At 36.9% G+C, this 72,089-nt stretch overlaps 1 protein-coding gene across 1 annotated transcript; it reads right to left on the bottom strand.

Moving 5' to 3' along the window:
• Nucleotides 1-36,146: 36,146 nt before the first annotated feature.
• Nucleotides 36,147-51,114, bottom strand: LOC145006751 (uncharacterized). Its single transcript, XM_078965805.1, has 13 exons — nucleotides 50,985-51,114; nucleotides 47,140-47,199; nucleotides 37,962-38,222; nucleotides 37,749-37,842; nucleotides 37,657-37,672; nucleotides 37,545-37,569; nucleotides 37,377-37,461; nucleotides 37,148-37,283; nucleotides 37,011-37,057; nucleotides 36,662-36,782; nucleotides 36,416-36,595; nucleotides 36,262-36,330; nucleotides 36,147-36,182 (listed from the first exon to the last, which is right to left on the bottom strand). The coding sequence occupies exons 1-13, from the start codon at nucleotides 51,112-51,114 to the stop codon at nucleotides 36,147-36,149; spliced, it is 1,260 nt and encodes a 419-aa protein (XP_078821931.1).
• Between the last annotated feature and the right edge of the window lie 20,975 nt (nucleotides 51,115-72,089).

Genomic DNA, 72,089 nt, shown 5'->3' with positions numbered 1-72,089 from the left:
AGCTCCAAGACAACAAGATCAACAAGGAATCCAAAGGTATGATTCTAGATCTATTTCAATGTTGTTATTTAACCTAATTAGCCATTAGAAGTCTTAGATTCAAAGCATGTTTAATTAGAAAGCCTAGATCCGAGCATTAGGGTTTTGCATGCGCACATAGGAAAGTTCTTATGGCTAAAACCCATCAGTGGTATCAGAGCCTAGCTTGGTTTTCTTTAAATTGTTGCTTGATTAACTGAAATAAACCTGCAAAATTCGATTTTTGGGTTTCTGAGTCATGGACTCGGCGAGTTCCAAAGTGGACTCGGCGAGTAGGCCTGACTCGGCGAGTCCCTTTGTGTACTCGGTGAGTCCGGGCGTCAGGATTAGACAAAACCGGGATTTTTTCATGTTTATCTTATGGAAACTTACCTTAATCATATTAGATCAACCCTAATCCGATTTTTTGATATATATGACTATAATCTTGATCTAATTAAAGATATTTATCATCTAATAAAATATTTAATTTACTTATATGATAATTGATTAATTATTTTGATAATTATCTTAAAAGAAATCTTGGATAAATCAAATAAAGATAATTAGGATATTAATTGTTAATTGGAATTATTTGTTATTTGATCCTCCATGTTTTAAAATGTTTAAAACTTACCCTCAAGTTTTGAAATTTATATTTGTAATTAAATGGTTTTAATTTAGACAACTTAAATTTCAAACCCTACGTTTTAAAAGGTTTAAAACACAACCTTATACTAATATGATATTACTAGAATAATATATATATATATATATATATATATATATATATATATATATATATATATATATGTATGTATAACTAAATGCTAGTCTTACCGTTAGTAGGCCTCATTCACGAAGCCGATCTATAAGGTGGGTATAAGGTTGCGGCCTATAAAATGGCGCTTAATGAGTGTACACTCACACCCACCGCTTGCTTGATTGGTGGAGGGTCATTAGCCGAACGGGTAGGATAGAGCAACCTCATCCTCTCATTAAAAGTATAATAAGAAATACAAAGTAACTACACGTTTTAAAAATTTCCCAATCTTAGTTACTTTAGGAAAAGTGAATTGATGCAATCCCATGAAATTACACTTTGCACCCTTGCTAAGAAGTTAGTGGAGCGTGTGTGGTTTACCGGCACACTAATTGGTTCTAAGCAAAGGTGGCAAAGGGTGATTCATTGTTTATCATAGTTCGATGGAGCGTGTGTGGTTTACCGGCACATCGAATAGGTGATCGTTACAATGAAGGCACCATGTGAATTTGCATGGTAATTCACACCCGCTTTGTGATCCTCAGCATCCCAGTCACAAACAAGAGGGGCATATCGAGATTTAAACATGCCATTGAATAGTTCAATGAATCTCATCCGAACCTAGGAATTCTCAATACACTTAGGACTAATAGTCTAGGTTTTGTAATGGAGAATTAGTGAATCGTCATTCACTTACCTTCAATTTATTTTCATGTTAGATTACGGCATCCCTTTTCTAATATGTAAATGTTATTGTTGGATCCTAACCCTAATTTTTCTTATTGGGTGATAATTAGGGATTCTTATTCTAATCTATCTTTGTCCTTTCTATAGATGTCGAACACAAACAACGCTGTTGCGAGTTCTTTCACGTTGATGAGCCTTTGCCAAAAGGTCACCTTCGATGGAACGAACTTTAGCGAATGGATAAGATACATTCGCACCATTGCTCGCTACGAGGATAAGGAGTATGTCCTCGATGAAAAGCTTGAGAAGATCAACCCCGAAATCGCTACTCCGGCTGAAATCACCGCTTTTGAGACTCATGAGCGAGATGCAACGAAGGTACATTGCATCATGATTGCCACCATGAACTCCGAATTCCAAAAGTCCTACGAGGACATGTATCCATACGAGATGCATCAAGACTTGTTGGAGAGATACCACCAAAACGCGAGACAAGAGCGTTATGATATTTTCACTAACATGATCTCCGCTAAGATGGGTCATGGAGAATCTCTTACCGTGCACCTGCAAAAGATGCAAAGGTATGTCGATCGCCTTCGCAAGTTAAATGTTGACTTTGGGGAAGACTTGGCGATCGACATGGTGCTTCACTCTTTGCCTCCGATGTACAACCAATTTAGGATGACCTACCACATGAACAAAGAGGAGGTCACCCTAAGCAAACTCCAAGGTCTTTTGAGAGTCGCTGAGAGCAACTTCAAAGACAAGTCTGTTGCACCTACTCCCAATCCGTCTGCTGCTCCTGTCTTGGCAATTGGTCAAGGAAAGGGGAAGAAGAGGAAGGCTTCCTCAAAGAACTATCGCAAGGTTAAAGCCTGAGATGGTGCCTCTTCTAGTGGGACCAAAGTTGATCCCTCTAAGCCCTATCCTAACCCGAAGGAGGCAGAGTGCCACCACTTCCACAAGATAGGACATTGGAAGAGAAGCTGCCCAGAATACCTGCAAGCAATCAAAGAAGGAAAGATCAAGCCATCTTTCACAGGTATATACACAATTAAATCTAACGATTCTAATCATGCTATTTCTTGGGTTCTTGACACCGGTTTTGGTTATCACATTTGTTTAAATGTGCAGGGACTAAGAAGAAGTAGGGATGTAGAGCAAGGAAGGATCAATCTAATCATGGGGAACAGAAGATCGTCGCCTGTTACCAAGATTGGAGTGTATTCTTTAGTGCTTAGGAATAATTTGTGTTTAGATTTGAACAATTGTTGCTATTCGCCAGAAATGGCTAGAAACATAATTTCATTTCATGGTTTATATAGACAAGGATTTAGATTTTCTTTTAATAATGAGAATGGTTCTATTTTGGCTTATCTAAATAGTGTCTTTTACTTTGAAGCTATACCATGTAATGGAATATATGAAACTGTTATGATTGTTGATAACTTAGGAAATGATGTTTTGAATATTGATTCTTCCACTAGTTTGGATAAAGCATCCTTGTGGCATTGCCGTCTTGGACATGTCAACAAGAAACGCATAGCCCAACTCCAAAAGGATGAAGTGTTAGAGTCATTCGACCTTAGGGAAGATGACACATGTGAGTCTTGTTTACTTGGAAAGATGACTAAGTCACCCTTCACGAATACTTGTGAAAGGGGTGAGGGGCTATTGGACCTAATACATACTGATGTATGTGGACCCTTTAGATCAACCACGAAGGATGGGAACCGCTTCTATGTGACTTTTACTGATGATTATAGTAGATATGGGTATATCTATTTAATCAAGCAAAAGTCAGAAACCTTTGAAAAGTTCAAAGAGTTCAAGAATGAAGTGGAGAATCAATTGGGCAGGAAAATCAAGATGCTTCGATCCGATCGAGGAGGAGAGTACCTAAGTCTTGAATTTCACGATTATCTCAAGGAGTGTGGAATAGTTTCGCAATTGACGCCTCCTAGGACACCGCAGTTGAATGGCGTGGCAGAAAGGCGTAATCGAACCTTATTGGATATGGTTCGCTCTATGATGAGTCGTGCTTCACTACCTATCTTCTTTTGGGGGTATGCCTTAGAGACTGCCGCCCATATCCTTAACCGAGTCCCTACTAAGAAGGTTGCCAAAACACCTCACGAGATGTGGACGGGGAAAGCTCCCTCATTGTCACATATCAAGGTTTGGGGTTGCGAGGCTTTCGTAAGACGAGATACTCACGACAAGCTTGAACCTCGAAGTGAGCGATGTATTTTCATCGGCTACCCGCAAACATCCTTTGGATATCTCTTCTATAGACCGAAAGACAATGTTGTCTTTGTTGCGAGGAGAGGAGTTTTCCGAGAGCGAGAACTCATAAGCCAAGGAGACAGTGCGAGGCAAATCGAACTTGAAGAGATTCAAGAGTCGATAGATGAAGGAACCTCTACCGCTGGCATTCAACCCGAGGAGGAAACTCCGGTTAAACCGATTGACGAATCCTTACCTCTTAGACGTTCTGATAGAGTTAGAGTTCATCCCCAGTTTTATGGTTTTCATATTACTACCAAAGGGGACACGTATATTAATGATGGTACACTAGTAAATCTTGATGAACCTAATAGTTATAAGGAAGCCATGGCAGGCCCGGAGTCTGCGAAATGGAAAGAGGCAATGGATAGTGAGATCCAATCCATGTACGATAACCAAGTTTGGAATTTGGTTGATTATGTGCCCGGACGTAAGACCGTTGGGTGCAAGTGGATCTTCAAGAAGAAGACCGACGTGGATGGGAACGTACACACGTATAAAGCATGATTGGTTGCGAAGGGCTTTACTCAAACTCCAGGAGTTGACTATGATGAGACCTTCTCACTAGTTGCGAAGATCAAATCTATTAGAGTGATGCTAGCAATTGCCGCATTTCATGATTATGAGATTTGGCAAATGGATGTCAAGACCGCCTTCCTTAACGAAAAGTTGGTTGAGGATGTTTACATGGCTCAGCCAGAGGGGTTTGTGAATCCGAAGCATCCAAATAGAGTGTGTAAGCTTGAGAAGTCCATTTATGGACTTAAGCAAGCGTCTCGCAGATGGAATATTTGCTTCGATGAGAAAGTCAAAGAGTTTGGATTTGTATGAAGCGAAGACAAATCTTGTGTATATGTCAAAGCCAGTGGGAGTATAGTAGGCTTCCTCGTTCTATATGTCGATGACATATTACTCATAGGAAATGACATCCCGACTTTGCAGGAAGTCAAGTCCTGGCTTGGGAAGTGTTTCGCTATGAAGGACCTCAGAGAGGCTTCTTACATTTTGGGAATAAGGATAGTAAGAGAAAGAAGTAAGAGACTAATTGGACTTAGTCAGAATACTTACTTAGAGAAGGTACTAAAACGTTTTAGTATGGAATACTCAAAGAAGGGAGAACTACCGATACAAGGAAATGCCAAGTTGAGTAAGACTCAAAGTCCGAGTACTGAAGCTGAAATAGCAGAAATCAGCCGAATACCATATGCTTCCGCAGTTGGCTCAATCATGTACGCTATGACTTATACTCGCCCTGATGTAGCCTTTGCTTTGAGCATGGTTAGCAGATATCAAGGGAACCCTGGCAAAGCACATTGGATTGCGGTGAAGAACATCCTTAAGTACCTTCGGAGGACGAAAGAATGGTTCTTTGTCCTTGGAGGGAGTGATGACTTGAAGGTGCGAGGCTATAGTGATGCTAGTTTTCAGACCGATAGGGACAACTACTGTTCGCGGTCGGGCTGGGTCTTTACCCTAAACGGAGGAGCAGTAACTTGGAAGAGTTCCAAGTAAGAAACCGTAGCTGATTCAACGTGCGAATCAGAGTACATCGCAGCGAGCGAAGCGTTGAAGGAGGCAATATGGCTAAAGAACTTCATTGGTGATCTTGGAGTTGTGCCGGCCATAAAGGAGCCCATGGAAATTTTCTGTGATAACGAAGGTGCGGTTGCCTTGACCAAGGAACCGAGGGATCATGGTAGATCTTGACATATCGACAGAAAATATCACTTCATTAGACATCGTGTAGAAGAAGGACAACTCATAGTTAAGAGGATATCATCAGAAGATAACCCAGCAGATCCGCTTACGAAGGGACTGAGTAGGGTTAAGCACTTGCAGCATGCTAGGAGTATTGGGTTGAAGGATGATATTAGTATAGATTAGATAGTATTAGAAACGTATAATAGATAAATGTAATTAACATTTGATGATTAAATAAAGGAGTTTTATTTATAAGTAAAGTTACTGTCATATGTTAATTGTTTAACTATTGTTTCACTTTGCATGTTTTGACTTCCAGAATAATTGAGTTTATTAGGAATAATCGAATTATTCAAATTGTCCAGAATCGTTCATATGTTGGAAGTAGATATGAATGAAGATTGTCATGAATTGGTGTGTAGATTGTCTAAATGGTGTTAGACATAGCAAGGGTTGCTGCAACGTTCATGAGTGCTTATGAACTGGTTTTGAGCATTGGAACAAACCCGCGCTTGCTGGAATCACTTTATGGAATATGCTATAAAAGGTGATCGCAAGACGATAATATCATATAGTCTTAAAACCTAGATATATGGTTTATTATTTGTTAATTGATTGTACATTGAAAATGCGAAAACGCATCAGTAACTTGGTGTTATAAAACGCATTGTTGTGTATAGTTGGTTAATGAATAAGTAAATGCATATAAGTCGAAGTTTATCTGTAAATTTTATCCTAAGAGGGTAGAAGAGATATCTTGGCCACTCGATGATTTGATTTGACTTATGTGCAGGGCCCGGTCAGAACTGAATTGATGTGTTTGGTTAAGTTCTATGTCGAATAAATCGGAGATCGAGAAATCAAATGCTAGACTAACCATTCCATAGGATTGTCAGCATGATATCTAACAGAGGACTGTACGATCCCTTATCTAAAGGACAAGATTGATTAGATCAGAGTTTGATAGCGTCTTTGAGAGATACGATTGCAAACCGAATTGTACTTGTATAGTTACTAGACTTATCCAAGTGGGAGACTGTTGGAATAGTGTCTAAGGCTGCAACTATATTAGGCAAGTATTTGATCCGGTTGTGCATGGTCCTTTTGGGTTGCCTTCACCATAGCAACTTGATGGATTATTTGTTAAGAGAGAGTAAATATTATAAGGAATAATATATGGTTATTTGATTAATATAAGTCATAGATTAATTGGAATTAATTTGGTGACTTAAAGAGATTAATTAAATAAGAGGGTATAAATTGTTAATTGTTTGATAGTTATACTTTAGACTATAAATCCTTATCCATGATAGGACGGACGATTTCTAGGGCTTGGATAAGCCAAAATCGTCCATAGGGTTATCAAGGAAAGGATATGGATCAACTTAAAGTCTAAGTTATCCAATTAGGGTTAAAGCTGTAATCCTTAAGGACTCTACAAGTATAAATAGACCCTAGGGGTGAGGGAATTCGACACACCATCTAAAGTAGAGATACTCTGGCCGAATTCCTCCCCTCTCCTCTCTCCTAAATCATCTTGCTTGCTATTGGTGTTTGTAAGCCATTAGAGGAGTGACATTTGTGACTCTAGAAGCTCCAAGACAACAAGATCAACAAGGAATCCAATGGTATGATTCTAGATCTATTTCAATGTTGTTATTTAACCTAATTAGCCATTAGAAGTATTAGATTCAAAGCATGTTTAATTAGAAAGCCTAGATCCGAGCATTAGGGTTTTGCATGCGCACATAGGAAAGTTTTTACGGCTAAAACCCATCAACTAGGGCCTTGCCCTTGCACTGCTACTAAAGTTGTGGAGCCCCATCCATACTCCTGATAATAGTGAGATACGAGCCCCCACCCACAGTCCCTCTGTTCCTATTACGAGCGTCGCCCCTACTCTGCTAATGTTGAGATATGGAAACCCCTCCATACTCAGTTAGTGATGACATACGAGACCTCGCCCATACTCACCTCCCTACCAAGCACATACAAATATCACAGAGACAATAAGTATAATCTAACATAAAACATAAGAATCTTCCTCAGGATTGCCCATGCATCTTACCCCTGGCCCGGAGACCTACTACCATCAAACATACTACGGGTTTACCCTGAAATCGGACCCCCAATCCTAAATCTATCATATCTACTCATGCAAGAATCACAAAGACCTCTAGCATTCTAACCTTCCTCGGGCCTTGCCCGACATCAGGTCGAAACCCGGAACATATACAATAAGTGCCTAGGGCTAACCCCCGGGTCTTCCTACTATACATAAACATAAACATAATGGGTCGGCATTAGTGCCTTAGACCCATACCAACAGTGAGGAGACTCACCTTGCACTGCTGAAGACTAGCTAAACACTTCTGACTGCTATCAGGCGACCCCTGAACTGTGAATCCTTCGGCTCCCTGAACTATTAATACCCAAAATAACACTTATACCACAATACCCTTAAAAGTCAAACTAGGTCAAAGTCAACGCTCCAAGTTGACTTCAACTCACCAATTTGACTCATCAACTCGTCGAGTCCCACAATTCATAGCTTACTTCTGGAGTTCGATCCTACTCGTCGAGTTCTCCTTGAACTTGTCGAGTACTCCTTCAACACATTGGGACCCTTCTTCATCTTACTCAACGATTTCTCCTTTGAACTCGTCGAGTCCACCTTCATAAATTATGGAGATTGCCTTGGACTCATCAAGTTCCTCCTTGAACTCATTGAGTACGATGATCATCATGTCCACTATGAACCCAGACTGACTGAGTCCCTTACTAACTCAACTCATACCTTCTAGCAGAAGCGTTTTGGGCAAGGAAACGGCTTGACTCGCTGAGTCCTATAAGTGACTCCACAAGTCACTCTATGTCCAAATCTATTCAGATTATTTCAGTCGAGCAAAAAGCATCCAAGACCCAGATCTAACCTTCTAGGGTTGGAATAACACGCAAATATTCTGCCTTTACATCCATGCATGGCCCTTTTTTTCTCAAAAGGCCATAATAACCTCTTAAACTTTGCGTGGAGTGTTCTAATGGAATAACGCTTCCACCTTTATGCCTTAACTGGCCACAATACTCTCGGATCTGAAAGGATCTTGCTTGGGGATGTCCAGATCCCACAAACACCCATTTATGGACCAAAATCTTATTAAAAAGGACTATATTGAGATCTATTAAATCAAAAGCCAAGATAAAGACTTGATTACCAAGAAATGCAGCCACTAGAGTGTATCTTCTGGATCTACTTCCTCCTTCTTGAACCTCCAACTTCCTTCTTCTCCTTTTTCCTCTTCAAGAGTACACAAATCACACAAAGGTGGCTTAAACACTCACAAGGTGCATTAGGGTTTCGTGGTGAGGGTTTGGGGTCTGGAGGCTGAAGATGAGGCTGAGGGAATGAGAATATGATGCTTAAATAGGGCAAAAACTCCCAAAATTAGGGTTTCCCAACACAAGCGAGACTCACTGAGTTAGTCACTCGATTTGCCGAGTCTGCCGCTTAATCCGCGACACGGAACTTGCTCCTACTCGTCGAGTTCCTACCTGGACTCGACGAGTAGACCTCGTGACTTGGGGTTTTTCCTTTCCTTTATTGACCTTCTAAATTCGGGGTGTTACAATTTCAGTGTGCACAACCATAGTTTTTGGGTTTGTGGAGCTTGAAGTTCCCTTTTTACTTTCCATGGAACTTCCTTTTTGTAATCCTAACTTGGGTCCTTTCAGTTTGTGGGGTTATGGAACCTTGATGGATACAATGCTCAGTCAATTGATATGCCAATTGCTTGGTACTAATAAAGGTACTGGCTCTGGATAAAGCAACCAAACCTTGAACTGGTGAAGCAAATTCGTAGATGTACCTTTTAGTCTCTTTGTATTCCAGGTTCACCATTCAAGGGCATAGGTTTGTGAGGTCGTTAAATCGGGAGGTGTAAGGTGTCACCTCTAATCCTTTCAGGTTAAGGTTCCAAATTATAAAGAGTGATCGATTCCAGAAATCCTACAGATTTTCCAAATTATAGAGAGTTATTTGAAATCCTACCGATTTCAAATGACAGGGAGAGAATATTTGCATATCATTGAATGATCAGTTGAGAACTATGGTTTTCTATGCTTTGATGGTAGCGGAGCTATTCATTCTTTGTTCTTCTTCGAATTTAGGTGAACTCGGAAAATCTGAATGTTATCCGAGATTTTTAAGTATTTTAAATTTATGCGTTGTCATCGGGTTGATGTAAGGTTTCTAAAGTACCAGGTTTCCGCTACAATCTTGAGAACATCCTTCAATCTCTAAAACTTTCAACCATTGTAGTCTTTCAAACTCTTTGGTCAAGGTTTGTTGTTCACCGACCTGACCATAAATAACATAGGCGTATGTTCCAGGTTTATTTATGGTATGGATTATGTACGGTCCTAACCTTAGTTCATGCATTTGACCTAAAGGGTTGAGTTGGTAGTTTTAGTTAAAGGAATGTTTGAATTTTATTAAGTGCTCTCATCGCAGGTCAGAGTATATGTAACTCTTATATATTATTATTGGTGGGGTTTGCAGCATTATTTTTTTTCTTGTACTTAAAGACTACCAAGTACAGACAAGCTCCAGACAGGAAGCACTGGAGGGTATGACCATTTTAGCAGTTAAGTTGTTCTTAAATCTAACAGCCCAAGCGGCATTTCAAACGAGATTCCCCGTACCATATGCAGTCAAGAAGTAGTGTATTAATATTAATAATACTTTTATTAGAAGCTATTTGCTATAGTTGTATTCCTCTTTCGAGGATATGAGTTTTCTATAGCCATTTTAGCTTTGATACCAACCTGTCACACCCCTGCCCGAGGCAGCGGAACACGTCGGGCTGTGCGACTAAGTTCATGGATCACAGGTAAACATAATATATAGCATAAATATAACAATAAACAACATACAATCTACGTTCCATCTTGATGTTTGAATACAAGGTTTTCACAAATAATAATAATAATAAATGAATTACCTTATTTGATAGGCATATAATACAACAGTAATTAAAGTAGGTCACATGTAATCCAATCTGTATTGAATGTCTATTTAAATATTTCCTGAGAATACATGTGGTTTTGAGGGTCAACATAATGTTGGTGAGCGTTACATGTTTTCTGCTAACCACGGTAATGCTTTTAATAACTCCAAAAGTATTATCTTTCTATATATAATGATAGCTAAAAATAGTGTTTGCAATGAGTCTTTAAAATCCCAAAATGTATTTCTATATAAGTAGATCCATACTTTAATCGTGTTTGTAATAAATCCTTCAAAGACAAGATGTATGTTTTGTATAAGTAAATCCATACTTTAAACTGTGTTCGTAATAAACCTCTGAATATCCTTGAAAACCAAACTGTTATGTTACATAAGTAATTCCATATTAAAATAGTTTTGAAAGCCACCAAGCCCACGGCAGCAGCGATATATATATATATATATATATATATATATATATATATATATATATATATATATATATATATATATATATATTCATTGGACATTGTAGTAAAAGTTATAGACACCTATCACCCGCTTCGATTAATTGGTCGAGGGTTGTAGCTAGCAACCACAAATGTGGATGTCAACCCCGTATAGATCTATACATATGTATCTCTCTCCGAAGACTAATGGTTACATTAGTATGGGTAGGCAAAGTATTTATACTCAGCTAATGAATAACATAGCATCTCAATAAAAAGCCCTTAACTAAAAAAGTTTGTGAATAACTCTTAGCCCTAACTTACTTGTGGGTATGTTTGACATTTATGTAAAAGTGTAATGTACTTGATGTATAAGGTTTATAAAAGTTGAGTATGTTTGACATATATATATATATATATATATATATATATATATATATATATATATATATATAAGTGTAATGTACTCGCTTTTATAAAAATGAATGTTTCAACTTAATGAACATATGTACATGTATAAGCGTGTGTACTTAAACATATAAATAAACAAGTTTAATAATAGCTTGAATCCTTGAAATACTACAAAGTTTTATAACGTACTTTTTATAATATACAATGTCACATAAAAATCATAAAATTTTGTACGGTGTAGTAATTGTTGTGTGACATGGTTATTTTCACGATAAAATAACCATAATATGTATACGAAAAGTTTATACTAGTTTATTTTTAACAATATGGTAAATTGTTAAATAATAATATTTTTATAAACTAGGTTTATTGTATTTTCGCATAAAAAGATAACTGGTTTATATAAACAAAATATATTAGCACATGTACTCCCCCCTTCCCCACCCCCCACCCCCCCCCCCCCCCCCCCCCCCGCGGAAATAATTAAAATATTAAAAGGGGCCGTAAGCAGTCACCATTAAGCGTGAATTCCATTTGTTTGAAATCGGTTTGTTTGAGAAGCTTTACGTGAGAAATCGTAAGTCCACCAATCTTGAACCTTGAAATACTATCAGGACCATTTCGTAACAAATTTGAACTATTAGGGACTAATTTGGTTAAATATTTCAAGAGAGGGGTTGAAATGGTTATTTTTTCTCCTGGTTAGAAGATTTGGATCTATTCTGATAAAATTAATCAAAGGAGGGGCCTTTTTGAATAAACGGGTCCAATATTTGTGGATTGGGACTGGTTTCAAATAAAAGGGCTCAACTTAGGGCTTAATATGTTCAATTTGGAAAAACCAAAATGATTTAGGGCTTTTGTGTAAGAAAAACATCCTTTAGAGGGACTGATTATGTTAACTTGCCAAGCTTAATTAATCTAGGGTTTTTAATTCCCAAGTTTCATTCATCAAGCAATAGAAATGGACAGCTACCATTGAAATCGGTCGGCACAAAGAACACGGATGAATAGTACGTTGTCGATGCTTGGCTCGATCGGGGAAGAGAGGAGAGCGAAGGCTCGCATCGGCTAATCTGGAAGCCTTAATTGATCGCGAAGAGGGAGAAGAGACAAAGGCAGGGCTTTATCTTTCTCGCCCGGATATATCAGACCCATCGCACCTGAGTGGCGAGCTCCGATGGTCGACTAGATCGAAGAAGAACATGGGCAGAAGCATTGGAGCTGCTGTGGGGTTGGCGAAAGGGAGTGAAAAGCGAGGGTAAAGGAAGTCTCGGCCCTTGGGCCGATCACGAAGGGCGTTAACAGGCGCCAATCAAGGGATGTTTGGGGGTTGTGCTCGATGGAAGATGGAGATGTGGGAGCGATGGGGTTCGATCAGTGGGAAGAAAGGGTCACAATGGGATCAAAGAGAAGGAAAAGGGGATAGGGATTCGGTCTTCGTGGTGATCGATGACCAAAAATGGAGACAAACAGCCTTCCTCTGGCTATTGCAGGTAATGGATAGGGGTCTGCTCCAGCAGCTTCGCCTATTCTTCTTCTTCTTCGTTTATTTTGTTGATTGGTCGATGGATGAACTGGTATGTTTGGTTTCTATGTTTAACAGTGAACGAATGGAAACAAAAACATTTTGTTGCTCTTTTTTTTGTTTGTAGGTATACCTAAGAACAAGAACAGTTCTCGTGTTCTTGACATAAATCAGTGCAAAAGGAAAGAGCTATGGGAGTGTTTGAGTGTTGTTTTCGGTTTTGATTATGTGTTGATTGTTTGTGAACCAATTTATCAGTTGATGTGTAGAACAATACCACCATACCTCTTTACCACCCTGTTCCCGAGTTCAATTTAAGGAGAGAAAAGAAAGGAAATGGGTGGAAGTGAGAGAAAAGTAAGAGAAATTGGTGTTCCCGAGTTTCATTAAAGGATGGAAGTGGAAGGAAATGGAGGGATCACTTTCCCTCCTAACTTTCCTTCCGATTTGGAAGGATTTGGAGAGAAGGAACAAAATATTTAACTTTCCTTCTATTTCTCTCCAACTCAGGAACACAAAAGTCAATTTTTTTTTCCTTTCTCTTCTCTTCTTTTCTCTCCTTACTTTCTTTTCTCTTCTCTTCTTTTCTTTGCTACAACTCAGGAACGGGGTGTACATGTGAGATGTAGTGAGGGAGAAGCAAGAAACGTGGGAAGGAAAAGGTTGGAGTGTAAGAATCAATCTTTGAGTGGTTACTTGGGTAAAACAAGTCTTAGAAGATATGATAAATGTCTTGTTATTTTAAGTGTAAAGGGTATAAGTTTTATTTTCGTAATTTGTATTATGTATTTGTTTCATTATTTAATGTTTGTATTGATGTATGTTTTAATTGGGTATGGATTTGTGTGTATAATTTGTAATTAATAAATTTTCATATGGATTTTGTTGATAATATGATTTATTATCAGAGTTTGGGAAAAACCTTGGTTGATGTACTTTAATAGTCTTGGAAGGATTTTGGGTTTAACTTGTATAAATTATTATGGTTAAGTTTATAGTCTTCATTTTAATTGATGGCATTTTTTTATATTACTTTTTTATGGAATTATTTTCCCTTATTTAACAAATGGCATTTTCGTAATTACAGTTTGAAAACGACAATTATACCGAAAATACCCCTGCAACTTCATATGTGAATTTATGTCAGAAATGTAACAACAAAATGACTATTTTTTCACGTAATTATATTAGTATATTTGTATTTAGTAGGTAGATGTCTGCAAATATAAAATTCACATGAAACACAACATATATATACCGAAGTTGCCCCTGCAACTTACAATTACATAACATACTGTATTAGAAACAGCAAAACAAAGTAAATGTAACAGTAAAATAAACAAAACATATTGTAACAGTTAAAGCTTTGGATCTGAAGATGATTCTTTTTTTTAACAAAATAAAGTTATGATGTTCATTAGGTTTTTCGTGTTGTTAACTGAATAGGTAGAAGAAGATGATTAAGAAGAATTAAAAAGAAGAAGAAGAAGATCACTAATACACTCATAACATGACAGAAACTGATAAATCAAATCATGAAGAGAATAGAAACATTGGTAATCTTGATTTGTGGTTGTTAATTCCAACAAAAAGAAGCAGATCATAACATAATTAAAGAAGCCTGATATTTGCGTAAATAGAGATGAATAAAATGACCGGGAAAACTCGATATTGCGGGTCTTGGAGATTGACACGTGGCAGAATTCTACATATTTATTAAGATAGGGGATAAATATATATAAGTATTTGGATAACAAGGTGCAAATCATACATGTGTTTGTGTATGTATTAGTTTAATTATTTATGTATTTGTTTGGTTTGGATTAGAAGCAATGTAATACCCCAATTATTTGTGCATTTGGGTTAGTATTGATTTATTTTAATAGTTATATAAACTAGCATAGACATTTGGTTTTTACATAAATTTAAACGATACGTTAGGAAATGTGAAATTGTTAATTTGTTAAGTATTAGTCTCTTATATTTAAAGTTGATACATATATATTGTATATTTATGAAAATTTAATCGACCACATGTTATTGATTATGACATATGTCCCGTACGTGTATATAGTCGTTCACGAATTTATGAGTGCTGAGCTATTTCGATCGTTGAAATCCACATTGACTGTGGATTTATGTATTATTCCGAAATGCATAATCAATAATTAAATTATGTCAAAATAAATAGTTTTAACGTTTCGTGATTAATAATCCCGAAAACGTCTGATTTTTCACTTTTTATAAATATTTTTACTAAAAATATTTCAAATATGAAATTAAATATAAGGCTATAGCCTGAGTCCAAAAATGATTTCGGAATTACAACTTGAGGTGTGCAAGTCCCTCAACGGATAGAAACGGTTTTGGTGGTTTTAAGAAAATTAGTATTTTACTGGCTTTTGATTCTTAAAACGGTTGTATCTTTTGTATACGAACTACGTTTTGGACGTTCTTTATATTTTCATAATCAGGGAAACATGTACTACCAGCCTAGACTGTTTGTTTTTCTCACAACAGCTTAATACAAATTTTCAATTTTTCAGAATCATTCCCAAGGTTGTCGTTTGAGTAGTTTGATTTGTTTACCAAATTACATATTTAGAAGTAACACGGCATCTGGTAGGAACGAGTCTAAGGCACCAAGGCCGGCCAGTTTATGTATGTTAGCATATGCCAGACTAAGGTATGATGCCTGGCGGTGCCCGATGTAGGTTTATATGTTTCCAGACTTCGATCTGATGTGGGGGCAAGCCCGAGGAATGTTTGTATGTTTGATGTCTTCGTGATTCTTGCATGTGTCTATTTTGTATGTTTCCAGACTTCGGTCCGATGCCAAGGAAATACCGAGGAAGGTTTGTATGCTTCCGAATTTCGGTCTGATGTCGGGCAGGGCCCGAGGAATGCTTATATGTTTATGTGTATTTGTTGATATGATTATATATATATATATATATATATATATATATATATATATATATATATATATATATCGAGCTTTTAATGATGTCGGGCGGGGCCCGATGTAGTGGGAAAGGCCCAAGTTATGTCATTATGAGTATCGTAAGTGGTCGTTTGTGGGGAGACTCACCATGCTTTGTGGTTAAAATTTTCAAAGTTGGTTTCAGGTACTTCCGATAGTAAGGGGGAAAAGCTTGGGATAACTGCAATATACACTCCAATTGTTTAGCCTGGGATGTTTTTACTCTGATATGTTTGACATATATTTTTGATAGTTTGAAATACATAACTTATGGTTTTTATGTGATAAATTCTTATCTATGGTTTATTTAATGATTTAACATGAAATTTTTGGACCTTATTTTTGAGATGTTACGAGTTGGTATGAGAGTCTTGGTTTGTGTCGCACCCCAAAACTGAAAACAACGGAAACGTTCGAGGGTGGAGGACGTCATGTACAATGTCACAACAAATCATAGTAGTAAACAAGCAACAACATCATCCATTGCATTAATAATATAATTTAATACAAGTGTGTTCTGTGAAGTTTATAAGCCACCACAAATGTAAATCAAAATTAGAGATGAGTCTTGAACGACATCCATCTTCTCAAAACCTGGCATCGATACCTGTCTATTGATGACCTGAGAATACAAGCTATTTTGAAAGAGTTTATTAGTTTTAAAGCTGGTGATTTCATAAGCATTTTAGTGTCATTGTTTGTATGAAAATTTTTGTAAGTGTTTGATGTATAAGTTTGTAAATGTTTGTAGTAACTGTTTGTATCTCTTATAAAATCCTATATTTTCTACTAAACGTAGTCTTCTACCATGGCATCAAATGTTCTGTATGTTTGTTTCTTGTAAGAGTGTGTATTTTCCTAAGTGTGACTATCATTAACCAAAAATATAGCTTTTACATTACCCTTTATCTGAGAAGATGACAATGTGAATGCAATGGGGAAATAATAAAGTACTGTAGTGTTGTATTATAGTAACTACTACTGTACTATCTACCTTAATACGGCCATTAATTAAGGTGTAATGTGAAATGTTTGCACCACACTATCGACTAATAACACGATGATGAAAGACGTCGGAAGAAATGACATTTGGCACCCGTAAACTTGTAAGTCCTACTGTAGAAAACAACAAGGTGTAGGACAGTCAACGCAGTATAGATCTATACATAAAGTCATGCTCTCCCTCTAGGAGACTCTAGATACAAATCGGGCCATGACATTGATGCCATGCCCCAAACAATGGTTCACATTTATGTTATAGTATACTTGTATACGTATTGTATGTACTAGCGTATTGTATGTTCTCTCTGTCTAGTATATAGTATGTTCTATTTCTCATATAGTATGTTCTCTTTCTCATATAATATGTTCTGTTTCTCATATAGTAAGTATTGACTCATGTATGAACTGACTCTTTGTATGCTTCATTGTACTAGAAGTAATGAGTAGTATCTTCCTAAACTATACCTATTATAGTTTACTAGTAGAATTGTTTGTATAACTGAATGTATTGAACTGAGATAAATGCCTTTATTTCTTATACATATATACATAATTTATAACTAAGGATCAAATGACACTCAGACAAACAACAGGGTACTCTAAGTCCACAACAAAACAAGGAACAGGAAGTAAAGTGTGTTATCAGTCCTAAGTCCTTCAAACCTTACTTATATAACTATATACGCATTAGACACTATTTTGACAATATATATATATATATATATATATATATATATATATATATATAATTTTAAAAGAAGTATTGTAAAACCTTTTGAAGAGTTTGATAACAAATATTGATGACTTGATGTTATTTTATGAAACAATTTATAAGCAGTTTGACATATAGAAACAAGTTTGATAAAGAGTTTAACATGTAAAACAAGTTTAGTAAATAGTTTGAAGTATCTTGTTTGATAAAGCAGTTAAAAGTGAATACCCTTATAGATCTAGGATCTAGAAGGGCTTTCAAGGCATAAAGTTGCAAGCTTTATGGCCATTGAAGCCCCATGCAAGCTTTAGAGTATCATTTTGGCCTTTTAAACTTCAAAAGACCATGCATGGAGAGAATTTCAGAGACTTTACATGTTCATCTAGTCTTTAAGGTCTAGATCTCTGTTTGTACACCCTATCTTATGGTATTGATGGCTTTTGGATCAAGATCTAGGTCTTAATGAGTTAGGGTTTAAGCTAAACCCATTAAGGAAGGGTATTAACGTGTAAAGTTGGAAACTTTTCCCTCAAAAGGACATTCCCAATATATATGTGAAGTATAAAGCTCATATCTGATGAATAGGGGCTTAATCCATTAAGATGAAGCAACAGATTGAAGAACTCGACGAGTTCATATAGGAACTCCACGAGTTGAGTCATTTGGTCCTGATTCTGTAAAGGGAAAAACTCGACGAGTCTTGGGGGGGGGGGACTCGACAAGTTGACTTGTTTTATCACGACTGTGAGTAGCACGGAAACTCGGCGAGTCAGGAGGAGGACTCGACGAGTTGACTCAAGTTACTTAGGGTGTTGACTTTGAACTTGACCTTGACTTTGACCAAGGTTGACCCGTGAAGGGGTATTGAGTATACAATGGTATCTAAGGGGTTGTTTGCGTATAGGGCGTGAGTAGAGCCGGTTACAGGAGCAGAGACATTTATTACACCTGACAAATGAGGTGAGTTTTCTCTAGTAGGAACGAGTCTAAGGCACCAAGTCCGGCCCGTTTATGTATGTTAGTATATGCCGGACTAAGGTCCGATGCCTGGCGGTGCCCGATGTAGGTTTATATGTTTCCAGACTTCGATCTGATTTCGGGGCAAGCCTGAGGAATGTTTGTATGTTTTATATCTTCGTGATTCTTGCATGTGTCTATTTTGTATGTTTCTGGACTTCGGTTCGATGCCTAGGAAAGCCCAAGGAAGGTTTGTATGCTTCCAGATTTTTGTCCGATGTCAGGCGGGGCCCGAGGAATGTTTATATGTTTATGTGTATTTTTTTGATATGATTATATATATACCGAGCTTTTCCTGATGTCGGGCAGGGCCCGATGTAGTGGGCAAGGCCGAAGGTATGTGATTATGAGTAAGGTATGTGGTAGTTTGGGGAGACTCACTATGCTTTGTGCTTACAATTTTTAATGTTTGTTTCAGGTACCTCTGGTAGTAAGGGGAAGAGCTCGGGATGACTGCAGTATACACTCCATTTGTTTAGCCTGGGATGTTTTTACTCTGATATGTTTGACATATATTTTAGTTTGAAATACATGACTTATGGTTTTTATGTGATAAATTCTTATGTATGCTTTATTTAATGATTTAAAATGAATTTTTTGGACCTTATTTTTGAGATGTTACAAGTTGGTATTAGAGTCTTGGTTTGTGTCACACCCCAAAACTGAAACGGCGGAAACGTTCAGGGGTGGAGGACGTCATGTACAATATCACAACAAAGCATAGTAGTAAACAGGCAACAACATCATCCATTGCATTAATAACATAATTTAATACAAGTGTGTTCTGTGAAGTTTATAAGACACCAAAAACATAAATCAAAATTAGAGATGAGTCTTGAACGAGCTCCATCTTCTCAAAACCTGGCATCGGTACCTATCTACTGATGACATGAGAATACAAGTTATTTTGAAATAGTTTATCAGCTTTTAATATGGTGAGTTGATAAGTATTTTAGTACTATTGTTTGTATGAAATTTTTTGTAAGTGTTTATGTATAAGTTTGTAAATTTTTGTATCTCCTAGAAAATCCTATATTTTCTACGAAACATAGCCTTCTACCAAGGCATCAGATGTTTTGTATGTTTGTTTCTTGTAAGAGTATCTATTTTCCCAAGTGTGACTATCATTAACCAAAAATATAGTTTTTACATTACCCTTTATGTGAGAAGATCACAATGTGAATGCAATGGGGAAATAATAAAGTACTGTAGTGTTGTATTGTAGTAACTACTGTTGTACTATCTACCTTAATCCGGCTGTTAATTAAGGTGTAATGTGAAATGGTTGCACCATACAATCAACTAATAACACGACAATGAAAGACATCTGAGGAAATGACATTTGGCACCCGTAGACTTGCAAGTCCTTCTGTAGCGAACAACAAGGTGTAGGACAGTCAATCCAGTATAGATCTATACATAAATTCACGCTCTCCCTCCAGGAGACTCTCGATACAAATCGAGCCATGACCCGAACAGTGGTTCACATTTATGCTATAGTATACTTGTATACGTATTGTGTGTACTAGAGTATCGTATGTTCTCTCTGTCTAGTATATAGTTTGTTTTGTTTCTCATATAGTATGTTCTCTTTCTTATGTAGTATGTTATGTTTCTCATATAGTAAGTATTGACTCATGTATGAAGTGACCCTTTGTATGCTTCATTGTACTAGAAGTAATGAGTAGTATCTTCCTAAACTATACCTATTATAGTTTACTAGTATAACTGTTTGTATAATTGAATGTATTGAACTGAGATAAAAGCCTTTATGTCTTATACATATATACATAATATATAACTAAGGATCAAACGACACTCGGACAAACAACAGGGTACTCTGAGTCCACAACCAAACAAGGAACAGGAAGTAAAGTGTGTTATCAGTCCTAAGTCCTTCAAACCTTACTTATATAACTATATACGCATTAGACATGGTTTTGACAATATATATAAGTTTAAAAGAAGTATTGTAAAACCTTTTGAAGAGTTTGATAATAAATATTGATGAGTTGATGTCATTTTATGAAACAATTTAAAAGCAGCTTGACATATAGAAACAAGTTTGATAAAGAGTTTAACATGTAAAAGAAGTTTGGTAAATAGTTTGAAGTAGCTTGTTTGATAAAGGAGTTAAAAGTATAGTAAATGCATTTGTTTTATAGTTATCAATCACATGTGATTGATATAATAACTATAATGTTTCAACTTGTATCACCCCCCCCCCCCATAAAAGCGTTTAAAATCATTTAAAAGGTTGATTAAGGGGTATGAACTCACCTATAGTGAGTGGTTTGGATGAGCGAGTGGTATAGCATGCTAAGTGTCATGTGAAGACTTGAGCACACACACGGATCCTATTTACCATATAATGATACACATATGCGTCAAATTATATTTTTAAACAACTAATTATGCAAGTAAAGACACCCTAGGACATGGAAAACACTTTGATTCAAGTGCTAGAAGTACCAAGGGTTGCATCTTAGGGTTGTAGGGCCTCACATTGGAGTTTACGGCCAACATGGATGTATGACATGAGTTTACGGCCAAGGGGTAAACCCCCATGAGTTTACATCCGTAAACTCATGGTATTTTGTACCAAATTGTATTTTAAGGTCTTACAAGTCATTAGGAAGTGTTCTAGGTTTGAGTCTAAGCCTTAGGAAGGAGTGGTGGCACAGCTGCACCACTAAATAGAGTTTACAACCCAAGGTGATTGCCTTAGCCATAAACACCATATGTTTTTGAGTTTCTTGATGTTTTCTAAGTGTTTAACAAGTGATTCTAGCATATAACAAGCTAAGAGTAGTGTACTTACTTTTAAGAAGCTTGTAAGTGTGTTTAAGTTCCAAGAACACTAGTGTGTGCTCTTGGTGTTCTTAGTGAAATGAAGAACACTTGAAGATATATCAAAATGAAGAGATTTCATGGATGAAATCATGTACAATCACTAGATAAAGTGTTGTATCAAATAATTTAATAGAAAGAATTCTTACATTTTTGAATATCGGGATGAAGATCTTATGATACATGAGAGAGAAGTTGAGTTTCTATTCTTGAAATGGAAGAGAAATGAGGAAATATGACGTACAATCATGTATGTAACATGAGTTCATGGCCTACACAAGAGTTTACGGCCCAAACATGAAGGTTTGCCGTAAACACCTTTTAATGGGTTTAAAGCTTGATTTAGGTATAATGGATTCAAGCATATACTTCCTAACACCCGATTCTTGAATATACTAGGCTTAGAACACTCAAACACACTCTAAACAATGCTAAAAGATAGCAGAAAAGTCTGACTTTAATTGAATTGATTGACTGTACAAGATAGAAATTTCGGGTTGTCACAGTTTTAGGGATTCGGGCACATTCTTGGGTGTGTCTGGAATCAAACTGAGGACTTGGTATAAAGATTTTCTAAAGAAAACCATTTTACAAAAAGGATTTTGAAAAGAGAAAAAGGGCGTGGTGCATGCAATCAACCGAGCTCAAGTAAGTACTCCCAAATTACCCATACAAGTTTATGTTATGATATGTTTATGAGAACTGCATGCTAGACTAGCGCTAAGGATCTAGGAGGATGCCTTATATGCCTGATATATGTGTATGAGCTTTATAAATTGCATGCTAAGTATTGATTAGTCAAAGATAATATGATCTGTTTAGGACATGCTTGATTACAGTTACTCGATGCTCGAATGGTCAGGAGTTCTAGTTACCTATTACTAATTAGTAAATGAATACGTTAAGTAACATATTGTGAGGACTAAATAATTTCAAAAGGTTAGGTTTAGAATTATTTTGTAGCTCTTGTTTGAGTCTAACCGTTGTAGGGTAGGACCTATCAATCGAAGAATTATCTAGTCTTAGTGATATGTAATGGTATTCGCGAGCTATTTAAGGGGAGATATCAGGGACTTCTTATGTTGCTGATGGTGGAGAATGGATTGGAGGTTACCCTAGGTCAAGCTTAGGATGATATTAGCATGTGAAGCAGTAGTAATAGAAGGGACTTGGAGGAGTCAAGGCAGTTCTTGAGGAAAGTACAGATAGATGTGGAAGGTAGTATGTGCCCGTACTACTGAACGCAGAGGATCTATACTAGAATCAAGGAAAGCTTAGATGAATCCAGGAAACTTGTAGTATATTTAATCCCTCGAGTTATGATGAGTATTCTGATGTTTGTTATGGTGTGTTTTTCAGTATGGTGACACTGCGCACTAGACCAATAGGCAGTTCATGCACTGATGAGGGAGTTCATCCCATCTGAGATCATGCATAGCATTTTGGACCAGACTCCTATGATCTTCGGTACAGTTAAGGAAGGTATCCTGGAGATTCTTGATGAGACATTTAGTGCTTTCCGCATCGAGATGGCGGCCATGCTAGGGGCACACGCGATGACATTCAGGGAATTCCGAGCTTGCAGAGCTCCAGATTACCATGGGGCTCGAGACCTCATTGCTAGCAGCAGGTGATTGGATGATGTCACCAACGCCTTCCATAAGAGCCGATTTCACGAGGGGGACAAGGACCGACATGCTTCCTGTCTTCTAAAGGACAGAGCATGTGACTGGTGGGAGGATGTCAGAGATGCTATTGGAGATGATGCAACTCTTATGCGATGACGTGGGGTGATTTTTTTGCTAGGGGCAGGGCCAAGTTTGCACCTGTGATTAAGGTGCAGTAGCTTGCTAAGGAGTTCTAGGATCTCCAGCAGACCACTGAGATAGTGACTAAGATCACTGATAGGTTCTTGGAGAGGGCCCTTCTCCTTCCGCAATACGTGGCGGATGAGGAGATGAAAAAGGCCCAATAGCATGAGATGTTGCAGAGCGGTATCCGCCAATTTGTGAGCCGATCTACCTGCAAGACGCTAGAAGATATGATTTCGAGGGCTCATGATAGAGAGAGATAGATAGATAGATAGATAGATAGATAGATAGATAGATAGATAGATAGATAGATAGATAGATAGAGAGGGAGAGAGAGAGATAGATAGAGAGAGAGAGAGAGAGAGAAAGAGAGAGAGAGAGATAGAGAGAGAGAGAGAGAGAGAGAGAGAGAAAGAGAGAGAGAGAGAGAGAGAGAGAGAGATAGAGAGGGAGAGATAGGGTTAGATTTAGATATGGAGAAGAAGAGGAAATGAGAGGGGGTTTAGTCAGGGAGTGCAGGGAAGAAGCCCAAGGTATCAGATCACAGATCTAGGAGCCAGCAGGCCTGCAACCGTTATGACAAGTACGACAACTTGCACGAGGGGAAGTGCAAGGCTGGGAGTCTGTAACGTCTGTGTTTCTAGGCTTGCCATTTTTAGCAATGTAATGGTCTAGGTTAACCTTTGTAACCCGTTTTGAAATAATAAGATTGCATTATTTGAGTATTATGTGTTTTGTGCTTAATTGCTTAATTATGTGGTTTGATTAATTAAGAATAAAAATAAGCATCAAAATTTAAGTGTAAAATAAACTTGATATCTTTAGATAATGTTATAGTAGTTGAAACAAGGTTTCCGAAGATATAAAGAATGCTGAAATCCGAGTTATAACGAGGAAGTTATGACCTGTCGAAGTTTCGCGACAGAACCGGCAACGCTGGATAACGTAAAAAGTGAAATTTAGCCTTAGTGATCTAAACGAGAATTGAAGATCTCATTGTTAGTATCAAAGCGATAAAAAGTTAGGCGAGAACGGACGTCAAACGAAGAAGTTATGAATTTATAACGAAATTTTCTGTCCCGGCCTATTAAAAATAAATAATAAAAATAAAGTCAAAATTAGCTGACGGAGTCTAAGCGAAAGTTGTAGAGCGTAGTCGCACCTTTCCGTGGATATAAAGAACGTCGAAAACGGAGTTCGTATGAAGAAGATATGAATTTCCGAAGTTTATTAAATAATTTGTATTTATTTTTAAATCAGAATTCGGAAGCCTTATCCGAAGGCGAGTCATCGATCCGATCCAACTTACGCGCCGCGTAAGTGAGTACGCCCCACGTACTCCGAAAGTGTCGACATCGCAGCAAGTGGCTTCGGATGACGTAAGCGATGACGTTTCTCGCACCAGTACGCCCCGCGTACGAGAGGCTTCCAGCCTCCTATAAATAGGATGCGAGGGTTCCGGGTTTATCTGCTAATTTCCTCTCGTTTTTGTGCCGAAGCTCTACGGTTTTACCCCCGAAGCCCCGGAAATATTCCCGAGTCCCGAAGCGAGTCCCGAGATCCTGAAGATCCCGAGAAGTGCGGTTTCCGAGTCGAAGCTCTGCCCGCGAGAAGTTCGATTTTTGTGGAGATCTTCCAGATCTGCTGTGGATTACTACTTCTGCAAGTCGTAGTGCTGTCCGATCATCTTCTGATCAAGTGAGTGTATACTACCTTTCATAAACGCAATAATAATACAACTATGGTTTGAGTGTATTAAGTTTATCGTCGTTTATACGTACGAAGGCGTTGTTACTTTCTCCTAACGTATAACTATAAAGTATTTTATACGAGATACGTGTTATCTGTATATTTTGTTGTTATGTGTGTGAATGTATATTCACTTTCTTCTATCTTGTAGATATGATTATTTCTTTATGAAATACGTGTTATGTGCGTGTGCCTCATCTGTTATATGGAAAATGTTTTGATCAAGCATGCTATACAGGTTTTGAAAATATGTATAAAATGTATGTTTTTATCTACTAATATGTTGGGTAGAACATGGGTAGATAGTTGGTGTGTAATAAACAGATGAGAGGCCTCGTTGTTGTTTGATCCAGTCATCTAGCGGAATTTAGATGACGACCACGGACTTTTCTAGATAGTCATGTGGAACGCTAGCAGGCTCATAACCTGTAGGTGTTAATGAACTTGGGTGTTCATTCGTTGTATTCCATCCCCCTCATGGTTGCCTTATTTGACTTATATTGCTGAGGAAACCCCGCAGCATGTGTTGTCACCCCGATGAAGATATTCTTAGATTAGGTCCCTTGTGTTAGTTATTTTAGGGACGTAAAGTGAGAATAACGGGAATGGGTAACTGGGTTATTGTTGGTTGATAATAATTAATTTTAATTATTTATTGTGGGTTGAAAACCCTATATGTTCACCAGGCTCCCAAGCCTGACCCACTCAGTTTTATTTGTATTACAGGAAGTGGCGCAAGGGCGTAAGATGGATGAACCATCAAGTTGTTTTGTTTACAAGTCTACATATGTTTATATTTGTTATATGACTTGTAATGTATTCGTTTATGCTTATTGGTCTGTATCGGAACATGACACCCCGAGTTTTGATTATAATGAAAATACATTTCTTTTATGAAATGCTTCGGTAAACATTGTTTTATCATGTTTTGTTTTTGGGAACAAATTCCGCAACTCTTTCAAATCAAAAGGATTTACTCTGAATTTATTTTAAAAGCATAAATGAAAATCGGTCTTTTCTGGCCGAGATTTTGGGGATGTCACAGAGTCCGAGCTACGTTAAGTGCGGCTAAACTGATCATGTGAGCAGAGACTGTACAGCTACCACCACCACGACAGTATCAGATTTGATTTGCTTTCAGTGCAATCAAAGGGGACAAAAGCGGTCCCAGTGCCCAAGTTTAGCAGCAAAAGGATAGGTGGCGGCACCCGCTCCTGCTACACTGAGGATTACCGATGGCCGATAGGGCCGGATAGAGGCGCCTGTGATGAAGAACAGGGTGTTTCAGCTGACAACAGAAGAGCCGCGTGCAGCTCCCAATGTGGTGACGGATATGTGACTTCTCCTTATCTTTTTATTCATATTGATTATTGCTTATGTGTATGTGTTCCACTATAGGATCATTCCTTGTGAACAATATATCTACTCTAGGGAGCTAGATTTCCCACTTGACATAGAGATAGCGGATGATAGGACTATTCAGGTTGTGAGGGTTCACCAAGGATGTACACAGCAGTTGTTTGATGAGAAGTCTTCTGTGGAGCTATTCTCTATTCCCCTGTAAGGGAATAAGGTTGTAGTTAGTATGGACTGGTTGAGTCCTAATGGGGCATTGATCGACTGAGAGCAGCAGCTGGTGAGGGTTCATACTCGTAGTGGGGGATTTTTAGTGATTCAGGGTGAGAGGCCGCGGTATGGTTCAACTTTGTGTTCGACAGCGAGGGCGAGGCGCTACCTTTAGCAGGGTTGCGCAGACTATTTCGCCTATGTTATGGATACTCAGGATAAGGGTAAGGTGATAGTGGATGATGTACTGATCGTGCGAGAGTACCCGGACGTATTCCTGGAGGATTTTTCTAGGATACCTCTGGAGAGGCAGGTTGAGTTCAGGATCGACCTAATCCCCTACGCGACTCTGATAGCTAAGGCACCATATCAGTTGGCTCCTCCCGATATATAAGGGTTGTCTACAACGCCTTCCACGGGGCTCGAGACCTCATTGCTAGCAGCAGGTGATTGAATGAAGTCACCAACGCCTTCCATATGAGCCGATTTCACGAGGGGGACAAGAACCTACATGCTTCCTGTCTTCTAAAGGACAGAGCATGTGACTGGTGGGAGGATGTCAGACATGCTATTGGAGATGATGCAACTCTTATGCGATGATGTGGGGTGATTTTTTTTCTTGGGGCACGGCCGAGTTTGCACCTGTGATTGAGGTGCAGTAGCTTGCTAAGGAGTTCCAGGATCTCCAGCAGACCACTAAGACGGTGACTAACATCACTGTTATGTTCTGGGAGAGGGGCCTTCTCCTTCCGCAATACGTGGCAGATGAGGAGATGAAAAAGTCCCAATAGCATGAGATGTTGCAGAGTGGTATCCGCCAGTTTGTGAGCCGATCTACCTGCAAGACGCTGGAAGATGTGATTGCGAGGGCTCATGATAGATAGAGAGAGAGAGAGAGCGACAAAGAGAGATAGATAGATAGAGAGAGAAAGAAAGAAATAAAGAAAGAGAGAGAGAGAGGGTTAGATTTGGATATGGAGAAGAAGAGGAAATGAGAGGGGGTTTAGTCAGGGACTGCGGGGAAGAAGCCCAAGGTATCAGATCACAGATCTAGGAGCCAGCAAGCCTGCAACCGTTATGACAAGTACGACAACCTGCACGAAGGGAAGTGCAAGGCTGGGAGTCCAAGTTGCGTTAAGTGCGGCTAAATTGGTCATGTGAGCAGAGACTGTACAACTATCACCACCACAACAATATCAGATTTGATTTGCTTTCAGTGTAATCAAAGGGGACAAAAGCGGTCCCAGTGCCCAAGTTAACAGCAAAAGGACATGTGGCAGCACCCGCTCCTGCTACACTGAGGATATGTGACTTCTCCTTATCTTTTTATTCATATTGATTATTGCTTATGTGTATGTGTTCGACTATAGGATCATTCCTTGTGAACGATATATCTACTCTGGTGTGCTGGATTTCCCACTTGACATAGAGATAGCAGATGATAAGACTATTCAGGTTGCGAGGGTTCACCAAGGATGTACACTGCAGTTGTTTGATGAGAAGTCTTCTGTGGAGCTAGTCTCTATTCCCCTGTGAGGGAATAAGGTTATAGTTGGTATGGACTGGTTGAGTCCTAATGGGTCATTGATTGGCTGCGAGCAGCAGCTGGTGAGGGTTCATACTCCTAGTGGGGGAGTGTTAGTGATTTAGGGTGAGAGGCTGCAGTATGGATTGACTTTGTGTTCGACAGCGAGGGCGAGGCGATACCTTTAGTAGGGTTGCGCAGACTATGTCACCTATGTTATGGATACCCAGGATAAGGGTAAGGCAATAATGGATGATGTACTGATTGTGCGAGAGTACCGGGACGTATTCCTGGAGGATTTTCCTAGGATACCTCTAGAGAGGCAGGTTGAGTTCAGGATCGACCTAATCCCCGGTGCGACTCTGATAGCTAAGGCACCATATCAGTTGGCTCCTCCCGATATGTAGGGGTTGTCTACATAAATGCTAGAATTGTTAGAAAAGGGATTTATCAGGCCGAGTAGTGCGCCGTGGGGAGTCCCGATCCTGTTTGTGAAGAAGAAGGACGGGTCACATCAAATGTGTATAAACTATCAGGAGCTAAGCAAGGTAACGGTGAAGAACTGTTATCCCTTCCGAGGATTGTGATGGGTTTTATGTACTCTAACATCCCTATGGTGCACATACAACCCTCATATTTGGATCTAATTTTTTTTTTTTCTAATTATACATGCAATATTGTTTTTCCAAAGCATGAAGCCTAAACTAGCATACAACTTGATATATAAATCATAAAAAATAGTTAGAAGATTACCTCTTGTTGTAGCTTGTTTGTATTTGGCGTTTAAGAGCTTAGCAACCCATGTGTGATGCCTCAAATGTTTCTCAACACACCAATAACAAAAGGATGCTTCTGAGAAAGAGGCTAGGAAGCACAAATCGGCTAGTATTCTTCTTTAGAATGCATGAACCGATTTTAGGGAGTTAGGTGTACTTTTATAGCCTAGGGTTTCATCCATGCAAATCGTAATTCACCATGACTCTTCACATTTCATAGGCCTTTTGGGCTAAACCCTCATGGACTCTTATATAGGTTTAGTCCAACCCTAATCAACATGGATCATTGGTCCAAACTATAAGTATTACTGATTTACATAAGAGAGTGAGTGTTTTGTGTCTTTGTGACCATTCCAACCATGCAAAGGCTTAAAGTCACTAACTATATATAGTAGGAGCTATTAGGGAGTCCAGATCTGTGATTTGAGCCAAGGTCTTAAGTGATTTAGACCACATGAGTGACAAAAGTGAAAGTGGGGCGTACATTGTACGTAATCCCAATACGCGCAGCGTAGGGGTCACGCATCCCCGATGCCTACAGGGCAGCTGAGTACGCCCAACGTAGAGAGCTAGTACGTGCAACGTACTCTCTTCCTTTGACTTTTAGTTGACTTTTAGGGTTAGGTCAATTTGTGGACTATTAAGGCCATTGAGGGGTAAAATGGTCTTTTACTTTTCTTTGAGTTTGTAGAAGGGTTAGTTTGGCTTAATGAGAGAGAATCCTGATTAATTAGGGATAATTTTCATATGTGTTAGGCGGAGGCTAGACCGGTGATTTGAGTTCAAGATTAGCCGATTTCTTGCAAGGTGAGTCTTATCACTATACTTACCATGAGTGGTACCTTCGTGTGATCGAGATGTTTATTGTGCTAACATGTGTATCTTAATATTCTACATTATGTGTTTGTGATTTATGCTGAGTATTGTTATTACGAGCTTACTGAGTTGGGACTGAAGGGTCCCATTGAGACACATTGACCAGAGGGCCTTATTGAGTTATAGCCTAGAGCAGCTAATGATTTCTGTGTGGTATTTTGGGGAACTCACTAAGCTTTATGATTACCGTGTTATGTGTTATGTGTTTCAGGTACTTCTCAGGATCATGGGAAGGTGTCGGCTTGATTGTACACACATCAGAGATTGAGTTATGATTAAGAGGATCCTGAAGTTTTGGTATATACAGTTTTTGGATATGAGATCTGATGATTTGAAACACTTCCCAAGCCAGGGTTGAACCTCTTGCAAGGTTGGAATGTTGTTTCCTATGAGCAGTATGTCATCTACATACAATATGAGAAATCCAACTATACTCCCACTAGCCTTGACATATATATATAGGAGTCATCCTCGTTTCTCAAAAATCCAAACTCTTTGACTTTCTCATCGAAACAAATATTCCATCTGCGAGATGCTTGTTTCAATCCATAAATGGATTTCTCAAGCTTACACACTCTATTAGGGTACTTTGCATTGACAAAACCCTCTGGTTGAATCATGTAAACATCTTCTGCCAACTTCCCATTAAGGAAAGCGATTTTGACATCCATTTTCCATATTTCATAATCATGAAATGCAACTATGGCTAGCATAACCCTTATAGATTTAATCTTCCCTACTGGTGAAAAGGTCTCGTCATAGTCAACTCTAGGAGTTTGAGTAAAGCCCTTCACAACCAATCACGCCTTATATGCGTGTACTTTCCCATCGTTGTCGATTGCATCCGACTGTCTTACAACCCGGTACATTATCAACAACGTTGCAAACATGATTGTCATACATGAACTGTATCTCGTTGTCCATAGCCTCCTTCCATTTTGTAGACTCGGGGCCTGCCATGGTTTCCTTGTAGTTGTTTGGTTCATCCAAGTTTACCAGTGTATTATCACTTATAAATGTATCACCTTTAGTTGTAATATGGAAAGCATAAAACTCAGGTGCCATTCTAACTCTAGTGGAACGCCTCAGAGGCAAAGACTCGTTAATTGGTTTACAGGAGTTTCCTCCTCAGGTTGAGAGCTAGTGTTTGAGGTTCCTTCATCACTTAACTCTTGAAGCTCTTCAAGGTCAATTTGCCTCCTACTGTCCTCTTGGCATATAAGTTCTCTTTCGCGGAAAACCGCTACCCTCGCAACGAACACAAAATTTTCACTCGGTCTATAGAAGAGATATCCAAAAGACTTCTGTGGATAGTCGATGAAAATCCAACGCTCACTATGAGGTTCGAGCTTATCGTGAGTCTCTCGTCTTACGAAAGCCTCACAACCCCAATATTGATATGTGCTAACGTGGGACCTTCTGTGTCCACATTTCGTGACTTGTTTTGGCAACCTTTTTAGTTGGGACTAGATTAAGGATATGGGCAACGGTCTCTAAGGCATACCCCCCAAAATGAGATAGATAACGAAGATTGACTCCTCATGGAATGAACCTTGTCTAGCAAGGTTCAATTGCGCCTCTCAACCATACCATTAAGCCCAGGTGTCCTAGGTGGCGACAATTGTGAAACAGTTCCACATTCCTTAAGATAGTCGTGGAACTCGATACTATGACACTCACCTCCTCGATCGGATCGGAGCATCTTTATCTTCCTGCCCAACTGATTCTCCACTTCTTGTTTAAACTCTTTGAACTTTTCAAAGGTTTGTGAATTATGCTTGATTAAGTAGATATACTCTTATCTACTTTAGTCATCGGTAAAAGTCACATAGAAGAAGTTAGCATCCTGGTGGCAGATCTGAAGGGTCCACACACATTGGTGTGTATGAGATCCATCAAACCTTCACCCCTTTCACAAGAACTAGTTAAGGGTGACTTGATCATCTTTCTAAGCAAACAAGATTCACATGTGTCATCCAACTTTAAGTCAAATGACTCCAACACTCCATCTTTTTGGAGTTGGGTGATACGCTTCTGGTTGACATGTCTAAGACGACAATTTCATAAGCATGCTTTATCCAAACCATTGAACGAATCGATATGCAACACATTATTTCCTAAGTTATCTACAACCATCACAATTTCCTATATATATATATAAATATATATATATATATATATATATATATATATATATATATATATATGTGTATATATATATATATATATATATATATATATATATATAACATTACAAGGCAATGCTTCAAAATAAAATGTGCCATTATAAAAAGCATTTATAGAACCAAGTTTATTATTAAACGAAAATCTAAAGCCTTGTTTATACAAACCATTAAAGGAAAGAATGTTTCTCGCCATATCTAACAAGTAGCAACAATTATTCAAATCTAAATTTAACCCAATACTAAGAAATAAAGAATCAACTCCAATCTTGGTGACATGTGACGCTTTCCTATTTCCCATGATTAAGTTCATCTTCCCATGCTCCACATCTCTACTTCTTTTTGGACCCTGCAAATCAGAATAAATGTGAAAAACGCATCCTGTATCAAGTACCTAAGAATTAGCATGTGATGAGTTATTAGATAGAATAGTGTAAATACCTGCGAAGGTGGGCTTGATCTTCCCATCCTTTATGTCTTGCAAGTATTTTGGGCAGCTTTATTTCCAGTTACCTTTTTCATGACAATGGAAGCACTCGGCTTCCTTTAGATTGGAAGAGGGTTTAGCATAACCAACATTGTTCCCAATGGGAGAGGATCTATCATGGGACTTTCCCTTGTGGCTCTTAGAAGGAGTCTTCCTCTTCTTTCCCTTCCCATGTCCAATTGTCAATACAGAGGCAAAAGTAGTAGGAATGGGTACAACAGACTTGCTTTTCAAACTACTTTCAGTAGTTCTTAAAACGCCTTGAAGCTTGCTTAGAGCGACCTCTTCCTTGTTCATATGATAAATCAAACAAAACTAATCATAACAAGGAGGCAAAGATTGTAGGATAATGTCAATGGACAACTCTTCATCGAAATTTACATTCAACTTTAGAAAGTAGACCATAAACCTTTGCATCTTTTGCAAGTGGGTCGTGATGGACTCTCCATCGTTCATTTTTGTTGTGATCATGGAGGAAATGATTTCATATCTTTCCTGCCTATCACTTTGATGGTACCTTTCCATCAAGTCGTGGTGCATCTCATAGGGCCAAAAGTCCTCATAAGACTTTTGAAGCTCAAAAATCATGGTAGCAATCATGATACACGACACCTTTATCGTTTCCCTCTTATGAGTCTTATATTCAACAATATGTTCAAGAGTGGCAGTGTTTTCATCAATCTCCTTCAGCTCTTTGTCGAGAACATATTCTTTTTCCTCGTAGCAAATGGCCATTCGAATGTTTCGAATCCGGTCATTGAAGTTCGATCCATCAAAAATGACCCTGCCATATAAGTTCATCAAAAATGACCCTGCCATATAAGTTCACGAAGTAGATATCTGAAAAGAAAGACAAAATTTTGGATTAGATAAGGATCCTTAATATAACACCCAATAGAAATATTAAGGCTAGGATCCAACACAATACTCTATAGTTTGGATTACATATGGATCCTTAATATACTCGCTATTATAAAAATGAATGTTTCAAATTAATGAACATATGTATAGGTAGAAACATGGTGTACTTCATCATATAAATAAACATGTTTAATAATAGTTTGAATCCTTGAAATACTGCAAAGTTTCATAACGTACTTATTATAATATGCAATGTTACATAAATATCATAAAATTTTGTATCGTGTAGTAATTGTTGTGTGAAATGGTTATTTCATAATAAAATAACCATACTACGTATATAAAAATTTTATACTAGTTTATTTGTAACAATATGGTAAATTGTTAAATAATAATATTTTTATAAACTAGGCTTGTTTTATTTTCACATAAAAATATAATGATTTTGTGTAAACAATAAATATTGGCACATGTATTCCCCCTACCCACACCCCCGAAATAATTATAATATTAAAAGGCGCCGTAAGCAGCTACCCTTGAAGCATAAGTTTCATTTTTTCGAAATCGGTTTGTTTGAGAAGCTTGACGTGAGAAACCGTAAATCCACTAATCTTTAACTTTGAAATACTGTCTAGACCATTTCGTAACAAATTTGAACTATTGGGGATTGATTTGGTTAAAATATTTCAAGAGAGGGGTTGAAATGGTTATTTTTACTCCAAGTTTGAAGATTTGGATCTATTCTGATAAAATTAATCCAAGGAGGGGCCTTTTTGAATAAATGGGTCCAATATTTGAGTATTGGGGCTGCTTTCAAATAAAACGGTTCAACAGAGGGCTTAATATGTTCATTTTGGAAAAACCAAAATGATTTAGGGCTATTGTGTAAGGAAAAATCCCATAGAGGGACTGATTATGTTAACTTGCGTAACTTAATTAATCTAGGTTTTTAATTCCCGTGTTTCATTCATCGAGGAATAGTAATAGACACCTACCATTGAAAGCAGCCGACACAGAGAACACGGATGAATGGCAAATAATGCGATAGTGGTGAATCGGAGGTACGTCGTCGGCGCTTGGCTCGACCGGGGAAGAGAGGAGAGCGAAGGCTCGCATCGGCTAATCTGGAAGCCTTGACTGATTGCGAAGATGGAGAAGAGACGAAGGCAGCGCTTTCTCTTTCTCGTCATGAGATTTCAGACCCATCGCAACGGAGTTGCCAGCTCCGGTGGTCGACTAGACCGAATTAGAACATGGGCAGAAGCAGCGACGCTGCTGTGGGGTTGGCGAAAGGGGGTGTGGAGCGAGGGTAAAGGTGGTCACGGTCCTTGGGCCGGTCGCGAAGGGCGTTAACAAGCGCCGATCAAGGGATGTTTGGGGGTTGTGCTTGACAGAAGATAGAGATGTGGGAGCGACGGGGTTCGATCAGTGGGAAGAAAGGTTCGTAATGAGACCGAGGAGAAGGATAAGGGGATAGGGATTCGGTCTCGGTGGTGATCGACAAACAAAAAGGGAGAGGAACACCTTCCTCTTGCTATTGCGGGTAATGGATGGGGGTCTGCTCCGGCAGCCTCCCCTGTTCTTCTTCTTCTTCGTTTATTTATTTATTTTTTAACTGGTCGATGGATGAACTGGTATGTTTGGTTTGTATGTTTGACAGTGAAGGATAGGAAACGAAAACGTTTTGACGCTCCTTTTTTTTTAATTTTATTTTATTTTATTTTATTTGCAGGTAGAAATCAGTGCAAAAGGAAAGAGCTATGGGAGTGTTTGAGTGTTGTTTTCGGTTTTGAATGTGTGTTGATTGTTTGTGAACCAATTTATCAATTGATGTGTGGAACAATACCACCATACCTCCATACCTGTGATGTAGTGATGGAGAAGCAAAGAAACCTGGGAAGGAAAACGTAGGTCGATCTTGGAGTGCATATGTTAGAAAGCGTGTGAAGTTCTTATTTTCAAAAATTAATTCAGATCAATCGTAAATGAGCTGTCATTTTAAATGTAACGGGTATAATTTTTTATTTTTGTAATTTGTATTATTTATTTGTTTCATTATTTTAAGTGTAAAGGGTATAATTATGGATTTGTTTCATTATGTAATGTGTGTATTGATGGATGTTTTAATTGGGTATGCATTTGTGTGTATATTTGTAATTAATAAATTTTTATATGTATTTTGTTGATAATACAATTTATTATCAGATTTTGGGAAAAACCTTTGGTTGATTGTACTTTAATAGTCTTGGAAGGATTTTGGGTTTAACTTGTATAAATTATTATGGTTAAGTTTGTAGTGTTCATTTTAACTAAGTATACACATTCTTGAATTATATTGGTTATATAAGTATGTATAAGTATTTGGATAACAAGTTGCATATCATACATGTGTTTGTGTATGTATTAGTTTAATTATTTACGTATTTCTTCGGTTTGGATTTAGTAGCAATGTAATACCCCAATTATTTGTGCATTTGGGTTAGTATTGATTTGTTTTACTAGTTATATAACCTAGCATATACACATAATTTTAAACCCATACATTAGGAAATGTGAAATTGTTAATTTGTTAAGTATTAGTCTCTTATATTTAAAATTGATACATATATATTGTATATTTATGAAAATTTAATCAACCGTATGTAATTGATTATGACATATGTCCCATACGTGTATATAGTCGTTCACGAATTTATGAGTGTTGAACTATTTCCATCGTTGAAATCCACATTGACCGAATTTGGATTTATGTATTATTCCGAAATACATAACCAATAATAAAATCATGTCAAAATAAATAATTTTAACGTTTCGTGATTAATAAACTTGAAAACGTCCGATTTTTCACTTTTTATAAATATTTTACTAAAAATATTTCAAATATGAAATTAAATATAAGGCTATAGCCTGAGTCCATCTGTTTGTGAGATCACGTCCTAATTTAAAATAATAATAATAAGTATTTAATTGGAAGAATTAAATATAAATAAAAGTTAATAAAACCAATTGAAAAACCTTTTGAACAGGCTGTACAACATCATCTGATTCCAAAGGAACTTGATTTAAGGAGGCGGATTGAGTACTCTAAAAAATAAAATGGAAATATGTTAATTGTTGTGTATTTATATAGTAAAGAATTATATATGTTGCACAGTAAAAGGTTATGTACCATAAGTTCTATTTTACTTTCCAATTCATAAAAAATGGATATATCTTCTGTAACTTTTAGAACTGTGTAGATATTATTATAGTTGTTAACATTGTATTCTGTAATATCTACAAGAAAACCAAACTTGCGGTTTTTCGACACGTTAAGTTGCATTGGAAATAGTACATCACTGTCTCCGGTCTGTAAGATATATTTTAATAAATTAAAAAAAAAATGTTTTCTAATTTTAAGATATGAATAATATACCGCTTCATGTATCTTTTTCAACCCGTATGCACTTATATTTAACAGCCTCTTTGCTTCCCTATCAAAAAGAGTCAATCCAATGGTGTCAGTACAATCTTGTACGTTGATTGAAATTATATACCTAAAATAAAAAAAATTAGGACATTGTTAATTTTGTTGAAACATTGAAAAATTAATATAAATAAATAGGTGTTTACTTTATAACTGTATGAAATTCAGATTTTTTGCAATGTGGATTTGTACACTCGACAAAAACAGTTTCTGAAAATTTTTCAGGGTTGGTATACAAATGATTGGCTTTGGGAACTGGGGTTATTTTTTTTCACATTTGTTGCATGCTTCATAATACCATGGTAGATTCTGCCTTATATTAACAATGGAAGCAACTAATAAAAACTTCATTTCTTGTATCAAATAAAATGTAAAAGTTATTAGAATAAATTGTGCAAAATTAAAATGTAAAACATATCAAATAATGCAACATACCTTAAGTGGTTCGGTGATTTCACAAACTGTTTTTAATGGAAAATTGCCTTTAAGGTCATCTGTATATGAAGAAGAGTAGCTTTGAAATGTAGTTATGATTTTTTCAGTTATACCGACATTGTGATGGCATTTCAATCTGTAATGTTTAAATTAAATTCAAAAATATTAGGATTTGTGTTACTTTAAGTTAAAATACATTATAAAAAATAAGAAACAATTGGAAACTAACTTATTTTTAAACTCATTAATTTCGCAAATGTCAGAATTTATGAACAATTTCGTTACTTCAAAATGACTTTTAGCTTCACCAATTCCTGTAAAAAAAGTATAGCAAATTAATAAAAAGTTTACAAAAACAATATATATAAATATGTATATATAAAGAGTGAATACAAACCATTCCAAATGTTTAGCTTCAAAAACTACATCAGTATAACAACACAATTAACCGTCGGGTTATTTTTTATGTATTCTGACATTTGATATGCTTGACTTCCAAAAATAGTAACCTTTAGATGTACAGAACTAAATAAACAAAGAAATTAGTTATTAAATTTTGATAAATTAAAGATAATAAAGAAATTAGAAAATACAATCTCACTCTTGGTTGCTAAGAGTGAGTTTTATATAATGCTTGGATGCTACAAGATTTGAAGTTTCAAGAGGCCTAAATGACACGATCTGCCCAATAACATCTACACAAGAGATAACAAAAGATAAACTATTGCATTAATATTATAATATTTAAATAATAAAATGTATAACCAAGAACACAAGTGATAAAAAATGATTCAAATAAAATTTAATAACTAACCAAAGAATGTGTTTCTTGGGCATGTTTGTTCTATGATAGAATTAAAATCAACAAACATAAATCCATTCACCGGACCCGAGAAATCATCACATTTTTTTAGCATGCTTTTCCAATCCAAAGTTAAGGTTTTTTTATGACCTATATAACTAAAACCATTAGTAAGGGCAACCATATTGGGTTTTATAATTATATAACTTTCATCTTCCTTTAACGTCATCTGGAGAAATTCTGATTGAAGACACGAGCATGTTATTGTGTACCCTGGTAAAAAAATAATAAGAATTATTATTTTGTTGAAACATATGTAATATTGAATGAGGTATAAAAATATATAAAATACAACAAACCTCCTTGTCCATCAGGATCATTTCAATTGAACAAACTTTATTATTTTTGACAAAGTTTCAAAATTTAAGCACCTGAACCTTGATATGTGATTTTTTCATCTATCTAGTCAATGTTATTTCGGTAAACTTTATTCCCTATATTCATTTTTTGCAAAAAAAATATAAACCATATAGAATTGTAAGCAAAAATAGTAACATTCGTGACTGTAAAGAACATCCTAACTGATGACTAAAACAGAGAAAATATGAATCAGCACATGAAAAAAAAACAATAAATTCATAATTAAAGCGATGTACATAGAAAGTACAAATAAATTTTCAGATTCTATAAAATTTTTTATAATAAAATGGAATACAAATAAACAGGAAAATAATTGTTAAAAACGAATGTCCAAAAATTCAACTAAACTGAGGAAACAAAAATATAATTTGATACCAGTTTTTGGACGTATATATTTTATAAATATATACATAAACTAAAGAGTTGTATTTTATAAATGGGCAGGATCCAAGAGCTTAGAAAGGGTCAGGAAAGGAGCAAAGAACGGGTTGGATTTCACCTATGATCATATGAGTGGGCAACCATAGTTTACTTTTTTCATAGTGTTGTTAACGTTGTTGAAAGCTCATTACTTATTTAAGTAGGCCTCGCTTTTCGGAGTTGCCCCCAGCTCACACTATGGTGGAGAATATATTACTATTTTTTTAAATATATACATAAAACAACAATTATACCGAAAATGACACTACAACTTCGAAATATAAAATGTCCCGCTTCTTTTATTCTTTTTAATTATTTGATTGCATTTTTTGATATTACTTTCTATGGAATTATTTTCCCTAATTTAACAGATGGCATTTTCGTAATTACAGTTTGAAAACGACAATTATACCGAAAATGCCCCTACAACTTCTTATGTGAATTTATGCCAGATATGTAACAACAAAATGACTATTTTTTCACGTAATTATACTAGTATATTTGTATTTAGCGGGTAGATATCTGTAAATATAAAATTAACATGAAACACAACATATATACCGAAGTTGCCCCTGTAACTTACAATTACATAACATAGTGTATCAGTAACAACAAAACAAAGTAAATGTAACCGTAAAACAAACAAAACATATTGTAACAGTTAAAGCTTTGGGTCTGAAGACGACTCTTTTTTTTTAACAAAATAAAGTTCTAATGTTCATTAGGTTTTTCATGTTGTTAACTGAATAGGTAGAAGAAGAAGTTGATTAAGAAGAATTTAAAAAAGAAAAAGAAGATCACTAATATAATGACAACATGACAGAAACTGATAAATCAAATCATGAAGAGAATAGAAACATTGGTAATCTTGATTTATGGTTGTTAATTCCGGATCTGTGATTTGAGCCAAGGTCTTAACTGATTTAGACCACATGAGTGACAAAAGTGAAATTGGGGCGTACGCTGTACATAATCCCAGTACGTGCAGTGTAGGGGTCACGTATCCCCGATGCCTACAGGGCAGCTGAGTACGCCAATGTAGAAAGCTGGTACGTGCACATGCTCTCTTCTGTTGACTTTTAGGGTTAGGTAAATTTGTGGACTATTAAGGCCATTGAGGGGGTAAAAATGGTCTTTTACTTTACTTTGAGTTTGTAGAAGGGTTAGTTTGGCTTAATGAGAGAGATCCGTGATTAATTAGGGATAATTGTCATATGTGTTAGGCAGAGGCTAGACCAATGATTTGAGTTCAAGATTAGTCGATTTCTTGCGAGGTGAGTCTTCTCACTATACTTACCATGAGTGGTACCTTCATGTGATCGAGATGTTTATTGTGCTTACATGTGTATCTTAAATATTATGCATTATGTGTTTGTGATTTATGTTGAGTATTGTTATTATGAGTTTACTGAGTTGGGACTGGAGGGTCCCACTGAGACAAATTGACCAGAGGGCCTTATTGAGTTATATCCTAGACTGGCTAATGAGTTGTGTGTGGTATTTTGGGGAACTCACTAAGCTTCATGCGTACTGTGTTATGTGTTATGTGTTTGAGGTACTTATCAGGATCACGGGAAGGCGCCGGCTTGATTGTACACACATAAGAGATTGAGTTATGATTGAGAGGATCCTGGAGTTTTGATATATATAGTTTTTGGATATGAGATTTGATGATTTGACATCGTGACATTTTGTGATTTTATTATTAAGATAAATGTGTTTTTTTTAATTGAAAATTTTGGTTTGAAAATTTACGTTGTTACACCTTGTACCTAGAATATAAGCAATTTCTCTGAGGTCATTCATAGCAAAACACTTCCCAAGCCAGGACTTAACCTCTTGAAAGGTTGGAATGCTGTTTCCTATGAGCAGTATGTCATCTACATACAATATGAGAAAGCTAACTATACTCCAACTAGCCTTGACATATATACAAGAGTCATCCTCGTTTCTCGAAAATCCAAACTCTTTGACTTTCTCATCGAAACAAATATTCCATCTGCGACATGCTTGTTTCAATCCATAAATTGATTTCTCAAGCTTACACACTCTATTAGGGTACTTTGCATTGACAAAACCCTCTGGCTGAATCATGTAAACATCTCCTGCCAACTTCCCATTAAGGAAAGCGAGTTTGACATCCATTTGCCACATTTCATAATCATGAAATGTAATTATGGCTAGCATAACCCTTATAGATTTAATCTTCCCTACTGGTGAAAAGGTCTCGTCATAGTCAACTCTAGGAGTTTGAGTATAGCCCTTCGCAACCAATCACGCCTTATATGTGTGTACTTTCCCATCGATGTCGGTCTTCTTTTTGAAGATCCATTTGCATCCGACTGTCTTACAACCCGGTACATTATCAACAACATTCCAAACTTGATTGTCATACATGAACTGTATCTTGCTGTCCATAGCCTACTTCCATTTTGTAGACTGGGGACCTGCCATGGCTTCCTTGTAGTAGTTTGGTTCATCCAAGTTTACTAGTGTATTATCATTGATAAATGTATCACCTTCAGTAGTAATATGGAAACCATAAAACTCAGGTGCCATTCTAACTCTAGTGGAATGCCTCAGAGGCAAAGACTCGTCAATTGGTTTAACAAAAGTTTCCTCCTCAGGTTGAGAGCTAGTGTTTGAAGTTCCTTCGTCACTTAATTTTCCTCCTACTGTCCTCTTTGCATATAAGTTCTCTTTCGCAGAAAACCCCTCTCCTCGCAATGAACACAACATTGTCACTCGGTCTATAAAAGAGATATCCAAAAGGCTTATGTGGATAGTCGATGAAAATACAACGCTCACTACGAGGTTCGAGCTTGTCGTGAGTCTCTCGTCTAACGAAAGCCTCACAACCCCAAACATTGATATGTGCTAACGAGGGAACCTTCCGTGTCCACATTTCGTGTTTTGGCAACCTTTTTATTTGGGACTAGATTAAGGATATGGATAGCGCTCTTTAAGGCATACCCCCAAAATGAGACAGGTAATGAAGCTCGACACATCATGGAACGAACCATGTGATGGGTTTTGGCCATATGAACATTCCTATGTGCACATACAAACCCATAATGCTTGGATCTAGGTTTCTCTAATTGAATATGCATGAATCCAAGACTTCTAATGGTTATTCTATCATAATAACATTGAGAAATCAGAGTTATAAGTTTACCTTGAATCACTTGCTTGATCTTCTTGTCCTTGGAGCTTTATAGTCACAATTGTCACTCCTCTAATGGTTTACAAACACCAACTAGCAAGAAGATGATTTGAGAGAGTGGGGAGGGAACTAGAAATCGGCCAGGGTTCCCTTAGTGACAAGGGTACCGATTTCCATGACCCCTAGGGTCTATTTATACTTGTTAGGCTCTTAGGGTTTCACCTTTAAACCCTAATTGGATAACTTAAGCCCTAAGCAATCCTCATCCGCTTCATGATAAGCCCTGGACGGATTTTAGGTCTATCCTGATCCCCTAAAATCGTCCACCCCTTATCCATAAGGGATTATAGCCTAAAGTACAACTATCATACACTTGACAGTTTATGCCCTTCTATTTAATTAATCTCCTTAAGTCACCAAATTAATTCCTAATTAATTTATGACTTATATTAAGCAAATAACAATATTATTATTCCTTATAATATTTCAACTCTCATTGTAAATCATCCTATCAAGTTGCTATGGTGAAGGCAACCCAAAAGGACCATGCTCAATCGGATCAAGTACTTTCCAAATATAGATGCAGCCTTAGACACTATTCCAACAGTCTCCCACTTGGATGAGTCTAGTAACTATATATACCGATTAGCAATCATAGCTCTCAAAGATGCTGTCAAACTTTAATCTAATCAATCTTTGTCCTTTAGATAAGGGATCGTACAGTCCTCTGTTTAGATATCATGCAGAAATTCATATGGAAACAATTTGTCTTGCAATTGGTTTCTCGATCTCAGATTTATTTGACATAGAACTTAATCGAACACATCAATTCAGTTTTGACCGGGCCCAACACATAAGTCAAATCAAATCATCGACAGGCCGAGATATCACTTTTACCCACTTAGGATAAAAGTAACAGATAAACTTCGACTTATATGCATTTACTTATTCATTAACCAACTATACACAACAATGCATTTTATAACATCAAGTTACTGATGCGGTTTCGCATAATCAATGTACAACCAATTAACAAATAACAAACCATATATCTAGGTTTTAAGACCATATGATATTATCGTCTTGCGATCACCCTTATATCTCATTCCATAAGGTGATTCCAGCAAGCACGGGTTTGTTCCAATGCTCAAAGCTAGTTCATAAGCACTCATGAACGTTGTAGCAAACTTTTGCTATGTCTAATACCATTTAGACAATCTACACACCAATTGATGACAATCTTCATTCATACCTACTTACAACATATGAACGATTGTGGACAATTTGAATAATTCGATTATTCTTAATAAACTCAATTATTCTGGAAGTCAAAACATGCAAAGTGAAGCAATAGTTAAACAATTAACACAAGACAGTAACATTATTCATAAACAATACTCTTTTATTTAATCATCAAATGTTAATTACATTTATCTATCACGCATTTCTAATACTATCTAATCTATACTAATATCATCCTTCAGCCCAATGCTCCTAGCATGCTGCAAGTGCTTAACCCTACTCAGTCCCTTCGTAAGCGGATCTGTTGGGTTATCTTCTGATGACATCCTCTTCACATCGAGTTGTCCTTCCTCTACACAATGTCTTATAAAATGATATTTTCTGTCGATATGTCGAGATCTACCATGATCCCTTGGTTCCTTGGTCAAGGCAACCGCTCCTTCATTATCACAGAAAATATCCATGGGCTCCTTTATGGTAGGTACAACTCCAAGATCACCAATGAAGTTCTTTAACCATATCGCCTCTTTCGACGCTTCGCTCACTGCTATGTACTCTGATTCGCACGTTGAATCAGCTACGGTTTCTTGTTTGGAACTTTTCCAAGTCACTTCTCCTCCATTCAAGGTGAAGACCCAACCCGACTGCGAACGGTAGTTGTCCCTGTCAGTCTAAAAGCTGGCGTCACTATACCCTTGCACCTTCATGTCATCACTCCCTCCGAGGAATAAAAACCATTCCTTGGTCCTCCAAAGGTACTTAAGGATATTCTTCACCGCAATCCAATGGGCTTTGCCAGGGTTCCCTTGATATCTACTAACCATGCTCAAAGCAAAGGCTACATCAGGGCGAGTACAAGTCATAGCATACATGATTCAGCCAACTATGGAAGCATATGGTACTCGGCTCAATTCTGCTATTTCGGCTTCAGTACTCGGACTTTGAGTCTTACTCAACTTGGCATTATATTGTATCGGTAATTCTCCCTTCTTCGAGTTTTCCATACTAAAACGTTTTAGTACTTTATCTAAGTAAGTGTTCTGACTAAGTCCTATTAGTTTCTTACTTCGTTCTCTCACTATCTTATTCCCAGAATATAGGAAGCCTCTCCGAGGTCCTTCATAGCGAAGCACTTCCCGAGCCAGGACTTAATCTCCTACAGTGTCGGGATGTCGTTTCCTATGAGCAGTATGTCATCGACATACAAAATGAGAAAGCTAACTATACTCCCACTGGCTTTCACATATACACATGATTCATCTTCACTTCGTACAAATCCAAACTCTTTGACTTTCTCATCGAAGCAACTATTCCATCTGTGAGACGCTTGCTTAAGTGCATAAATGGACTTCTCAAGCTTACACACTATATTTGGATGATTCCCATCAACAAAACCCTCTGGTTGAGACATGTAAACATCCTCAGCCAACTTCCCATTAAGGAAAGCGGTTTTGACATCCATTTGCCAAACTCCCAAGATTCCTTCAACAAATACCCTTCAAGCTCCCAAATTCACTTTGATCCACTCACACACGAATGCTATGGGTTTCTAGACTTGAGGATGAGTAAAGAGGATAGGGGAATGGATGTTAAGTTCTTTATATATGGCTCAACCCCGAGAATTAGGGTTTTCTCCACTCAGCACCTACTCGCCGAGTCCATGTTTGGACTCGCCGAGTAGGCCACTTGACACGCGACCAAAGTCGTGACCCTACTCGCCGAGTCCATCCATGGACTCACCGAGTTTCCCTTCAAAATTTACACTTTTATCCTTTCAACTCTGCTCTTGATATTTCGGGATGTTACACTCGCTCTCGGAAAACTCCTCTCCTCACAACAAAGACAACATTGTCCTTCGGTCTATAGAAGAGATATCCAAAGGATTTCTGCGGGTAGCCGATGAAAATACATCTCTCACTACGAGGTTCGATTTTGTCGTGAGTATCTCGTCTTACGAAATCCTCGCAACCCAAACCTTGATTTGTGCTAATGAGGGAGCTTTCCCTGTCCACATCTCATGAGGTGTTTTGGCAACCTTCTTAGTAGGGACTCGGTTAAGGATATGGGCGGCACTCTCTAAGGCATACCCCCCAGAATGAGATGGATAGTGAAGCACGACTCATCATAGAGCGGACCATGTCTAACAAGGTTCGATTACGCCTTTATGCCACCATTCAATTGTGGTGTCCTAGGTGGCGTCAATTGTGAAACTATTCCACACTCCTTAAGATAGTCCTGGAATTCAAGACTTAGGTACTTTCCTCCTTGGTCGGATCGAAGCATCTTGATTTATCTGCCCAATTGATTCTCCACTTCATTCTTGAACTCTTTGAACTTTTCAAATGTTTCTGACTTTTGCTTGATTAAGTAGATATTCCCATATCTACTATAGTCATCGGTAAAATTCACATAGAAGCGGTTCCCATCCTTTGTGGTTGATCTAAACGGTCCACATACATCGGTCTGTATGAGGTCCAATAGACCCTCACCCCTTTCACATATACTAGTGAAGGGTGACTTGGTCATCTTTCCAAGTAAACAAGATTCGCACGTGTCATCTTCCCTAAGGTCGAATGAATCCAACACTCCATCTTTTAGGAGTTGGGCTATGTGCTTCTTATTGACATGTCCAAGACGATAATGCCACAAGGATGCTTTATCCATACTATTGGAAGAATCCATGCATAAAACATCATTTCCTAGGTAATCTACAATCATAACAGTTTCATAAATTCCATTATATGGTATTACTTCAAAATATAAGACACCATTTAGATAAGAACAAATAGAACCATTCTCATTATTAAAAGAAAATCTAAATCCTTGTCTAAACAAACCATGAATTGAAATGATGTTTCTTGCCATTTCTAGCGAATAGAAACAATTGTTCAATTCTAAACATGAACCATTCCTAAGCACTAGAGAATACACTCCAATCTTGGTCACAGGCGATGATCTTCTGTTCTCCATGATTAGATTTATTCTTCTATGTTCCACATCCCTATTTCTTCTTAGTCCTTGCAATTCATAACAAATGTGGTAACCACACCCGGTATCGAGGACCCAAGAAATAGCATGAGATGAATCATTAGATTTAATTGTATAAATACCTGCGAAAGACGGTTTGATCTTTCCTTCCTTGATAGCTTGTAGGTACTCTGGGCAGCTTCTCTTCCAATGCCCTATTTTATGGCAATGGTGGCACTCTGCCTCCTTTGGGTTAGAGTTAGGCTTAGCGGGATCAACTTTGGTCCCACTAGGGGATGAACCATCTCGGGACTTTCCCTTGCGGTGTCTCTTAGATGGAGCCTTCCTCTTCTTGCCTCTTCCTTGCCCAATGGCCAAAACAGGAGTAGCGGGTGGATTGGGAGTGGGTGCAATAGACTTGTCCTTGAACTTGCTCTCAACAACCCTAAGGAGACCTTGGAGCTTACCTAGGGTGACCTCTTCTTTGTTCATATGGTAGGTCATCCTAAATTGGTTGTAGCATGGAGGCAAGAAGTGAAGCACCATGTCAATCGCTAGGTCTTCCCCAAAGTCAACATTCAACTTGCGAAGACGATCGACATACCTTTGCATCTTTTGCAGGTGCACGGTTAGAGATTCACCATGACCCATCTTAGCGGAGATCATGTTAGTGAAGATCTCGTAACATTCTTGCATCGCGTTTTGGTGGTATCTCTCCAACAAGTCTTGGTGCATTTCGTACGGATACATGTCCTCGTATGACTTTTGGAATTCGGAGTTCATAGTGCCTATCATAATGCAATGAACCTTCGTTGCATCACGCTCATGAGTTTCAAAAGTGGTGATTTCAGCCAGAGTAGCGATTTCAGGATTGATCTTCTCGAGCTTCTCATCGAGGACATACTCCTTGTCCTCGTAGCAAGCCATCGTGTGAATGTATCTTATCCATTCACTAAAGTTCGTCCCATCGAAAGTTACCTTTTGGCAGAGGCTCATTAATGTGAACGAGCTTGCAGTAGCGTTGTTCGCGTTCGACATCTACAAATAGAAAGGACAAAGATAGATAAGAATTCGGATCCCTAATTATCACCCAATAAGAAAATTAGGGCTAGGATCCAACAACAATACTTACATATTAGAAAAGGGATGCCGTAATCTAACATGCAAACAACTTGAAGGTAAGGAAATGACGATTCACTAATTCTCCACCATGAAAACATAACTTTATGTTCTAAATGTATTGAGAATTCCTAGGTATTGATGAGATTCATTGAAACTTTTCAATGGCATGTTCACATGGTGCCTTCATTGTAACAATCACCTATTCGATGGGCCGGTAAACCACATACGCTCCATCGAACTATGATAAAAAATGAATCACCCTTTGCCACCTTTGCTTAGAACCAATTAGTGTGCCGGTAAACCACACACGCTCTAGTAACTTCTTAGCAACGGTGCAATTCACTTTTCCTAAAGTAACTAGGATTGGGAATTTTTTTTGAAAAACATGTAGTTACTTTGTATTTCATATTATACTTTTAATGAGGAGACGAGGTTGCCCTATCCTACCCGTTCGGTTAACGACCCTCCACCAATCAAGCAAGCGGTGGGTGTGAGTGTACACCCATTAAGCGTCATTTTATAGGCAGCAACCTTATACCTACCTTGTAGATCGGCTTCGTGAATGAGGCCTACTAATGGTAAGACTAGCTTTTTAATTATACATATATATATATATATATATACATATATATCTATATACATATATATATATATATATATATATATATATATATATATATATATATATATATATATATTAATCTTGTAATATTATATTAGTATAGGGTTGAATTTTAAACTTGTAAAATTCTAGGGTTTGAAATTTAAATTGTCTAAATTAAACTGTTAATTACAAAACATAAATTTCAAAACTTGAGGGCAGTTTTTTAAACTTTTCAAAACATAGTGGATCAAATAATAAGTAATCTAAATTAACATTTAATCACATAATTATCCATATTTAATTACCAATTTAATTAGAATAATTAATCAATTATCACATAGGGAAACTAATATTTAATTAGTTGATAAATCTCTTCAATTAGGTCAAGGATATACTCAAATATATCTTAAAATCAGATTTATATTGACCTAATATGATCAAGGTAAGTATCCAAAGGATAAATAACAAGAAATCCTGAAATTAGCTCTTTCTGACGCTCGAACTCACTGAGTACCACAATGGACTCGCCGAGTTGTGGCCTACTCGCCGAGTCCACTATGGAACTCGCAGAGTTCATCAGGCAGGAACACAAAATTCGAATTTTGCAAGCATCAAACAAGCAACCAATGCATCAATTCAATAGAAACCAATCTAGGCTCTGATACCACTGATGTGTTTTGGCCATATGAACATTCCTATGTGCACATAATAACCCCTAATGCTTGGATCTAGATTTCTCTAATTCAACATGCATGAATCCATGACTTTTAATGGTTATTCTATCATAATAACATTGAGAAATCAGAGTTATAAGTTTACCTTGAATCACTTGCTTGATCTTCTTGTCCTTGGAGCTTTAGAGTCACAATTGTCACTCCTCTAATGGTTTACAAACACCAACTAGCAAGAGGATGATTTGAGAGAGTGGGGAGGGAACTAGAAATCATCCAGGGTTCCTTTAGTGACAAGGGTACCGATTTCCATAACCCCTAGGGTCTATTTATACTTGTAAGGCTCCTAGGGTTTCACCTTTAAACCCTAATTGGATAACTTAAGCCCTAAGCAATCCTAATCCCCTTCATGATAAACCCTGGACATATTTTAGGTATATCCTAAGCCCTTAAAATTGTCCACCCCTTATCCATAAGGGATTATAGCCTAAAGTACAACTATCATACACTTGACAATTTATGTCCTTTTATTTAATTAATCTCCTTAAGTCACCAAATTAATTCCTAATTAATTTATGACTTATATTAATCAAATAACAATATTATTATTCCTTATAATATTTCAACTCTCATTGTAAATTATCCTATCAAGTTGCTATGGTGAAGGCAACCCAAAAGGACCATGCTCAATCAGGTCAAGTACTTTCTAAATATAGTTGCAGCCTTAGACACTATTCCAACACCATGCCCATCAAGGTTCAATTACGCCTCTCAGCCATACCATTAAGCCATGGTGTCCTAGGTGGTGTCAATTGTGAAACAGCTCCACATTCCTTAAGATAGTCGTGGAACTCGATATTATGATACCCACCTCCTCGATCGGATCGGAGCATCTTTATCTTCCTGCCCAATTGATTCTCCACTTCTTGTTTAAACTCTTTGAACTTTTCAAAGGTTTGTGACTTATGCTTGATTAAGTAGATATACTCATATCTACTTTAGTCATCGGTAAAAGTCACATAGAAGAAGTTAGCATCCTGGTGGCGTATCTGAAGGGTCCACACACATCGGTATGTATGAGATCCATCAAACCTTCACCCCTTTCACAAGAACTAGTTAAGGGTGACTTGAACATCTTTCTAAGCAAACAAGATTCACATGTGTCATCCGACTTTAAGTCAAATGAATCCAACACTCCATCTTTTTGGAGTTGGGTGATGCGCTTCTTGTTGGCATGTCTAAGACGACAATTTCATAAACGTACTTTATCCAAACCATTGGACGAATCGATATGCAACACATTATTTTCTAAGTTATCTACAACCATCACAGTTTCATATATATATATATATATATATGTATGTAGATATATATATATATATATATATATATATATATAACATTACAAGGCAATGCTTCAAAATAAAATGTGCCATTATAAAAAGCATTTATATAACCAAGTTTATTATTAAACGAAAATGTAAAGCCTTGTTTATACAAACCATTAAAGGAAATAATGTTTCTCGCCATATCTAACGAGTAGCAACAATTATTCAAATCTAAATTTAAACCAATACTTAGAAATAAAGAATCAACTCCAATCTTGGTAACATGCGACGCTTTCCTATTTCCCATGATTAAGTTCATCTTCCCATGCTCCACATCTCTACTTCTTTTTAGACCCTGCAAATTAGAATAAATGTGAAAAACGCATCTTGTATCAAGTACCTAAGAATTAGCATGTGATGAGTTATTAGACAGAATAGTGTAAATACCTGCGAAGGTGGGCTTGATCTTCCCATCCTTTATGTCTTGCAAGTATTTTCGGCAGCTTCAATTCCAGTTACCTTTTTCATGACAATGGAAGCACTCCGCTTCCTTTAGATTGGAAGAGGGTTTAGCATAACCAACATTGTTCCCAATGGGAGAGGATCTATCTTGGGACTTTCCCTTGTGGCTCTTAGAAGGAGTCTTCCTCTTCTTTCCCTTCCCATGTCTTATTGTCAATACAGAGGCAAAAGTAATAGGAGTGGGTACAACAGACTTGCTTTTCAAACTACTTTCAGTAGTTCTTAAAACGCCTTGAAGCTTGCTTAGAGCGACCTCTTCCTTGTTCATATGATAAATCAAACAAAACTAATCATAACAAGGAGGCAAAGAGTGTAGGATAATGTCAAGGGACAACTCTTCATCGAAATTTACATTCAACTTTAGCAACCGGTCCACAAACCTTTGCATCCTTTGCAAGTGGGTCGTGATGGACTCTCCATCCTTTATTTTTGTTGTGATCATGGAGGAAATGATTTCATATCTTTCCTACCTATCACTTTGATCGTACCTTTCCATGAAGTCGTGGTGCATCTCATAGGTCCAAAAGTCCTCATAAGACTTTTAAAGCTCAACAGTTATGGTAGCAATCATGATACACGACACCTTTATCGTGTCTCTCTTATGAGTCTTATATTCAACAATCTGTCCAGGAGTGGCAGTGTTTTCATCATTCTCCTTCAGCTCTTTGTCGAGAACATATTCTTTTTCCTCGTAGCAAATGGCCATTCGAATGTTTCGAATCCGGTCATTGAAGTTCGATCCATCAAAAATGACCATGCCATATAAGTTCATGAGGGAGAAAGATCCGGAAGCAGTTGAGTTTGAACCAGTGTTCGAAGTAGACATCTGAAAAGAAAGACAAAGTTTGGATAAGATACGGATCCTTAATATAACACCCAAATGAAATATTAAGGTTAGGACCCAACACAATACTCTATAGTTTGGATTACATAAGGATCCTTAATATACTCGCTTTTATAAAAATGAATGTTTCAAATTAATGAACATATGCACATGTATAAACATGGTGTACTTAAACATATAAATAAACATGTTTAATAATAGTTTAAATCCTTAAAATACTACAAAGTTTCATAACGTACTTATTATAATATGCAATGTCACATAAAATCATAAAATTTTGTATCGTGTAGTAATTGTTGTATGAAATGGTTATTTCACTATAAAATAACCATAATACGTATACGAAAAATTTATACTCGTTTATTTGTAACAATATTTTAAATTGTTAAATAATTATATTTTTATAAACTAGGTTTGTACTTAAAGACTACCAAGTACAGACAAGCTCCAGACAGGAAGCACTGGAGGGTATGACCATTTTAGCAATTAAGTTCTTAAATCCAACAGCCCAAGCGGCATTTCAAATGAGATTCCCCGTACTGTAAGCAAGTGGGTTGTGATGGACTCTCCATCCTTCATTTTTTTTGTGATCATGTAGGAAATGATTTCATATCTTTCCTGCCTATCACTTTGATCGTACCTTTCCATCGAGTCGTGGTGCATCTCATAGGTCCAAAAGTCCTCATAAGACTTTTAAAGCTCAACAGTTATGGTAGCAATCATGATACACGACACCTTTATCGTGTCTCTCTTATGAGTCTTATATTCAACAATCTGTCCAGGAGTGGCAGTGTTTTCATCAATCTCCTTCAGCTCTTTTTCGAGAACATATTCTTTTTCCTCGTAGCAAATGGCCATTCGAATGTTTCGAATCCGGTCATTGAAGTTCGATCCATCAAAAATGACCATGCCATATAAGTTCATGAGGGAGAAAGATCCGGAAGCAGTTGAGTTTGAACCAGTGTTCGAAGTAGACATCTGAAAAGAAAGACAAAGTTTGGATAAGATAAGGATCCTTAATATAACACCCAAATGAAATATTAAGGTTAGGACCCAACACAATACTCTATAGTTTGGATTACATAAGAATCCTTAATATACTCGCTTTTATAAAAATGAATGTTTCAAATTAATGAACATATGCACATGTATAAACATGGTGTACTTAAACATATAAATAAACATGTTTAATGATAGTTTAAATCCTTGAAATACTACAAAGTTTCATAACGTACTTATTATAATATGCAATGTCACATAAAAATCATAAAATTTTGTATCGTGTAGTAATTGTTGTGTGAAATGGTTATTTCACGATAAAATAACCATAATACGTATACAAAAAATTTATACTCGTTTATTTGTAACAATATTTTAAGTTGTTAAATAATTATATTTTTATAAACTAGGTTTGTACTTAAAGACTACCAAGTACAGACAAGCTCCAGACAGGAAGCACTGGAGGGTATGACCATTTTAGCAATTAAGTTCTTAAATCCAACAGCCCAAGTGGCATTTCAAATGAGATTCCCCGTACTGTAAGCAGTCAAGAAGTAGTGTATTAATATTAATAATACTTTTATTAGAAGCTATTTTCTATAGTTGTATTCCTCTTTCGAGGATATGAGTTTTTTATAGCCATTTTAGCTCTGATACCAACTTGTCACACCCCTGCCCGAGGCGGTGGAACACGCCGGGCTGTGCGACTAAGTTCATGGATTACAGGTAAACTTAATATATAGCATAAGTACAACAATAAACAACATACAATCTACGTTCCATCTTGATGTTTGAATACAAGGTTTTACAAATAATAATAATAATAAATGAATTACCTTATTTGATAGGCATATAATACAATAGTAAGTAAACTAGGTCACCTGTATTGAATGTCTATTAAAATATTTCCCGAGAATACATGTGGTTTTTAGGGTCAACATAACGTTGTTGAGCGTTACATGCTTTCTGCTAACCACGGTAATGCTTTTAATAACTCCAAAAGTATTATCTTTCTATATATAATGATAGCTAAAAATAGTGTTTGCAATGAGTCTTTAAAAGCCCAAAATGTATTTCTATATAAGTAGATCCATACTTTAATCGTGTTTGTAATAAATCCTTGAAAGACAAGATCTATCTTTTGTATAAGTAAATCCATACTTTAAACTATGTTCGTAATAATCCTCTGAATATCCTTGAAAACCAAACTGTTATGTTACATAAGTAATTCCATATTAAAATAGTTTTGAAAGCCACCAAGCCCACGGCAGTAGTGATATATATATATATATATATATATATATATATATATATATATATATATATATATATATATATATATATATATATATATATATATATTCATTGGACGTTGTAGTAAAAATTATAGACACCTATCACCCGCTTCGATTGATTGGTCGAGGGTTGTAACTAGCAACCACAAATGGGGATGGCAACCCCGTATAGATCTATATATATATATATGTATCTCTCTCCGAAGACTAATGGTTACATTAGTATGGGTAGGCAAAGTATTTATACTCAGCTAATGAATAACATAACATCTCACTAAAAAGCCCTTAACTAAAAAGTTTGTGAATAACTCTTAGCCCTAACTTACTTATGGGTATGTTTGACATATATGTAAAAGTGTAATGTACTCGTTGTATATGCTTTATAAAAGTCGAGTATGTTTGACATATATATATATATATATATATATATATATATATATATATATATGTATATATGTATATATATATATATATATAAGTGTAATGTACTCGCTTTTATAAAAATGAATGTTTCAACTTAATGAACATATGTACATGTATAAGCATGTGTACTTAAACATATAAATAAACAAGTTTAATAATAGCTTGAATCCTTGAAATACTACAAAGTTTTATAACTTACTTGTTATAATATACAATGTCACATAAAAGTCATAAAATTTTGTATCATGTAGTAATTGTTGTGTGACATGGTTATTTCACGATAAAATAACCATAATACGTATACGAAAAGTTTATACTAGTTTATTTTTAACAATATGGTAAATTGTTAAATAATAATATTTTTATAAACTAGGTTTATTGTATTTTTGCATAAAAAGATAACTGGTTTGTATAAACAAAAAATATTAGCACATGTACTCCCCCCCCGCCCCCGAAATAATTAAAATATTAAAAAGGGGCCGTAAGCAGTCACCATTAAGCGTGAATTCCATTTTTTTGAAATCGGTTTGTTTGAGAAGCTTTACATGAGAAATCGTAAATCCACCAATCTTGAACCTTAAAAGGGTCGCATCGGCTAATCTGGAAGACTTAATTGATCGCGAAGAGGGAGAAGAGACGAAGGCAGGGATTTATCTTTCTCCCGCGGATATATCAGACCCATCGCACCAGAGTGGCGAGCTCCGATGGTCAACTAGACTGAAGAAAAACATGGGCAGAAGCAACGGAGCTGTTGTGGGGTAGGCGAAAGGGAGTGAAAAGTAAGGGTAAAGGAAGTCTCGGCCCTTGGGCCGATCACGAAGGGCGTTAACAGGCGCCAATCAATGGATGTTTGGGGGTTGTGCTCGACGGAAGATGGAGATGTGGGAGCGACGGGGTTCAATCAGTGGGAAGAAAGGGTCGCAATGGGAACGAAGAGAAGGAAAAGGGATAGGGATTAAGTCTTCATGGTGATCGATGACCAAAAAGGGAGACAAACAGCCTTCCTCTGGCTATTGCAGGTAATGGATAAGGGTCTGCTCCGGCAGCCTCCCCTGATCTTCTCCTTCTTCTTCGTTTTTTTGTTGATTGATCGATGGATGAACTGGTATGTTTGGTTTGTATGTTTAACAGTGAACAAATGGAAACAAAAACATTTTGTTGCTCGTTTTTTTTTGTGTGCAGGTATACCTAAGAACAAGAAGAGTTCTCGTGTTCTTGACATAAATCAGTGCAAAAGGAAAGAGCTATGGGGGTGTTTGAGTGTTGTTTTCGGTTTTGATTGTGTGTTGATTGTTTGTGAACCGATTTATCAGTTGATGTGTAGAAGAATACCACCATACCTCTGTACATGTGAGATGTCGTGAGGGATAATGTCAATAGAAAACTCTTCTTCGAAATTTACATTCAAATTTAGCAAGCGGTCCAAAAACCTTTGCATCTTTTTCAAGTGGGTCGTGATGGACTCTCCATCCTTCATTTTTGTTGGGATCATGGAGGAAATGATTTCATATATTTCTTGCCTATCACTTTGATGGTACCTTTCCATCAAGTCATGGTGTATCTGATAGGGCTAAAAGTCCTCATAAGACTTTTGAAGCTCAACAGTCATGGTAGCAATCATGATACACGACACCTTTATTGTGTCCCTCTCATGAGTCTTATATTCAACAATGTGTTTAGGAGTGGCAGCGTTTTCATCAATCTCCTTCTTCTCTTTGTCGAGAACATATTCTTTTTCCTCTAGCGAATGGCCATTCGAATGTTTCAAATCCAGTCATTGAAGTTGGATACATCAAAAATGACCCTGCCATTTAAGTTCATGAGGGAGAAAGATTCGAAAGCAGTTGAGTTTGAACCAGTGTTCGAAGTAGACATCTGAAAAGACAAACAATGTTTGGATTAGATAAGGATCCTTAATATAACACCCCAAATGAAATATTAAGGCTAGGACCCAACACAATACTCTATAGTTTGTATTAGATAAGGATCCTTAATGTACTCGCTTTTATAAAAATGAATGTTTCAAATTAATGAACATATGTACATCTATAAACATTGTGTACTTAAACATATAAATAAACATGTTTAATAATAGTTTGAATCCTTGAAATACTACAAAGTTTCATAACGTATTTGTTATAATATGCAATGTCACAGAAAAATCATAAAAGTTTGTATCGTGTAGTAATTGTTGTGTGAAATGGTTATTTCACGATAAAATAACCATAATACGTATACGAAAAATTTATACCAGTTTATTTGTAACAATATGGTAAATTATTAAATAATAATATTTTTATAAACTAGGTTGGTTGTATTTTCACATAAAAATATAATTATTTTGTGTAAACAATAAATATTGGCACATGTATACCCCCTACCCTCACCCCCAAAATAATTAAAATATTAAAAGGCGCCGTAAGCAGTCACCATTGAAGCATGAGTTTCATTTGTTCGAAATCGCTTTGTTTGAGAATCTTGACGTGAGAAACCGTAAATCCACTAATCTTTAACTTTGAAATACTATCTAGACCATTTTGTAACAAATTTGAACTATTGGGGACGGATTTGGTTAAAATATTTCAAGAGAGGGGTTGAAATGGTTATTTTTACTCCAAGTTTGAAGATTTGGATCTATTCTGATAAAATTAATCAAACGAGGGGCCTTTTTGAATAAATGGGTCCAATATTTGTGTATTGGGGCTGCTTTCAAATAAAAGGGTTCAACACGGGGCTTAATATGTTCATATTGGAAAAACCAAAATGATTTAGGGCTATTGTGTAAGGAAAAATCCCATACAGGGACTGATTATGTTAACTTGCCAAACTTAATTAATCTAGGTTTTTAATTCCCGTGTTTCATTCATCCAGCAATAGTAATGAACACCTACCATTGAAATACCATTGAAAGCAGCCGACACAGAGAACACGGATGAATGGCAAATAATGCGATAGTGGTGAATCGGAGGTACGTCGTCGGCGCTTGGCTCGACCGGGGAAGAGAGGAGAGCGAAGGGTCGCATCGGCTAATCTGGAAGCCTTGACTGATTGCGAAGAGGGAGAAGAGACGAAGGCAGCGCTTTCTCTTTCTCGTCCGGAGATTTCAGACCCATCGCACCGGAGTTGCCAGCTCCGGTGGTCGACTAGACCGAATTAGAACATGGACAGAAGCAGCGACGCTGCTGTGGGGTTGGCGAAAGGCAGTGAGGAGCGAGGGTAAAGGAGGTCACGGTCCTTGGGCCGGTCGCGAAGGGCATTAACAGGCGCCGATCAAGGGATGTTTCGGGGTTGTGCTCGACGGAACATGGAGATGTGGGAGTGATGGGATTCGATCAGTGGGAAGAAAGGGTTGCAATGGGACCGTTGAGAAGGAAAAGGGGATAGGGATTCGGTCTCGGTGGTGATCGACGAGCAAAAAGGGAGAGGAACACCTTCGTCCGGCTATTGCGGGTAATGGATGGGGGGTCTGCTCCGGCAGCCTCCCCTGTTCTTCTTCTTCTTCTTCATTTATCTATTTATTTATTTATTAACTGGTCGATGGATGAACTGGTATGTTTGGTTTGTATGTTTGACAGTGAAGGATAGGAAACAAAAACGTTTTGTCGCTCCTTTTTTTTTTTTTTTTTAAATTTTAGAAATACCCGAGAACAAGAACATTTCTAGTGTTCTTGACAGAAATCAGTGCAAAAGGAAAGAGCTATGGGAGTGTTTGAGTGTTTTCGGTTTTGATTGTGTGTTGATTGTTTGTGAACCAATTTATCAGTTGATGTGTAGAACAATACCACCATACCTCTTTACATCTGAGATGTAGTGAGGGAGAAGCAAGAAACGTGGGAAGGAAAAGGTTCGAGTGTAAGAGTCAATCTTTGAGTGGTTACTTGGGCAAAACAAGTCTTAGAAGATATGATAAATGTCCTATTATTTTAAGTGTAAAGGGTATAAGTTTTATTTTTGTAATTTGTATTATGTATTTTTTTTCATTATTTAATGTGTGTATTGATGTATGTTTTAATTGGGTATGCATTTGTGTGTATAATTTGTACTTAATAAATTTTCATATGTATTTTGTTGATACTATGATTTATTATCAGATTTTGGAAAAAACCTTGGTTGATGTACTTTAATAGTCTTGGAAGGATTTTGGATTTAACTTGTATAAATTATTATGGTTAAGTTTATAGTGTTGATTTTAACTGATGGCATTTTTTGATATTACTTTTTTATGGAATTATTTTCCCTAATTTAACTGATGGCATTTTCATAATTACAGTTTGAAAACGACAATTAAACCGAAAATGCCCCTGCAACTTCATATGTGAATTTATGTCAGAAATGTAACAACAAAATGATTATTTTTTTCACATAATTATATTAGTATATTTGTATTTAGCAGGTAGATATCTGCAAATATAAAATTAACATGAAACACAACATATATATCGAAGGTGCCCCTGCAACTTACAATTACATAACATACTGTATTAAAAACAGCAAAACAAAGTAAATGTAACAGAATAAAGTTCTAATGTTCATTAAGTTTTTCGTGTTGTTAACTGAATAGGTAGAAGAAGATGATTAAGAAGAATTAAAAAGAAGAAGAAGAAGATCACTAATATACTCACAACATGATAGAAACTGATAAATCAAATCATGAAGAGAATAGAAGCATTGGTAATCTTGATTTGTGGTTATTAATTCCAACAAAAAGAAGCCGATCATAACATAATTAAAGAAGCCCGATATTTGAAAACACTAACCTAACATTTGATTATTGAAGTGTTGCAGAATCAAGAAGAATGAAGAAGAATAACGTTTGCAAAGATTTCTATGGAGCACAATGGTCAACACAAAAGAACCGCATAGATGGTATAATTGTATTACATTGTATTGTATATATTTCGGTATTTGATAAATTACTGCAGAGTTTTTGGGATTTAATTACTGCAAATTATTTAATTTGCAATCAAGATTAATAACCTTCCAAATTAAATTGGGAATTTCGAATCTGAAATTTGAATAACATATTTTTTCAAATTCTTTTGATAGATTTTATTCATTTAAATTTATTGGTTGCATATTTTGAATGCAGGTGTTTCCGGGTTTTTCTGGATTTATTGCGTCTGTTTGATTTGATTTGGAGTGAATGGCATTTACGTAAATAGAGATGAATAAAATGACTGGGAAAACTTGATATTGCGGGTCTTGGAGATTGACACGTGGCAGAATTCTACTTATTTATTAGGATAGGGGATAAGTATGTATAAAGTATTTGGATAACAAGGTGCAAATCATACATGTGTTTGTGTATGTATTAGTTTAATTATTTATGTATTTGTTTGGTTTGGATTAGAAGCAATATAATACCCCAATTATTTGTGCATTTGGGTTAGTATTGATTTATTTTAATAGTTATATAAACTAGCATAGACATTTGGTTATTACATAAATTTAAACGATACGTTAGGAAATGTGAAATTGTTAATTTGTTAAGTATTAGTCTCTTATATTTAAAGTTGATACATATATATTGTATACTAGTTTATAACCCGTGGAAACCAAGGTTATAAAATTAATTAAATTTTCTTAATGAGAACTTAAAATTTATTAATTAATTATTTTAAATAAATTATTAATTAAAAAATATTTTTTTTTAGTTATATAAAATTATAATCGTTAATTTAAATAAATATAGAAATATTATTTCATGTATAATTTGTATCAATTTTTTTTAATTTTATTCTAATGTTATTAATTGAATTCAATTATAGTGAGAAATTTGAAATTTAAAATGGAGAATTAATAGATTGACAAATGGTATGCATTAATTATGAGGCCTAATATAATGATATATGGCAAAAGATGAATAAAATATGTATTAATTAAGAGGCCTAATAAGATGACACATGTCAAAAGAAGATTAAAACTATTCTTTTATTAGAATATAGATTTATAAAAATTTAATCGACCACATGTAATTGATTATGACATATGTCCCGTACGTGTATATAGTCGTTCACGAATTTATGAGTGTTGAGCTATTTCCATCGTTGAAATCCACATTGACCGTGGATTTATGTATTATTCCGAAATGCATAATCAATAATTAAATTATGTCAAAATAAATAGTTATAGCGTTTCGTGATTAATAAACTTGAAAACGTCTGATTTTTCACTTTTTATAAATATTTTTACTAAAAATATTTCAAATATGAAATTAAATATAAGGCTATATCCTGAGTCCAAAAATGATTTCGGAATTACAATTTGAGGTGTGCAAGTCCCTCAAAGGATAGAAACGGTTTTGGCGGTTTTAAGAAAATTAGTATTTTACTGGCTTTTGATTCTTAAAACGGTTGTATCTTTTGCATACGAACTCCGTTTTGGACGTTCTTTATATTTTCAGAATCAGGGAAACATGTACTACAAGGCTAGAGTGTTTGTTTTTCTCACAACAGCTTAATACAAAATTTCAGTTTTTCAGAAGCATTCCTAAGGTTGTCGTTGGAGTTGTTTGATTTGTTTACCAAATTACATATTTAGAAGTAACATGGCATCTGGTAGGAACAAGTCTAAGGCACCAAGGCCGGCCCGTTTATGTATGTTAGTATATGACAGACTCAGGTCTGATGCCTGGCGGTGCCCGATGTAGGTTTATATGTTTCCAGACTTCGATCTGATGTGGGGGTAAGCCCGAGGAATGTTTGTATGTTTGATGTCTTCATGATTCTTGCATGTGTCTATTTTTTATGTTTCCGGACTTCGGTCCGATGCCAAGGAAATCCCGAGGAAGGTTTGTATGCTTCCGGATTTCGGTCCGATGTCGGGCGGGGCCCGAGGAATGCTTATATGTTTATGTGTATTTGTTGATATGATTATATATATATATATATATATATATATATATATATATATATATATATATATATATATATATCGAGCTTTTACTGATGTCGGGCGGGGCCCGATGTAGTTGGAAAGGCCCAAGTTATGTGATTATGAGTATCATAAGTGGTAGTTTGTGGGGAGACTCACTATGCTTTGTGGTTAAAATTTTCAATGTTGGTTTCAGGTACTTCCGGTACTAAGGGGAAGAGCTTGGGATAACTGCAGTATACACTCCAATTGTTTAGCCTGGGATGTTTTTACTCTGATATGTTTGACATATATTTTTGATAGTTTGAAATACATAACTTATGGTTTTTATGTGATAAATTCTTATCTATGGTTTATTCAATGATTTAAAATGAAATTTTTGGACCTTATTTTTGAGATGTTACAAGTTGGTATCAGAGTCTTAGTTTGTGTCACACCCCAAAACTGAAAACAACGGAAACGTTCAAGGGTGGAGGACGTCATGTACAATGTCACAAGAAAGCATAGTAGTAAACAAGCAACAACATCATCCATTGCATTAATAATATAATTTCGTACAAGTGTGTTCTGTGAAGTTTATAAGCCACCACAAATGTAAATCAAAATTAGAGATGAGTCTTGAACGAGCTCCATCTTCTCAAAACCTGGCATTGATACCTGTCTACTGATGACCTGAGAATACAAGCTATTTTGAAAGAGTTTATTAGCTTTAAAGCTGGTGAGTTCATAAGCATTTTAGTTTCATTGTTTGTATGAAAATGTTTGTAAGTGTTTGATGTATAAGTTTGTAAATGTTTGTAGTAACTATTTGTATCTCCTAGAAAATCCTATATTTTCTACTAAACGTAGTCTTCTACCAAGGCATCAAATGTTCTGTATGTTTGTTTCTTGTAAGAGTGTGTATTTTCCCAAGTGTGACTATCATTAACCAAAAATATAGTTTTGACATTACCCTTTATCTGAGAATATGACAATGTGAATGCAATGGGGAAATAATAAAGTACTGTAGTGTTGTAATATAGTAACTACTACTGTACTATCTACCTTAATACGGCTGTTAATTAAGGTGTAATGTGATATCTTTGCACCATACTATCGACTAATAACACGACGATGAAAGACGTCGGAAGAAATGACATTTGGCACCTGTAGACTTGCAAGTCCTACTGTAGGGAACTACAAGACGTACGACAGTCAACCCAGTATAGATCTATACATAAAGTCATGCTCTCCCTCTAGGAGACTCTAGATACAAATCGATCCATGATAGCGATGCGATGCCCCAAACAATGATTCACATTTATGTTATAGTATACTTGTATACGTATTGTATGTACTAGAGTATTGTATGTTCTCTCTGTCTAGTATATAGTATGTTCTGTTTCTCATATACTATATTCTCTTTCTCATATAGTATGTTACGTTTCTCATATAGTAAGTATTAACTCGTGTATGAACTGACTCTTTGTATGCTTCATTGTACTAGAAGTAATGAGTAGTATCTTCCTAAACTATACCTATTATAGTTTACTAGTAGAATTGTTTGTATAACTGAATGTATTGAACTGAGATAAAAGCCTTTATTTCTTATACATATATACATAATTTATAACTAAGGATCAAATGACACTCAGACAAACAACAGGGTAATCTAAGTCCACAACCAAACAAGGAACATGAAGTAAAGTGTGTTATCAGTCCTAAGTCCTTCAAACCTTACTTATATAACTCTATACGGATTAGAAACTTTTTTGACATATATATATATATATATATATATATATATATATATATATATATATATATATATATATATATATATATATATATAATTTTAAAAAAAGTATTGTAAAACCTTTTGAAGAGTTTGATAACAAATATTGATGACTTGATGTCATTTTATGAAACAATTTATAAGCAGTTTGACATATAGAAACAAGTTTGATAAAGAGTTTAACATGTAAAACAAGTTTGGTAAATAGTTTGAAGTAGCTTGTTTGATAAAGCAGTTAAAAGTGAATACCCTTATAGATCTAGGATCTAAAAGGGATTTTCAAGGCATAAAGTTGCAAGCTTATGGCCATTGAAGCCCCATGCAAGCTTTAGAGTATCATTTTCGCCTTTCAAACTTTAGAAGAACATGCATGGAGAGAAATTCAGAGACTTTACATGTTCATCTAGTCTTTAAGGTCTAGATCTCTGTTTGTACACCCTATCTTATGGTATTGATGGCTTTTGGATCAAGATCTAGGTCTTAAAGAGTTAGGATTTGAGCTAAACCCATTAAGGAAGGGTATTAACGTGTAAAGATGGAAACTTTGCCCTCAAAAGGACATTCCCAATATATATGTGAAGTATGAAGCTCATATCTGAAGAATATGGGCTTAATCCATTAAGATGAAGCAACATGATTGAAGAACTCGATGAGTTCATATAGGAACTCCACGAGTTGAGTCATTTGGTCCTGACATTCAGGGAGTTTAGAGCTTGTAGAGCTCCAGATTACCATTGGGCTCGAGACCTCATTGCTAGCAGCAGGTGATTAGATGATGTCACCAACGCCTTCCGTACGAGCCGATTTCACGAGGGGGACAAGGACCGATATGCTTCTTTTCTTCTAAAGGATAGAGCATCTGACTGGTGGGAGGATGGTAGACATGCTATTGGAGATGATGCAACTCTTATGCGATGACGTGGGGTGATTTTTTTGCTAGGGGCACGGCCGAGTTTGCACCTGTGATTGAGGTGCAGTAGCTTGCTAAGGAGTTCCAGGATCTCCAGCAGACCACTGAGACGGTGACTAAGATTAGTGATGTGTTCTGGGAGAGGGCCCTTCTCCTTCCGCAATGCGTGGCGGATGAGGAGATGAAAAAGGCCCAATAGCATGAGATGTTGCAGAGTGGTATCCGCCAGTTTGTGAGCCGATCTACTTGCAAGACGCTAGAAGATATGATTGCGAGGGCTCATGATAGAGAGAGAGAGAGAGAGATAGAGAGAGAGAAAGAAAGAAAGAAAGAGAGAGAGAGAGAGAAAGAGAGAGAGGGTTAGATTTGGATATGGAGAAGAAGAGGAAATAAGAGGGGGTTTAGTTAGGGAGTGCAGGGAAGAAGCCCAAGGTATCAGATCACAGATGGAGGAGCTAGCAGGCCTGCAACCGTTATGACAAGTACGACAACTTGCACGAGGGGAAGTGCAAGGCTGGGAGTTCGAGCTGCGTTAAGTGCGGCTAAACTGGTCATGTGAGCAGAGACTGTACATCTACTACCACCACGACAATATTAGATTTGATTTGCTTTCAGTGCAATCAAAGGGGAGAAAAGCGGTCCCAGTACCCTAGTTTAGCAGCAAAAGGACAGGTGGCGGCACCCGCTCCTGCTATACTAAGGATTACCGATGGCCGATAGGGCCGGATAGAGGCGCCTGTGACGAAGAACAGGGCATTTCAGCTGACAACAAAAGAGGCGCGTGCAGCTCCCAATGTGGTGATGAATATGTGACTTCTCCTTATCTTTTTTATTCATATTGATTATTGCTTATGTGTATGTGTTCCACTATAGGATCATTCCTTATGAACAATATATCTACTCTGGGGAGCTGGATTTCCCACTTGACATAGAGATAGCGGATGATAGGACTATTCAGGTTGCGAGGGTTCACCAAGGATGTACACTGCAGTTGTTTGATGAGAAGTCTTCTGTGGAGCTATTCTCTATTCCCCTGTGAGGTAATAAGGTTATAGTTGGTATGGACTAGTTAAGTCCTAATGTGGCATTGATCGACTGTGAGCAGCAGTTGGTGAGGGTTCATACTTCTAGTGGGGGATTGTTAGTGATTCAGGGTGAGAGGTTGCGGTATGGATCGACTTTGTGTTCGACAGCGAGGGCGAGGTGCTACCTTTAGCAGGGTTGCGCAGACTATGTCGCCTATGTTATGGATACCCAGGATAAGGGTAAGATGACAGTAGATGATGTACTGATCATTCGAGAGTACCCGGACGTATTCCTGGAGGATTTTCCTAGGATACCTCTGGAGAGGCAGGTTGAGTTCAGGATTGACCTAATCCCTGGCGTGACTCTGATAGCTAAGGCACCATATCAGTTGGCTCCTCCCGATATGCAGGGGTTGTCTACACAAATGCTAGAACTGTTAGACAAGGGATTTATCAGGCCGAGTAGTTCGCCGTGGGGAGTCCCGATCCTATTTGTGAAGAAGAAGGATGGGTCACATCAAATGTGTATAAACTATCAGGAGCTAAGCAAGGTAACGGTGAAGAACTGTTATCCCTTCCGAGGATTGTGATGGGTTTTATGTACTCTAACATCCCTATGGTGCACATACAACCCTAATATTTGGATCTAATTTTTTTTTCTAATTATACATGCAATATTGTTTTTCCAAAGCATGAAGCCTAAACTAGCATACAACTTGATATATAAATCATAAAAAATAGTTAGAAGATTACCTCTTGTTGTAGCTTGTTTGTATTTGGCCTTTAAGAGCGGAGCAACCCAAGTGTGATGCCTCAAATGTTTCACAACACACCAAGAACAAAAGGATGCTTGTGAGAAAGAGGCTAGGAAGCACAAATCGGCTAGTATTCTTCTTTAGAATGCATGAACCAATTTTAGGGAGTTAGGGGTACTTTTATAGCCTAGGGTTTCATCCATGAAAATCGTAATTCACCATGACTCTTCACATTTGATAGGCTTTTTAGGCTAAACCCTCATGGACTCTTATATAGGTTTAGTCCAACCCTAATCAACATGGATCATTGGTCCAAACTATAAGTATTACTGATTTACATAAGAGAGTGAGTGTTTTGTGTGTTTGTGACCATTCCAGCCATGCAAAGGCTTAAAGTCACTGACTATATGGAGTATGAGCTATTACGGAGTCCAGATCTGTGATTTGAGCCAAGGTCTTAAGTGATTTAGATCACATGAGTGACAAAAGTGAAATTGGGGCGTACATTGTATGTAATCCCAGTACGCGCAGGATAGGGGTCACGCATCCCCGATGCCTACAGGGCAGCTGAGTACGCCCAACGTAGAGAGCTGGTACATGCAACGTACTCTCTTCCATTGACTTTTAGGGTTAGGTCAATTTGTGGACTACTAAGGCCATTGAGGGGTAAAATGGTCTTTTACTTTTCTTTGAGTTTGTAGAAGGGTTAGTTTGGCTTAATGAGAGAGAGTTGTGACTAATTAGGGATAATTTTCATATGTGTTAGGCGGAGGCTAGACCGGTGATTTGAGTTCAAGATTAGCCGATTTCTTGCGAGGTGAGTCTTATCACTATACTTAACATGGGTGGTACCTTCGTGTGATCGAGATGTTTATTGTGCTTACATGTGTATCTTAATATTATGCATTATGTGTTTGTGATTTATGCTGAGTATTGTTATTACGAGCTTACTGAGTTGGGACTGGAGGGTCCCATTGAGACACATTGACCAGAGGGCCTTATTGAGTTATAGCCTAGAGCAGCTAATGATTTGTGTGTGGTATTTTGGGGAACTCACTAAGCTTTATGCTTACCGTGTTATGTGTTATGTGTTTCAGGTACTTCTCAGGATCACGGGAAGGTGTCAGCTTGATTGTACACACATCAGAGATTGAGTTATGATTAAGAGGATCCTGGAGTTTTGATATATACAGTTTTTGGATATGAGTTCTGATGATTTGAAACACTTCCCAAGCCAGGGCTAAACCTCTTGCAAGGTTGGGATCTTGTTTCCTATGAGCAGTATGTCATCCACATACAATATGAGAAAGCTAACTATACTCCCACTAACCTTGACATATATACAGGAGTCATCCTCGTTTCTCGAAAATCCAAACTCTTTGACTTTCTTATCGGAACAAATATTCCATCTGTGAGATGCTTGTTTCAATCCATAAATGGATTTCTCAAGCTTACACACTCTATTAGGGTACTTTGCATTGACAAAACCCTCTGGTTTAATCATGTAAACATCTTCTGCCAGCTTCCCATTAAGGAAAGCGATTTTGACATCCATTTCCCAAATTTCATAATCATGAAATGCAACTATGGTTAGCATAACCCTTATAGATTTAATCTTCCCTGCTGGTGAAAAGGTGTTGTCATATTCAACTCCAGGAGTTTGAGTAAAGCCCTTCGCAACCAATCGCGCCGTATATCCGTGTACTTTCCCATCGATGTCGATCTTCTTTTTGAAGATCCATTTGCATCCGACTGTCTTACAACCCGGTACATTATCAACAACATTCTAAACTTGATTGTCATACATGAACTGTATCTCGCTGTCCATAGCCTCCTGCCATGGCTTCCTTGTAGTTGCTTGGTTCATCCAAGTTTACCAGTGTATTATCATTGATAAATGTATCACCTTTAATTGTAGTATAGAAGCCATAAAACTCAGGTGCCATTCTAACTCTAGTGGAACGCCTCAGAGGCAAAGACTCATCAATTGGTTTACAGGAGTTTCCTCCTCAGGTTGAGAACTAGTGTTTGAGGTTCCTTCATCACTTAACTCTTGAAGCTCTTCAAGGTCAATTTGCCTCCTACTTTCCTCTTGGCATATAAGTTCTCTTTCGCGGAAAACCCCTATCCTCACAACGAACACAACATTTTCACTCGGTCTATAGAAGAGATATCCAAAAGACTTCTGTGGATAGTCGATGAAAATCCAACGCTCACTACGAGGTTCGAGCTTGTCGTGAGTCTCTCGTCTTACGAAAGCCTCACAACCCCAAATATTGATATGTGCTAACGTGGGACCTTCCGTGTCCACATTTCGTGACATGTTTTGGCAACCTTTTTAGTTGGGACTAGATAAAGGATATGGGCAACGGTCTCTAAGGCATACCCCCCAAAATGAGATAGGTAACGAAGATCGACTCATCATGGAACGAACCATGTCTAGCAAGGTTTAATTGTGCCTCTCAGCCATACCATTAAGCCGTGGTGTCCTAGGTGGCGACAATTGTGAAACAGTTCCACATTCCTTAAGATAGTCGTGGAACTCGATACTATGACACTCACCTCCTCGATCGGATCGGAGCATCTTTATCTTCCTGCCCAACTGATTCTCCACTTCTTGTTTAAACTCTTTGAACTTTTCAAAGGTTTGTGAATTATGCTTGATTAAGTAGATATACTCATATCTACTTTAGTCATCGGTAAAAGTCACATAGAAGAAGTTAGCATCCTGGTGGTGGATCTGAAGGGTCCACACACATCGGTGTGTATGAGATCCATCAAACCTTCACCCCTTTCACAAGAACTAGTTAAGGGTGACCTGATCATCTTTCTAAGCAAACAAGATTCACATGTGTCATCCGACTTTAAGTCAAATGACTTCAACACTCCATCTTTTTGGAGTTGGATGATGCGCTTCTTGTTGACATGTCTAAGATGACAATTTCATAAGCGTGCTTTATCCTAACCATTGGACGAATCGATATGCAACACATTATTTCCTAAGTTATCTACAACCATCGCAGTTTCATATATATATATATATATATATATATATATATATATATATATATATATATATATATATATATAACATTACAAGGCAATGCTTCAATATAAAATGTGGCATTACAAAAAGCATTTATAGAACCTAGTTTATTATTAAACGAAAATCTAAAGCCTTGTTTATACAAACCATTAAAGGAAATAATGTTTCTCTCCATATCTAACGAGTAGCAACAATTATTCAGATCTAAATTTAACCCAATACTAAAATATAAAGAATAAACTCCAATCTTGGTGACATGCGACGCTTTCCTATTTCCTATGATTAAGTTCATCTTCCCGTGCTCCACATCTCTACTTCTTTTTAGACCAATATTGTTCCCACTGGGAGAGGATCTATCATGGGACTTTCCCTTGTGGCTCTTAGAAGGAGTCTTCCTGCTCTTTCACTTCCCATGACCAATTGTCAATACAGAGGCAATAGTAGTAGGAGTGGGTACAACAGACTTGCTTTTCAAACTACTTTCAGTAGTTCTCAAAACGCCTTGAAGCATGCTTAGAGCGACCTCTTCCTTGTTCATATGATAAATCAAACAAAACTAATCATAACAAGGAGGCAAAGAGTGTACGATAATGTCAATGGACAACTCTTCATCGAAATTTACATTCATCTTTAGCAAGCAGACCACAAACCTTCGCATCTTTTGCAACTGGGTCGTGATGAACTCTCCATCCTTCATTTTTGTTGTGATCATGGAGGAAATGATTTCATATCTTTCCTGCCAATCCGTTTGATGGTACCTTTCTATCATGTCGTGGTGCATCTCATAGGGCCAAAAGTCATGGTAGAAATCATGAAGCTCAACGGTCATGGTAGCAACCATGATACACGACACCTTTATCGTGTCCCTCTTATGAGTCTTATATACAACAATCTGTTCACGAGTGGCTGTGTTTTTCACCTCTTTGTCGAGAACATATTCTTTTTCCTCGTAGCAAATGGCCATTCGAATGTTTCGAATCCAGTCATTGAAGTTAGATCCATCAAAAATGACCCTGCCATATAAGTTCACGAGGGAGAAAGATACGGATCGAAGCAGTTGAGTTTGAACCAGTGTTCGAAGTAGACATCTGAAAAGAAAGACAGAATTTTGGATTAGATAAGGATCCTTAATATAACACCAAATAGAAATATTAAGGCTAGGACAGAACACAATACTCTATACTTTGGATTACGTAATGATCCTTAATATACTCGCTTTTATAAAAATGAATATTTCAAATTAATGAACATATGTACAGGTATAAACATGGTGTACTTAAACATATAAATAAACATGTTTAATAATAGTTTGAATCCTTGAAATACTGCAAAATTTCATAACGTACTTATTATAATATGCAATGTCACATACAAATCATAAAATTTTGTATGGTGTAGTAATTGTTGTGTGAAATGGTTATTTCACGATAAAATAACCATAATACGTATATGAAAATTTTATACTAGTTTATTTGTAACAATATGGTAAATTGTTAAATAATAATATTTTTTAAACTACGCTTGTTGTATTTTCACATAAAAATATAATGATTTTGTGTAAAGAATAAATATTGGCCCATGTATTCCCCCTACCCTCACCCCCGAAATAATTAAAATATTAAAAGGCGCCGTAAGCAGTTACCGTTGAAGCATTAGTTTCATTTGTTCGAAATCGGTGTGTTTTAGAAGCTTGACGTGAGAAACCGTAAATCCACTAATCTTTAACTTTGAAATACTATCTAGACCATTTCATAACAAATTTGAACTATTAGGTATTGATTTGGTTAAAATATTTCAAGAGAGTTGTTGAAATGGTTATTTTTACTCCAAGTTTGAAGATTTGGATCTATTCTGATAAAATTAATTCAAGGAGGGGCCTTTTTGAATAAATTGGTTCAATATTTGTTGATTAGGGCTGCTTTCAAATAAAAGGGTTCAACTGAGGGCTTAATATGTTCATTTTGGAAAAACCAAAATGATTTAGGGCTATTGTGTAAGGAAAAATCCCATAGAGGGACTGATTATGTTAACTTGCCAAACTTAATTAATCTAGGTTTTTAATTCCCGTGTTTCATTCATCGAGCAATAGTAATGGACACCTACCATTGAAAGCAGCCGACACAGAGAACACGGATGTATGGCAAATAATGCGATAGTGGTGAATCGGAGGTACGTCGTCGGCGCTTGGCTCGACCGGGGAAGAGAGGAGAGCGAAGGCTCACATCGGCTAATCTGGAAGCCTTGACTGATTGCGAAGAGGGAGAAGAGACGAAGGCAGCGCTTTCTCTTTCTCGTCTAGAGATTTCAGACCCATCGCACCGGAGTTGGCAGCTCCGGTGGTCGACTAGACCGAATTAGAACATAGCTAGAAGCAGCGACGCTGCTGTGGGGTTGGCGAAAGGGAGTGAGGAGCGAGGGTAAAGGTGGTCATGGTCCTTGGGCCGGTCGCGAAGGGCGTTAACATGCGCCGATCAAGGGATGTTTGGGGGTTGTGGTCGACGGAAGATAGAGATGTGGGAGCGACGGGGTTCGATCAGTGGGAAGAAAGGGTCGCAATGAGACTGAAGAGAAGGAAAAGGGGATAGGGATTCGGTCTCGGTGGTGATCGACAAGCAAAAAGGGAGAGGAACACCTTCCTCCGGCTATTGCGGGTAATGGATGGGGGTCTGCTCCGGCAGCCTCCCCTGTTCTTCTTCTTCTTCGTTTATTTATTTATTTTTTAACTGGTCGATGGATGAACTGGTATGTTTGGTTTGTATGTTTGAAAGTGAAGGATAGGAAACTCTTAACGATTTCTCGTGTTCTTGACAGAAATCAGTGCAAAAGGAAAGAGCTATGGGAGTGTTTCAGTGTTTTCGGTTTTGATTGTGTGTTGATTTTTTGTGAACCAATTTATCAGTTAATGTGTATAACAATACCACCATACCTCTTTACATGTAAGATGTAGTGAGGGAGAAGCAAGAAACGTGGGAAGGAAAAGGTTCGAGTGTAAGAGTCAATCTTTGAGTGGTTACTTGGGCAAAACAAGTCTTAGAAGATATGATAAATGTCCTGTTATTTTAAGTGTAAAGGGTATAAGTTTTATTTTTGTAATTTGTATTATGTATTTGTTTCATTATTTAATGTGTGTGTTGATGTATTTTTTAATTAGGTATGGATTTGTGTGTATAATTTGTAATTAATAAATTTTCATATTTATTTTGTTGATAATATGATTTATTATCAGATTTTGGGAAAAACCTTGGTTGATGTACTTTAATAGTCTTGGAAGGATTTTGGGTTTAACTTGTATAAATTATTATGGTTAAGTTTATAGTGTTCATTTTAACTAATGGCATTTTTTGATATTACTTTTTTATGGAATTATTTTCCCTAATTTAACTGATGGCATTTTCGTAATTACAGTTTGAAAACGACAATTATACCGAAAATGCCCCTGCAACTTCATATGTGAATTTATGTCAGAAATGTAACAACAAAATGACTATTTTTTCACGTAATTATATTAGTATATTTGTATTTAGTAGGTAGATGTCTAAAAATATAAAATTCACATGAAACACAACATATATACTAAAGTTGCCCCTGCAACTTACAATTACATAACATACTGTATTAGAAACAGCAAAACAAAGTAAATGTAACAGTAAAATAAACAAAACATATTGTAAGTGTTAAAGCTTTGGATCTGAAGATGATTCTTTTTTTTTTTAACAAAATAAAGTTCTAATGTTTAT

This window comes from Lactuca saligna, chromosome 7 (assembly GCF_052625555.1).
Source record: "Lactuca saligna cultivar CGN05327 chromosome 7, ASM5262555v1, whole genome shotgun sequence".
Taxonomy (NCBI): Eukaryota; Viridiplantae; Streptophyta; class Magnoliopsida; order Asterales; family Asteraceae; genus Lactuca; species Lactuca saligna.
Note: the sequence above shows the minus strand (reverse complement) of the source record. Positions and strands in the feature narration are given on the sequence as shown.

What these genes read in the sequence shown, in the direction of transcription:
- LOC145006751 (XM_078965805.1), bottom strand. Translation starts at nt 51,114, where the DNA reads ATGGCCATTTGCTACGAGGAAAAAGAATATGTTCTCGACAAAGAGCTG. An exon ending in CCCAAGAAACACATTCTTTG is followed by an intron (nt 37,843 to 37,961) that starts GTTAGTTATTAA and finishes TCTCTTGTGTAG; the next exon opens with ATGTTATTGGGCAGATCGTG. An exon ending in GAAGCTAAACATTTGGAATG is followed by an intron (nt 37,462 to 37,544) that starts GTTTGTATTCAC and finishes CTTTTTTTACAG; the next exon opens with GAATTGGTGAAGCTAAAAGT.